The sequence below is a fragment of the Brachionichthys hirsutus genome, chromosome 13 (assembly GCF_040956055.1).
Source record: "Brachionichthys hirsutus isolate HB-005 chromosome 13, CSIRO-AGI_Bhir_v1, whole genome shotgun sequence".
NCBI classification, from domain to species: Eukaryota; Metazoa; Chordata; class Actinopteri; order Lophiiformes; family Brachionichthyidae; genus Brachionichthys; species Brachionichthys hirsutus.
This window is the reverse complement of record NC_090909.1, coordinates 9072347-9143987: the sequence shown is the minus strand read 5'-3', so window position 1 is coordinate 9143987 and position 71641 is coordinate 9072347. Positions and strand designations below refer to the sequence as shown.

The following is a 71641-nucleotide window of genomic DNA, read 5'->3' as shown; positions in this document are numbered from 1 at the left end:
GTTTACACGGTCGCAATGCCAAATGCACTGTGAGCGACTATCACTATATCTGCTGTGCGGGTGCCCAGACTGAGAAGATGATAATCCAGACCATAATGTGAAGAATGTTGTCTGGTACAGGCATATATGTATGAAGAGCTAAAGCTGGCCCTTAAAAGCACAGGGAAAGGAATGTCTGCCATTACTGCGTGAAAAATGATGGACATTTCGTTTCCCGATAGAAACAGTGACCACATGTACAGTTAAATAAACATACTGTTAAACACTTTGGGTGATTAGACGACTGCTGCTGCTGCTGCTTAATGAGACTAACCTTTGGACCTGGTGAAGAAGCATCCAGGAATGCTTGCTATTCAAAACAGCGCCGCTGCTGTTTATTCACTGGACTGTGGGTGAGGTCTTTGAAGACATTTGTCTGAAGTGACTGGAAACTTACCAGTTATGCAGGGAACGTCTTTCTCCCCCAGAGCCTGCTTCCTTCCTGCTGGTTCCGGCTGTTTGCTTATGGCTAGACCGCATATCAGCAAGCGCTTGTTCAACAGCAGCGCCGCTCGGCCAGTCTGTCCCCTGCCTGGTAGCGGAGACCCTCTGGTCCCAGCGAACAAAACCAGGAAGAGGAGGAATGTACCAGCGTTGGCTTTTACTGTAATCACAACCTGTTTGGACAAAACACAAAAACATTTGATGTGTCGCAAGGTTTAATAGTACACAGTGTTTTAACACGTTGTTGTTGTTTTTTTTTGCCCCATATACTGCCCGCCAAATGGTGATCAGGGCTTAATTGACTTGGACAATGAAACACTGGACTGGCTTGCTGCAACAGAGCTGAAGGTCTAAGGACATACGACAGAAGAAGAAGTGTTTTAACAGATCACAATATATTTCTGATCCAAATGATGACTCAATTTCTTTCTTTTTTTATCGTGTTGTAATCCAGTGGGCACACATGAGTGAGGGAATATATTGCGATACTTCTTCCATTGTAGTTTATTTATTTTCTTGAAAACTATATCCTAATTCTCTTTACCCACTAAGCCCATATGTACAAAGATAAAAACAACAAAACAAAAAAATCAAACAGACAAACAAACACGTTCTGAATTTTTAAAACCTTAAATTAATGTTTCAGCATAAACCTGCGGCATTTAATGCAAGAGGAATTAAATAGTTTCAAATCCCGCCCTTTGTGTGCACACTGGGTTGTACAAACCTTGCACCGTGCAGAATACACAATTTCCTCTTTCATTTCATCGGCCTATATTATGTTTCAAAGTATTTGAATATTTGTGATCTTGGAGGAATTGCCATTTTATGAAATAATGTAAAGAGTTCAAATAAAAAGGCTAACAATTTTAAGAACTATAAAATAAGAGCAGAGAAATTATGAAACTTACATTCATTTTTTGTAATCACAAATTATTCACAAATTTTACAATATTAACTGCTCTCTCACAAAGTTGGACAAAGAAGACAGTTTGCCTGCCTAAATCTGACATACTGTGTTCACGCATTAAAAATAAAATATTCAACTTAAGAGACATAGATTTTCAACATATTTGTGGCTTGCATAAAATTTACACTTTGCACATTCCTCTTACTCCACACATTACAATATGCTAACCCTGAATGAGTTCATGCAGAAGCAACACACAGGAGTGCATGGAGATAAGCCTGCTGTCATAATTCAATATCAATCAGTGTGATGTGGCAACATCAAAACGAGGAAGAAAACAAAGCAACACAATGCGTGTATTGTTATGGCAACGGCATGATTGAGGTTGCAATCTCAATCCCCACCCAGTCCATATCAGTTCCCTCAACAAACAGCCGGCATGCCCCTGTTTATCCTGTGCCTCTATTCCTCCCCCGGTTCGGTCCTGTATTGGAGGAATTTGGAAGGAATGCCGTAAAAGCATCCTGTTTTCATTCTGCGCTCTTAGTCAGCTATTCACACTCTGTGGTGCAGGCCAGCGGGGGTGTCACAGCTCTCCCTTACGTCATGGCTAATAGCGAGGAAGCCACAGGTGCATGTCATCTCTGCATGGCCTGGTTTGTGTTCACTTCCTGCAGTGCGTCAACACACTTGTACACAAACTCGAGCCAGGTTCACCACACGTACAATGCAGCATATAAACCTGTGATTGACTTTGAAAGGTCCAAATGCCTTATTATCTGTCAATGTTATACATTTGATCTGTAACCGGGGCATCCTGTCGATAATTGGAGGCCAAAAGTCTCCAACATCCTCTATAATAAACACTTTCCAAGCTCCCGTTCCTCTCGTGGAACAGCCTATCTAAAGTAAACATCAGTGCACGGAGCCGCAGATAGGCAGACATCCACTGAGAGATAGCAGAGCATTACATTACGAACAAAAGAAATTCTGTTTGCAGTAACCACGTACTTCTTCTGTGTATTTGATCTGTCGTTAGAGGTTGACTTTAACTTGGCCCTATTTTCTTCAGGTGGCAAATGGTTGAAGTTTTTCATTGACAGCAAAATTATTTTATACTCAAGTGTCTGTTTCAACACATTTGTATCTTCTGCTGTATTGCAGAAAAATGGCCGGTACTGAAATTAAAATAAAGTTTTGTAGAAATTGTTGCATTAAAAACTGGGATTTCTTTGTTTCTTTTTAACGAGGACATGAAGTATCATTTGGAAATGTCTTGAACCATTTGCAATTAACTTATTACTCAGTCATAAATCAACTGTCCAGAAAGGCTTTTGCACTTTGACATCGCTGCAATGCAACCCAAGGAGAAAGAGAAAAACATCTGGCTGCACACCTGTATTTGGTCTGGTTCCATTTCACGCCAGTTTATGGGGCAAAAATGATGAGCGTAAAGTCACAGCATAATAGTAACTCACCTTGGATAGAACACGAGTGCGTGGAGGATGCAGAAGAATGGCCTACCACAAGGATCAGTCCTTGCCCCACTGCTTTTTGACCTGTACACAAATGACCTACCCACCACCACATCATGCAAATTCATCTATGCAGACGACATCTGCCTTGCAACCCAAACCCCAGGCTTTGATTCTCTGGAACAACTGCTCATGGAAGATCGTGTGACGCTGGACAAGTACTGAACAACGTTGCGCCTAAAACCAAGTCCAACCAAAACAGTGTCGGTGTTTATCGTCGAAAAACGGCAAAGCTTCTTCAGAGCTAAACATCCAACTGTGTGGACTTAACTTGCAGCATGCCCCGAATCCACATACCTGGGAGTGACCCTTGATAGGACACTATCCTTCAAGGAAAAAAAAAAAAAAGGAACTCCTGAAAAGTACAGCAGCAAAGGTGAAGTACAGAAATAACCTCCTCTGTAAGCCCTGGCATACGCCGCTGCGGAATACTGTGCCCCTGTTTGGTCAAGGTCAGCCCATGTGCACCACTTGGACACCCAGCTCAACTCAACCATGCACACAATAACTAGAACCATTCGTTTAATACCCCTCCCCTGGCTCCCTGTTCTATTCAATATTGCCCCCACCACACAAACACACATATCAGGTGAGTAGCATCTACTCAAAAGATGCTCCAAAAGGTCAAAGACTCTCCCCATCTACTAATCCACGCGGATTTTACACAGTCATATTGGGTGGGGACTTCTATCTTACCACCAAATTTCATCTGGATCAAATTTGACTATCTAACATTTTAACATTAAAACCGCATTTAGAATCAAAAATCAGTTAAAAATAAGTCAGATTTACTTTTCATGGTTGGTGTATAACGATACCAAGAACAATTTAGAACATTTTGGTGATGATCCAGATCAACCATGTGGACGGTGTTAATCTAATTATGAGGGGAATGAGCAGCTTGGCGGAGGTCTGTGCTATCTGACTGCTTTTCTAGCTATGTATGCCCGTGAAGGAGGATTAATAATGTTTCAATAGTTAGTACAGGGGTCGGGAACCTTTTTGACTAAAAGAGCCATGAAAGCAAAATATTTGGACATTTATTTCAGTGAGAGCCATATAATATATTTTAAATGTGAATTCAACTAAATGTCAGTATAAGCGGTAAGCAGGTAATAAAACTAGTATAATAAGCCTCTGAACGTTACGGACTAACGTGAGCGGACCCCAGAAAGCAGAGAACAGAGATAGTGCGATGGTTGAATTTATCATTTACGCCTGGAGCTGCACACAGGACGAGGAGCGGCTGCAGCCCAACGTAATAATACACAGCCGAGAGAAAACAAAAAAGCAAGTGTTGCCCTCTTGAAGCAAACGCAGGGCCCCGTCTTTTTCACACGTTTATTCCAAAAGAAGGTCCGAGGTAAAAATACATTAAAATAGCCAGGAATCTGGAATTAAGGTGGAGCCAAACAAAGTCCACTCTTGCCACCGTGCACACAGCTGGCCACGCCCACCCCTAATGGCGAGATGACGGCCTACTTATAAAGTGGCAGCCCAGGCTCAGGGCGGAACCGTGACAGCGTGCTTCCGCTCTTTGATTTTTCACAATAAAATGCAACACAAGCTCTACTAACAGGCGGCGACTGGCTGGTGCCGCAAAGAAAAGGGAACATAAGATCCAGACACAAGTGAACAAGTTACTTACAACAAAAAACACGACACACGACCTGGGCGCGGAAACCAGCTGGGGTCAGCACGGGCAAGGCAAGTAAAAAAAAAAAAAAAAAAACATTTTTTTTTTTTTTTTTTTTTTAAATCTGAGCGCGAGCCATATGCGATCATCAAAAGAGCCATATATGGCTCGCGAGCCATAGGTTCCCGACCCCTGAGTTAGTACTTGAAAGTGATCACGGAGCAACCTTGAAGAGCATCATCCCAAAAAAAAAAATATTTTCATGTTAATTCAAAGTATTTAGTGTAAGTAAAAGTATTTGCTATGATTGACAATTTGTACCTGAAGGTCAGGTGAGTGATGCCACACCTCTAAATGAGGAACGTAACCACCAATCACAGAATATTTTCTTGCATATTTTATTTTCCAATACAAAGTTTAGTATCTATACAAATATAAATAAACATCTGAATAAGTTAGAGAATAAATTAGTTGTTTCATTTGCAACAACTGCAACCAGTCTTAAACTTTAAGATGGTAAACAGCCCAACAACAACAACAACAGCAATGAAATATTTGAGGAAGTTACAATGAAGGTGTATATTTGCATATGTTCATAACTTCAATGCAATAAAACAAGGCAGAGAAGAAGTGCAGGCCCAAGATAAGTAGCTTTGGAGTGCCTACAAGTTAAAAATGTCCTAGTTGCTAACAACAGAGGAATTAAATTAACATTTTTATAGGGGAGGAAAACATTTGTTGAATAGTTGGCAAGCTGTACATCATTGAGACCTCCTGGCTTATCTTTGATCACAGCATTAAGTAGAAGCTATGCAACAAACAAAACAGTCCTTCTGTGTTAGTGTTTGCAGCGCGCACAGTTTGTGTGAGCAGACGCTGACGAAGCTAATAATCCCAAAGAAGTGACCTTCATTTCATCTCGATCGCTATAAGGCAATGTGTGCCAAGAATGAAACGAGCTTGCCACGTTCAAGAACAGGCTAATGATTAAAATTGTGTTTGCAAATTTGTCCTAAACATTAGACAGGATGGCAGACTCCAGCTCTGATACAGAGGAAATTAAAATCAACAGAAACAAGGTTGTTTCAATGACATATGAGTAAACATCCATCAACAATTCCTTTCTTTATACAGAGTTGACATAACTCTGCAAAAAAAAAAAAATACTTCCACCATCCTTCTCGGAGTTTTGAAATTGTCCATTTAGATGAGTCACATCATTGTTCACAAGGACAAAAGAACAATAGAGCGGTGACTGATGAGTCTTTCTTGATATGATCAAGGCCAGGCATCAGTTTCTTTGTCCGCAGCTTTAACTAATCCTTGCTTGTTTGGTGATTACAAAATTGTCAAGTTCAAGAAACGGCTCTAAACCCTGAATTGCTCTTGCTATAAAGCGTCAGCTGCCAGTCCTTTGAGTCTCTTTGGACTTTGCTGGTCACACGTTTGATCCTCCGCCTCGCTTGACATCCACATTTCCATCTGAAACCAGAACATTTGTCCTGACTGTGAAAGAAGCTGGAGGAGTGACCTGCTCCATGGCGGTACGATCCATGGATGATGAATTGCTTCCAGAGTTCACTCAGTGCACTACCTCCTTGTTCTGCTCCTCGGCTTGGCTTCACCTTGGTTTGTTTTTGAGGACAGAATCCCATTTGCAATGACCGAGTTGGACTTGGCCACAGATCTGTAAAAAAAAAAAAAAAAAAACATGTAAGATGCTAAGTCTCATAAAATAAAATCTCAACTCAAACACAGCACAATATTACTGGTAAGGTTGACCTTTAACTTAACCTTGATTTACCTGAAAAATGCCAGCAGTTTGTTGCTTTTTGTGCCCACAGATTCCTCAACAACATCAGTCCTTGGATTCTCTGAGCTGTGGACAGATGCAGTAGGATTAAAACAGGCGCACAATGCCTCAGGGAATTAATACGCAAAGTGAGGCTTTCACACTGCTTCATTTTCCTACTTGAAGTAAGACTAGATCAAGTTTGGTTTCATGGGAACTCCAACAAATAAAAAATAGGCATAAATGGCAGCGCATGCGTTACAAAACACGACCTACGATAACGTCTAGCAACGCTGACTAATACGAGCCCGTGGCTTCTGGTGCGCAGTAACCCAAAGACACAACAAAAACAGAAATCTACACTTTCCAGAAACAGTTTTTGATTTCTGGCAAGGTTACCGAAGGAATGCGGAACACTCTCCTCACCGTGACGGCTACCCCTATACTGGACTCGTCGTCTCAGACTGATGCATTTTCTTTTATCCTCTGCATCAACAATTTGTTCAAGCTTGTCTAACATGACACACTGGGAGGAGAGACATAATCGGCTCTGATGCTATCCCAAGGAGGTCGAGGTAGATGGGGGTGGGGTGCTCACCTTTTATGGCAAAAACCAGAACAGGTTTTATCAGCTGGATTGAGGCATTGGCACCGGACAGGTGAACGGCGGCGGCGGCGAGATAAGGGACTGCCAAGGCCGTAGGGAAGAAGTTTACTGTAAAAGAAAGAGAATCATTTCAGGACAGCTTGGGGAACCGTGTTTGAAGTTTTGTCTACACAATCGAATAAGCAAGCTGCTTTCTCGGTCTATTGCTGCAGCCTCACCTTGGTGTGTTGACCCAGATAATATCTAAATGGCAGAAGTAGATGCATTCTTTATCCTCCCAGCTGTTGCAGGAGCAGCGTTTGGTCCTGACATGATGTGGATGTGGAGCACGAGTTGACAGCTCTTCCCCTTCTGATAAGGGGAGACCACAACCTAGAAAAACACAAAGCATCCAGAGATTAAAAAGTGCCAACTAATGATTCGTATCATGAGTGTGCTGTTAGTTGTTATCAATTGTAAATAGATATAAATTCCCTCGGTGGGATAACACCCATTACTGCGGTTTTAATACTTGTGATTGAGATCAACACTTGATCATATATGACAAATCCTGTATCAAGGAGTCAAGTATTTACTTTATATCAGATGATAATGTGGAGGGCTGAACACGGCTCGCTGATATGAGTGGTAAAGGTCAAGAGCATTGAACTACTGTGCATTATAACAAGCTCACATTAAATTTCCCATCACTATTTTGTTTTGCACACATGTCAACCCTGATCCTAAAAATCAACAACAATTTAACATCCATTTATTATCTTAAATGTTTATTCCTCTGACTTGGAGCTGAAGCCGATTCCAGCATCGCACCCGGTTATCACCTGCAGACTAACAATGCACACCCGTAGTCAATTTGGAACCACCAAGTGACCTCGCTTGCACGTGTCGGTAGTGCGGGAGCACCCAGAGGAATCCCTCAGAGCTCAGAGTGCACACAGGGGCAGGAGGAACATGCAGACTCCTCACAGGGGCAATCCATTCAGTGGGGTCAAGCCCAGGACCTTCCCTGAGGCGACAGTGCTCACTCCTGCCCCCCTAAAATATTTTAGGCTAAACTCCTTACCAAAACCTATATTTTTGTAATATTTTATTTTCAATATTTTCTATGCCATGATTCTAGGAATACTGACCACAATACTTTTCCAAATCTCAAGAAGCCGAAAGAAAAGTTTCTCACCTTCTTTCAGAACCATGCAGATGATGAAGAAAGAAAGGGTTTTGCATATGAACGAAGCCATCCTCATCCTCATCATGTGTCTGATTTCTCGATGTGATGAAGTAGCAGCGGTGCGTTCACGCTCTGGAAGAGGTGCAGAGGAGTCTTTGCACTTGTGTGTGTGCGTGAGGCTGTAGAGCAGCAGCAGGTGCTTTGTGTTCACTGTCGGCCAGCTTAATGACTTATATACTCGCTGTGGGTGTTATCACAATGACTCCTCCCACCTCTGTGTACTCCCTGTCTATGCAAAACACTGTTGTTACACAAGACACACACACTCCACCTGCACTCCTCACTCATTCCAGAGAATGACCTCAGCATGCAGCACTATCAGCGCCCCCAATAGGCCTCGACAGGTAGAGCAAGCAAGTGAGGTGTCATACAGTTCAGTGATTGGTATCGATGAGTTGGAAGCCAATCAAAGGTTTATGGCCGTTCTCATTTCATCTCACTTGGATTAGAGTTTTGTTTTGTTTTTCAAAAAAAAAGACGGCTTTGAGTGTGTTTTCCTTCAGACGTTAAACTTGGCTAAACTAAGGATTTAAGAGACGAAAATAGAGACAAAACTGAAATAATGAAGATTAAATAAAAAGAGTAAAGGATTTACTCAAGGAAGTTAATGACTGTGTTTCTGGGTGTGTGGGGGGGGGGTGAGAAGAGAAAGAAGAACCGAAAGGACACAACTCAGTAAAGATAAAGGACAACGCCAGGCAGGTGAAAACGAGACAAACAGATGAAAGTACTTATTTATCTATTATTTTCCCCCATGAATTATCTTATTATCATGCATTTGTCATCACAAACATTAAGACAGTTTGGATTTTACACAAAGATAGCCTGTCTGCACATCTTTAATGTCTAATATTTAGCTGTATGCATGTATATAACGCATACCTGAAATATTTGCCTTGAAATTGCCTTAGTCATAAGCCCAGGAAAGCAGATATATGGAATTAAATCCTCAATTCAAAAGAGATTATAACACATCTTCTGTAGACGGATGGTACATAAATAAGTCTTTGTATCTGTGTTCTGACCACTATGTGGAACAATAACTGAACAAGCACATGACAATCAACAATCAGACAAGGACTGATCTGTGAAGGTGTTTATTGTAGCTCATGGAAAGGTTAATGCTATGTGTGGAGGAGGTAGGGACAAAATGTAATTTATTGTCATTCATTGTCATTTTGCATCGGTGGTGTAATTTATTTTAAATTTATTGTTAGTTTGCATCGGTGGTGTAAAATCATTTTTATTTTTCTAATGTTACTTTGCATCAATTGAGTAATTTAATATTGGTTTTATTTTTATTGTGAAAATTGTATTGTTAAATGTCAGTGATTTATGTACTAAGTACTTTCAAGCCAGTCAGCAGCAGAACACAAGTCCTCACAGGTGGACTCCAATTATCTCCGACACCTGGCAGCACCTGCAAGAGAAGGGGGAGGGGCAGAACAGCAGAAGGCTCTGCAGGCATGTAACAATCTGCATTTGCCAAAACGTAAACTGTGGCTTCCTTAATAACTAAACATAAAATAAAAATGTATGTCAAAGAATATTAAGCACCAGTAAAAATAATGAACAGAATTGAAGACTTTGTGAGGTTTCTGCCATATCTGAAATTCACAATGAATTTATTAATTCATTAATTCTTAAATAATAGATACAAAAACAAGCTAGAATCCATCCCTCCATTTTCTGTAACTACTCATGTTTTGTAGGATTACAGGTGAGCTGGAGCCTACCAGTCTAGTTGCAAACAGCCCTCAAGAGCTGCAGGAAAATCACCCGTATGGAATATTTTTGTGAGAGAATGTCAAAGCAGACTCAGAAAATGCAAACTACAAACAGAAATACTCCAGGTGTGCATTGCATCTGTTCATACACTCAGAGTTACACGCTTGTGTATTTACAATGTATTCATTCATATTTGGAATTAAAGAAATCACAAAACTTTTAAACTACTTGAGTAATAAAAAAATGAATGAAAACAGAGCACAGCGATGTTAAAAAGAGAAGAACACTACGGTGAATCGATGATAATAACACAGTGCCAGAAGGTGACCGTCACAAAGACACAATTATGTGAGGTCATGCCATGCGTTATGTTTTTCTTTCCTTTTTCCAGAGGCGTTGGGGGGCATGCCGGATAAAGCTGGAGGTGGAAGAGGATGGGATGATCAGTGCGGAGAAAGGACAGAGGCTCGCATGTGCCACACGGCCGATACGAGGATGATGAAGTCAAGTCGGCATGCCTTGCAGGAAGGTGAGATCATGGCGAGGTCGTCCCACACTAACCTGCTGGCAAGCAAACAGTCTGTCAGAGTGTCACATGCCAGTGCCTCAGTGAGGAGAAGAGCAGCATTCTGCCACATCAGCGTTCATTAACACACACACACACACACACACGCACGCACTATCTCACCCTAGTGACGATAGGAGGCATCACGGATTTGACCACAACCCAGCTGCCCACGCAGTCTCTGCAGAGTTATACTACACCATGCAGTCACATTCATCCTGTCTGTCAGCCACAGAATGCATTATAGATCACATCCACAGGGAAGTGTACAGGAAGAAGGAACATAGAAAGCATGAACATATGATCAAGTGTACAGGAAGAAGGATGGAATGCAATGAAATTAGAGTTTGAAACTTCCTCAAAGGCACAGTTGAAACAAAGAACTTTTTTTTTATCTGTATTGCCTCTAAATGTTTCATAAGAGGCCAATCCATCAGTTCAGTATGTATGTATATAGGATTAGACATATAGGATATGTATATATGTATATATGTTTTAAATGTTTCTTTTCTCTAATTGGCCTCTATAGTCTAATTATTTGTATTATTTACATTATTAATATTTGAAAATCACATTTAGAAAATTGTATTACCTGTATGTTTACCTTATTACTCTTTCTTTTTTTTAAAGACATCACACAACAGAAACATGCTTCTCTAATCTTTACAGCATTGTGTTGCATTTAAAAATCAGTCATTAGTCATACATTGCTAATACACAATTCATTCATTCAATCTTCACTTTGTCCATTGTCTCGTTCATTCATTAAAGCACTTACAGAGTTCAAATTCTTTTAAACTTAGTGTATAGTTTTCTGTTTTACTCATTTTATATCTCACATGAAGACAATAGGTTTCAAAAACATTTTCCATGAATGAAAAATACATCTTTTATCCATGTTCTTTGGAAGTCAGTGAGTTTAAATCAATGTTCTTATGGGTCATCTTCAACTATACTTTAGTAGGTTTCATAAATGTCCAAGCAAGTCCAAGCAAACCGGAAGCAACAACATCAAGTATGGAAAGATTTAGCAGTGTTGAGGAATTTTTCATTGAAACTCCAATGGAAACAGACAGAGACACCCACAGAGAGACAAAGAGCATTTCTGAAACATGCGTACCATTTGTGTGCGTAGTCAATGTTTATGGGGGTTATGGGGTAAGGGAAATGCCACAGACGTCACCATTCAGAAAAACCCAGCTATTTTTCCGAGTGAATTAAAAGCTACTCATCTCTGGTAAATATTTGTTCAGGAATGGGCTCCTTCTGAAGGTACGTCCTCCCCTCTATTTCCCCTTCCCATTGTCCCTTTCCCCCCCCTGCTGCTTTCTCCAGACAAGGAAACAGAGAAACACAGTGACTCTGCAGTGGTGGTGTAAAAAAATGTGCCCTTATCTATTTCCCACTTCCGCCTGATGCTGAGGGCGACAGGAATGTGAGGTGGTGCGATGACAAACAAATAACATAGCCATGATTGCAGAATCTCCTGAAATTCCTCAGCGATGAGGTTGAAATAATGGGCCGTGACACAATCAGCACAAACAAGCCCTCAACTTAACAGAAACTGAAAAGCCAGAAATTATGAAAATGTAGTATTATTTCTGATACTCATGTATCATTTAATCTATGCAGACTACATTTCTGGGGTTACACTTTACACACATTTGTTAACAATTAGCACATCATAAATCTTAACGCTTTTTAGGGCTGCTACTTTTGAATATTACCTATGAACCTACAACTATGGGTAGGCTAACATTAGCCGCTGTGATCTACTCCATGTTTTTAAAAAATGTTATTTTGTGGGCAAACTTTTAATTCATTGGGGTTTTTTTTCCAAACGTATTATTGGTTGGAAAAACATCAGTTCAACCAGCTTTTTTTTATTTTGAATGTAGGATGCAGGTTCTTGTTTGAAACATAAAAGTCTGTTGACAACCACATTTTCTTAATTCAGAAAAATTATGTTATCTGATTTAGTTAATTTGCTAAATGAAAATGTTTTCCAGCAACAGCTGATGCTAATCGCCATAATAATCTATTTGTCCAGACAGTGTTTTGTAAACTATACAAACTAGCGCCACCAAACATTATGTACATTTTAATAGCAGTAGGAAGTTGTTCCTTACGATATTGTTTTCTATTTTTTGTGTTTCCATGTAAACATGATTTCTGATGAGTCTGAAGGGTGGTCATGCTACCCAGGACATATCAGTGCTCTACAGAGATCACCCAGTGGAAATGTGGATCTGAAAATTGGCAGTATCTCACAAACAATTAATACAAATGTATAATACCGGTACATATACTGTACTGCTTTTTTTCCAAGGGGGAGAGAAGGGGGCAAATGCTCCCTTCCATTGACTCCAAGTCTACATCAGATTAGGTAGCACACGCTTTACTTAATCACTCGCACAAGAATGTGACACCCAGATCAGACAACAATGCCATCACGTCATACTGACGGGTGGAAATGTGTGTAGAAAACAGGAGGCAAATGGAGTTTGACGTAAGAGAAGAGAATGTGATTCATATCAGCGACTGAAGTGAGGAGGAGACGACGCTACAAACCTCTGTGTGTGGTTGGATGCTTTGATAGAAAGAGGAATTTATCACACCATTCAGATTCCAGTCCAGCAGCAAATATTAACTAAGAGCATAGTGCAAATATCTTCAGATTAAATTCTTCTTTATTTTTGCACAGTAGTAGATTATTTCTTTCCTGCGCTTTTGGTCATATCTCATTGTTCTGTTTAGTTGAAGAGGTTAGTTTACATATCAGATTAAGATTGTCCACATATGACCCCTATAAATTTAGCCATATCATGACTTCATTAATTTAAGATTGTGTAATGAGCTAAAAAAAAAAGAAAGTAAATATGTCGATCTTGATTTTTGCAGTGTTCTTTCTCCGCATGATGACATGAGTGATTTAAAAAGTTTAAATTAAACTGAATATCCTGATGTCATATTTGCAGACCTCCAGATATTATTTATTTTCAGCAGCCGATAATAACACTAAAGTCTCCATCATACCTGAAGACACATTTGTTGTCAATGCAGTCTTCAACTTTTCATCAAAATGGAGCCATTGCAGAAGAACAAAATCATTAATATTTTTTATATTACATTCTATAACTGAAAAGACAAATATCGGTGTATCGTGGAGACATCCATCTCTGATTAGCCATATATGGTAAAAACATTAAATTTCCCATACTTCAGAAACATGTTAAAACATCAAATAGGGACTTAATGTCATGATTACCAACTGAACTGGAGAAACTAATTAGGCAAACTGAAAGTGACTTTTTCATTCTCAAAGTGGAATATGATTAAAACATAATGCGCTTATGGTTGCAGTCCTCTCTCTACATTCCAGGCAGGAGAGAGGAAAAATGTCATCCATTTATTTACATTTTTTATGTATCATTTTTCCTAAAATGCCACATCTTTGATTGAAATTGTTTTAACAGTATCAGCAAACTGAATGTGTTCTCATATTTTGAGGTTCAGTTTCAGTTTGGAATGAGACTGTTAAACCAAATATTTTGTTGAATTTTGTTGGAATAAAATTAATTTATTGCTTACATCCATCCATTTTCTTGTAGATGAGCCGACCGTCTTGTCTACAGCCACTTTTCTCCCTTGCGGGTCACGGGTGTTGTTGGAGGTACACCCCGAATGTGTCGCCAGAGACAGACAATCACGCACTCCCACAGACAATTCATCTAATTTGAGTGTTTTGCATCAGAAAATCCACGCAGACACAGAGAGAAACATACAAACTCCGTGCAGATTTATTGCTTCTCCTTTGTGTATAAAGACGCTGAATGGACCTACTCTTCCAAAGAACCTTATCGCGGCGCTCCTCCTTTGGACTCATAATATCCTGTTAATAATTACCTGTAAATATATTAGAATTGTGCCAATGACGCACAATATCAAGAGAATTTTGGGCTTTATTATGGCTGTTGCTGTGGAGTCCCCAACATCAATCACATTTGATTTTCACCAACCTTTTTGTGGACAATTGTGCGTAGATTGTGGTGAAAACCTGGAATAAACACATATATCCTCTATCAAAAGATAAAACATAAACATATATCTATTCCTGATCCATCTAAAGTATCATTCACTATGTGAGCACGCGCTCGGGTGTATATGTGTCAACTCCAGGGCGATATATCACAGGAGAGCGTTTCTGTATTTAGGCCAATCGCTTCAGCGCATGACCTCATCCCACTCAGCACACAGCCAAGAGGACGTTCTTATAGCTGCTTTCTACTGCCACCTTGCGGATAAATGTGACACCGTCACAAAGAGGGAAATAAAGATGAGCTGCAGTTAGCACAGGAGAAAATTCAAAAAAGAAAAATGAAGGACGTAAAGCAAATTAAAGAGAAAAGGTAAAAAAGTATGCATCAAATCCTTATTTTACCAAAATCACATGGTGGCGCCGCAGACATCGGTTGCTGTTTTCATTTATTTACCATGAATTTAATTTAATTATAGGAAACAAAAAAGACATAAGAGAAAGAAAACCCCTGAATCTCTATCAGGAAACCTTCACTTTCATCATCAGATTCTGCTGTGACAATTTTTCAACACCATATCTCAGGAACAGAAGAGGAATTGGCCATACTTTGCATTTGGTCAGATATCGAGTTGGTGAAGCTGAACTGAACAAACTTTCTGTCCTGACAGGTTGAAGACATCTTGATTTAGAATTTTTAGCATCTTTAGCACATCGCAGATTGTGGACAGAGCATGTTTCTCACTGAAAGTTAGCCACTGGAAACTAAACCACTTTCACCACTGCATATATTACATCTGCTTCTGGACAGAATTTATCATTAATTGCAGCTTCCAATTTAGAAATAATTTTAAATTGAATAATTATATTTACCTGCTTTGTGAGGAGAGGATTAGTTTAGTTTGTTTTTTTATTATTATTTCTAGTTTATATTGATTACTAGTACTGTAGGTAGAACTATTAATCTCCATGGTTTATTATTGAAGATTTTCGTCATAAACATTCAATATTATGGAAAAGTAGAAATAAATATATGTTTATATCATTTTGGTGACTGACTCCAACTACAAATCCCAGCATGCAGCACTCAGTAAGCTTTGTCACTTCAAATGAGATTTTAAGTCCATGAAAAAAAAATCCCTGCAGAAAAAAAAGACCAAAAAATACACACACGTAACACAGCTTTAATATAAATCTGTAAAAATGAGAAGTTTAATGGTAAACATGAAAATGACAGTGATTGCATCATTTATAAAAGCAACAACATAGAAATACATGTATCTGTGTATGAAAAAAACTGCACCGTAGCTACGTGAAACAGGTTTCCTCTGGATATCAAATTATTTGTCAGTGCACTCTGAATGTCTTGATCTGAAAACTCTTTTCCGAAAGACATTATAAAAGGAGGTGATTGTAACCCTGCTTCTTCAAACACAAATAAAGACAACGCCAACAGCAGCAACAACAACAACAACAACAAAATGAAACGAATAATAATCACAGCCTTTAAGAAACCACAATCTTGACAAAAAAAGAAAAAGAATTGCACTTCAACGTACTGGTCGGGGCGAATAAATATTTGTAGAACCTTTCTATATAATTTTGGTAATACAGTACATGAACACAGCAATATAATATTAGAGCTGTCAAAGGGGTTAATAGGGGAAACTGAAAACGTTGTCTATTTTCATTCCAGCTGCTTTTGCATATAGTACATAATTTGCATAATAGCACAGAAATAAATAAACACTGATGACATCAAACAAGAGGGTAAAAAAAGATTTACAAAACATACTGCATATCTAACATAGTGTCTATATATATATATTATTCATATAATTACATCATACCATCAGTAAGAAGCAGTGTTGAAGTGCTCTTTCCTTTTGTCTCAGGCTTACAATGGACTCTGGTTTTTAGACTTTCAGTCTTTTGCACTGTCCCTTCAGACTCTTCCTCTCCTCGCTGCTTTGTCTGGGAGGAAGGGGTCTTTTTTTTGGCCTTAGGTGGTCTCAGGGTTAACATTCTTGTCTGTGTGTGTGTCTGTAGTTACCTCTGGGCACCTCGTCTCCGTCTCCGACGGTTGTTGGATGCTAAAGCGTCCCTGACTCTTTCTGTGGAATACAACCTCTGACGTGCCGCTCCCATCAGCCCCAGGGTCCGGTGGACTGGAGGGGCTGCCGGCCAACATCTCTTGGAGAGTACTCTGGCGCAGCGGTAGAAAAGAGCTCCTCTTTGGAGTGTCACTGAGCCTCCAAGATGCCCCTGCGGGGTTAACAGCGGCTGCCGTGGCGCTGCTCACCAGGCTGTACAGAGGGAGAAGCGACCTGGGCTGAATCATGTGAATCCCACCGATGGGAATCAGGAGGCTCGGCGTTCTGCTCGGCTGCTGAGAGTGCAGAGGGAGGTGACTCAGCAGGTTGTTGGATCCCCGAGGACGCAGGGGCTGCGGACTGACTGGGCTCAGAACAACCTCGTCCACGGACTACAATAAAAACAAAGGAGAGTAAAAATAATGCAAATCTGAACAGTTCTGTTTGAGGAACTGATCCTATCTGGAGTAAAGTAAAGAATGAAGAATGTAAATGAGGCAGATTTAAATGGCCAATCAGTGAGAGATTTCTAAAGTGCTGAGTCAACGGTACCTGTTACTGTTGATGTGGTAAAATCAATAGCATGTTTTTCATGTTTTTATGCAATAATGTAAATTAAAATGTAATATAAACAGCCAGCGGGCCGGGGTTCACCTGAATACTGAGCAGATAAAGTATATAAAATAATGCAGATAAACAAAATAATATTGAATCATAGTGAAAACGACGCGTCTACGGATGCTCATGAATGTACACATCAAATATTTAGGCAGATAAAAATGGCTGCCATTACCAATGTGGGAAAAACAACCCTGCAAAGACTGTGAATGGCATGAGACCTATATTAGTGTGAAGAGGAAGTTGTGATGGTGAACCAATACATCACCACATGTTGAGAGAAGGCAGGGTTTTCTTGATTTTTTGTCAGGGTGAACTGAGAAATACACCCACGGTGTTTACGCCGCCAGAATGTGGTTCAAACCTTTGGTATTTAACGATCGGCTTGCCTCTCGTTTTATCAGCGGCTTCCCAAAAAAACAACAACAAAAAACCATGTCTTGTCTATTTGGGAGCTCTGCCGCATTATTTTAAGGTTCGGTGCTGCAAGAACGGGCTGAGTGATATTACACAAGAGGGTTGCCTTTCAATCTTTTTCCAATAAATGTGTGACTCTTAAAATAACTCCATATATAACAGTCTATTTATATTTGATCTAGGTGTTGACTTACTGGCATTTAACTAAGCCGCACAAGAGCCCAAAGTCAACGTATTTAAAACTGCAGGGTAAAATCACAGGTGTGTGTGTGTGTGTATGTGTGAGGTTTGAACAAAATCCACTTTCTGACCAGTGTTAAATATACACACATGACTAAAACAATAATAAAAAAAGGGTAAATATAGAAACGAATACCATAAAGTACTCACTAGTCTTGCAGGAGATGATCGGTTTCTTGGCTGAAGGCAGGTATGATGCTGAGCAGAGGTGCCTGCCGGGGAACCCGAAGGCTCAGAGGATTCAGAGCCAAGGGATTGGCCTATTACAGGAGAAAGACCTCGAACGGGGGAGACTGGTCTCTGAGTGGAGGTGGTGACATCATAACTGGATGGAGACAGAGAGTCCGGGGCAGCGAGAGGCTGGCGCGGCCTAGGCGATGAGGCATGCGGTGGGGACGGCTCCCTCGGTGGAATGAAGGATGGAGGACTGGGCAGCGTACCCGGAGACGCCGACGCTGAAGCGTCAAGGCGTCTGCGCGCAAACAGGGCCCTCCTGAGGCTGGCCGAGCTCGTCTGGCCGGGATCCTCGGGGGGAAGCTGGGTGGAGCGGGCGAGTTCAGGCTCCATCGGCTGCTCTACTGGCAGAGATTTCTCACCATCACAGGGGGAACTGTTAGCGCTTTCGGGCACCTTGGATCTGCTGTGTAAATCACTTCTGCCCTTCGTGACCTTTGCATCCTCATCGTGTCCACTTTTCCCTTGATCAGAGCACTGACGATCTTTCTCTTTATCTGACTGAATTGAAGGTTCTTTGCAAACTCCTAGGACAGGAAAACAACTCAACATTTGCTCATTGCTTTCTGTTTTTCTTGCACTCCTTTAATCAGTTGAAGCGATTCAGTTGCACCAGGCACATCTAGAAATACGATCAAAGGCTTTAGATTTTTCAACACTGGCTGGTCTCCCTTATTAAGTTTTTAGTATTAAACATTATTATTATTATTACTATTATTAAGCAATATTCCAGCATTTTGACAATTGTTCTGCACTGGCCAATCAAAAAAGCTCATATGGCTAAGTCCCTTTTTAATCTTGCCTAATCCAAATTCCAACAAGATATGCAAGTCATCAAAATGGCTTCAGGATTCTGTTGAGCAAATTAAAAATAAGTCAAAATTTGAGAATTTCTGCTGTGGAACATGTCCCATGCCCATTTCATGTTTTTTTTATTTTTTATTATTGTATATTTAATGCACAATAATGTTCTAAAAAGCATTTTCTTGCAATAGTGAGGCTGGGACAGAAAAGCAGACTTTGTATACAGCAAAAATGACTTATGAACTATTTTTCTCAACTATCAAACATAAAATTCTGGTAGAAATGCAATGTAATTGAACGTTTTATTTTTAACGACGGTTCACCATGACATAACCTTTCTGACTTGACCAATATGTAGAAAACTAAGCAGCAGTTTCGGCATTACTGGGCTGTGATATGGCCAGCTGGCTCCAGCCGAGTGCATTTCATCCCTGGGTGTAACGTGGTAGCCTCTCCCTTGTTTCCACTGGCAAACCTTCTTCCACATATCTTCCATCGCGCCTACCAAAGATCCCGATATACAGCACTGTGAATCACTGTTTGCATTTCTATTTGAACAAATATGGAACGCCAAAGTTTAATCAACATGATAAAGTTTAGACGTTGATAGAATTAATGTAGTGTTTGAATTTATTACAGTCTTAAAGGAGGGACTTTCCTCTGGCTCAACTTTCAGCTGTGGATGTAATTATGGGTAATAAAAGAATTGTAATTTTACCTAGCTTAGAACGTAACCATGGCATCAAAGATTTCACTCTACTACACCCATGTGGAGGACATACTGCTGTCACCTGCTACCAGCAGCTTGTTAGCATTAGCAATGCCTTTGATGAGGTAAGTAAAAAATGTACTTAAAAAAGACTTTAAGTTAAGATATTAACTGACAAATTGCAAAAAAAGAAAATGTCAAATTATCTGTCTCTTATGCATTTGTTCTTCATCGTGTCCCCACTTGGGCAAATAAACTATTAGTGCAAAGCATTATTATGTTTTTAACATAATATTCATTCTTTACAATAAAATCTGTCAACTAAAACATTATCTCTGTGGAGAGGGTTCTGTTTGTAACCTGTGTCCATTGGTTTGTTTTTTGTCAGCAGATTACTCTGTTTCCTGGGGCATGAGCCAGGAAAGCAGCACACAGTGCAAGCTTGTTCGGGATCAGAGAGGGATGCACTCCGGTACGCTGCAACACTATTTCTCTGGTTGCTGACATTATTTCAAAAAGTAAAATCAACATTTTCACCTTTCACTGCCACATGCTTAAGATCTTATTTTACGTACCTATACAAAATGGAACAAGACAACATACCTTGATCTGTGCCAGCTTGGTAACAACCGGTTTCTGCTCCTTGTGATTCCAGGTCCTTGGTGACGCTTCCTGTAAAACACAAAGGAAAGACTGAGACTATTCCCCGGATGACGAGACATCAACAAAAACCCATGCATATTGATATTTACCTTTGGCCATAAAAGAAGCCTCACAGCATTTGCAGCTGCGTTCGGGTAATTCTGTAAATCCTTGGATGCACTTTTGCCGTGCGCTTGTATTCTTAAATTGGAATCCACAATCCTCACATTGGCTCTTCTTTACACCTTCGACGTGCACGATCTCATACTTCTCATTGGATCTGTAGATGGGAAGAGAGCAAGAGACTTTCATCCTCAGTGTTTCCCTGTCAGTTGTCTATTGATGCTAATCCTCTGGAGATTATAGTAACATCAATATGACTGAAACTGGACCTGCCTGATGGGCTGCAGAGGCTTCAGCACCTGTAAGCAGCTCTTTAGTGGCTATATTTACCCAGTGTCTGTGTCGGTTTGGCCTCCGCTACACAGTGAGCTCATACTGTGGCAGCTATAGGCCTGGGTTCCACCCCTCCACGTCTACTGAAGGTCCCTCAGCAAGGGACCCACTTCAGTTACCACAGAGCAGCTTTCATAAGCCAAAACCAGACCCTCCTCCTCTCATGGCCTTAAAACCCATTCACAGCTCACACCACCTCTGATTACAAACATGGGGGGAGCCTACAATGTGGTCAAAGGTCTGGGGTTTGCTGCAGCCAGTAAAAAGGCTATAGCGGGGGGGAAACCCTGGTCCAGACCAGCTTCTGCTGCAAATAAGCATGAAACAATCCGGATTTGAGCTGGCTGTTTCTCTCCTGCAGGTTTCATGACTGGATGAAATCTGCAGGCATCACAAATGATGAAATACATCTGGAAAAATATACAAGTCGATGGATATTGCAAGGCCAAGTATACCTCTACACCACACCAGCCAAAAAAAATATATAAAAAATCCGTATTCAGCTGTGCCGTTACCTCAGTTTCACAATTTTGTCTCTCGGACAGAGAAGCGAGCTGGCGTGAGGCGTGATGATGACTCACTCCTTTTAGGATGAGCGTCACCATGAGTCACCTCAGGGATTTGTTCACAGACACACTCTCGAACCAGAAAGAGACACACAGATGGGACCTCTCTGCGCTGTCCTGCATCACAGCAGTATTTATTTATTTCTGATGGGTATGAGAATTGGGCATCGCTGTTGCATCACAGCAAAAAGCTTCTGGGTTCGATTCACGTCTGAGTTTGCATGTTCTCCCTGTGTCTGCATGGGTTCTCTCCGGGTTCTCCTGGTTCCTTCCGCCTCGAAATAACCTGCAGCTTAGGTGAATTGGTCACACCCAAATGTCCATAGGTGCGAGTGTGTGCATAAGCAGTTGTTTTGTCTTTCATGTGGCCCCCATGATGAGCTGGAGTCTCATTCGGGGAGTAACACACCGCTTGCCCGTAGTCAGTTGGGATATGCTCCAGCAAGACGATTGTGGTCGTCACGTCTACAAAAACAAAATGGATTGATGGGAGGGTATGGGAGGTACTTAGCGTGTTTGGCTTAACCACGCTCCAATCCAGTCTCTTGATATAAGAAATAAACAAGAATTAATGTTCTTTACTATGAATTTGTGGTTTGTGTGAAGGGACTTATGCTGCAATTCTAACGTGTACGAGTGGTTAGAGATGAGACAGTTTTAAAAAGTACAAAAATGCATCCCACTAACCGATCAATTATCTTGATATCATTATAATTCATAGAAGACCATAAAGCATGGGAAGCCTGTTATGAGAGGCGTAATTCTGTGTAGGAGGGCCCCAGTCATCTATTTTCATTTTATTCACGCAGTGCCGCAGCCATTTCTTCATGCGTTTGTATTCTCTCACTCTACAACAGGGACTGATCAAAATGCGGTCCTTGTGTTACTTAAAGACTTGAGAGTGCTACTTAACATTAAGTTAGTTAATTAAATTTATTTTATTGTTTTCTGTCACTGCTTCAAGCTCAAGCACAAAAAGGCCAGCACATAAAAACAGATTTTATAAAATGCCAATACAGAAACAGTAAAGTTAGAGATAAACATAACGCGCTACATATGACTGTAATCAATTAATCGCAATCAACGCGATAATTTGACAGCCCTGTCTATAACAACAGGACATTCTCTGCTTCACCTGGAAAATGCCTTGCAATAAGATTTTGTTATGATCTGGTGCTATACAAATAAAACTGCATTGAATTAAATTGCATTCGACTGAAACTCGGAAACATGCTGTCTTTGCATGCGGCTGCAACGATTGGTATAAATTAATCTGTCATCGTAAAAAGAAGCTAGGTAGTTCCCTGGCTTCAGCCTGTCAACAGATGGGCTTTGCTGGTGCACAAAGGCAACCTTTAGCCTCTCCAGCATGGCGAACAGAGGTTTTCCACACCATACCTCAATATGTGTAGCAAACTCACAACATTGTAAGTAAGGAGGTACACCACATTTACTGATGCAAATAAAGACAATATATACCATTCAACATTCCTATGTATCTATGATCAAACTCACCTTCTATCAGAGATCCATAGTTCTGGAGGAGGCTTACTTCTGGAACACAACTGGACTTTCTCAGTCTTCTTATTGTCCTCCCTTTCTTCTTCCTGGTTTAACTTGCTGCTGGCAGCTGGGTGTTGCTCCTTCCTGCTTCCCTCATGGTCTCTGCAGTATGACCGGCTGTTGCAGACCTATGCTCGAGAAAGACATGGGCAAATTCACCAATCCTGCTCCAGCACGCCCAGGGAGACAAAATTGGGAATTCTCATTGAACGATCTGTTTGAAAGCACTTGTTAAATTACATATATATAATTGAATTTTTCATTTTGGTGTCATCATTAAACATTTTATGCTCCGGTCAACCGTATATTATGTATTTAGTGATAAAAAAAACAGTAGCTTAAACTTCGCAAAGTACATTTCTTGCCTTTTTTGGGGTATTGAAGCTACTGTAAGAATTGAAAGTTGTAATCTTGTAACGCTAAGTCTACACTAGTGGAAGGAGCAGAGGATTGCTAACCTCTGGAGGATGCAAACCATCCCATTCCACGAATAAACAGTGCCTTTTAACTTGACTCAGGTACATTTTGTTTGGTTTTCCATTGTGGACAGTCTCTGGTACCTGGCACTTCAGGAAAATGTGCTTTGCCTGTAATTTTGCAATTGGCTAAAGGCTGCAGTTTTGCATATTTTTTTCCAAACTAGTGGCAAAGTGAAGGGTTTGATGCAATGCTATAACAATCAGCGATTAATCCCTTCTATGTTCTAAAGGCACTGTCTGCCCTGAAAAACAATGTAGAAGAATGTACCTGGTATAAAATGTTGATACATCATGTGAAAAAAAGTTTCATTAACCTTCTAAATCTATTTAAAATGTAACTCATACCTTTTGTTGCATATAATATACCCTCTCTTAGACTTCTAGATTTTGGTTGGTCTAATAAAGGACATGCCTGGAATTTTTAGTGTGGTTATCAATTTAAATACAATGAAATTCTATCAAATCTAAAGTCAATTATAATCAGTGGTTGGTGTTGCATTTACCTCAACCGGGCATGGTCTTCTTTTGTCCTCTGACTCCACTGGTTCAGGTGTCTTCTCTGTCATGGGGGATATAGTGTAGATGGATGGACTGAGCCTCTGTTTACAGTGCAGCAGAGATAAAGCTGTTTTGCTGGAGAGGCCAGGTGGGTTGGGGTCATAGCTACCAGTGGACCACGCTGAATACACTGAGGGCTTCTGTTTATCCAGAGCAGAAGGGCTTGGTTTAATGTAGTTCAAATAGCACCAACTATTAGAGGTGCTGGACAGAAGGCTGGGGAAGGATGATCCATCATGCTTGTTGGGAGAACAAATGCTAGGTAGGCATGGCTGTTTCTCCCCTTTTAATTCCTGACAGCATGTGACCATGGATGCCTTGTCAACACAACCCACTTCTCTCTCCTCTCTTTCTTTTACTCTTTTCTGTTGCTGCTGTGACTCAGGGTGGATCTCTATACTGTTTGAAGGGGAAAGCACACGCTTGTTGCCCCCTGAACCAGGTATCCTCAAATCAACATCAGGCCATAATTGAACGTTTGGACTCGTGTCCCCATGGCCTCTGTATTCAGCTATTGGGGCACCTATGCTTTGTGAAACAACATCAGTCTTCTCCTCAGGTGTGGAGGAGGTCACTTGCGATAATGTAGTATATATCGCACATCCTAAGGTGAGTGTGTCAGTTTGTAGACGAACTGCTACTGCAGGAGATGCGACAGGCCTCAGCAATTCCTGACTGGGACTGATGTGAGGGACAGAACGCTGAAGGAGAGATTGACTTACTCGCGCCACTGGATAAGCATCATGTAGTAAAGGAATCTCTAGTTTTAGCCCTGTAGACATGGGAAGGTATCGAGCTCTGGCTGCCCCTGATGGTCCATGTGTAACAAAGGGCTGTGGTGCTTGAGGAGGGGACTGCCCAGCATGGATGTTTGAGACCTCTTTCACCGTTTCTGCAGAAAGGGACAGTGCGGGGCTGCCTGTCAACTGAATATTTTGTTTAAGATTCCACTGAGAAAGGATCTCTTTGACTGGATTTGGCAAGACTCTCTCGCCTGATACAGGCGCAGTAGAGGACTGACTGCAGTACACGGAAGTTGGGCTTGCCAGAGAAGATATGCTGGGTTTGATATGTTTAGGGCTACAGGTTGGTAAGTTACCCTGTTCCTCCTCTTCCTCATCTGGGTCTCTGATAGCAGTGTGTCTCATAAGGAGACATTTTCTTCTTTCTTTCCAGCCAGCAGCAGTACGCTCAGGGGACATACAACTGTAGTCAAAAGACTTGCTGCGAGTCTCAGTTACTAGGACACTTGGTTGAGGATCATGAGGTGCCTGCTCAGATGCAGAGCGTCTCATCTCTCTATGTTGGTGCACCCCAGGCACCGTCAACATGTCAGAGGCTCTTGATTTTCTCAACGGTGTTAAAGTTGTTAACTCCATATCTGGTCTATTTGAATCCTCAAAGGACGTGGAACGACTAGATGCATAAGATGCACTGCTATCCTGAGTTGGGCTGTGGGGCAATGACATAGAGTCAAAACTGGATTCTCCTGAGGACTGCGTGGCCTCAGCTAGACGCAAGCGCTTTTTCTTTGGAGGAAGCTTTTCAATAGGAAGCTGGGACAGAGAGGGGCTTCTCTGTGGCCACTGAAATTCATCAAGTTTTTCTAAATGTTTTGCTTTGGGGTTTGCCTCTATTGAGATCCCTGTGCTGGTGTTGGAGTCCTCTGTGACCAGTATTTCTGGAACCTGCACATTGTGTTGGTGGACCAGCTTTCGGTTTGCTAATTTTGCTGGCTCTTGGTGTTGTTTCTGAGGCAGGAGTTGATATTCTTCCGGAGGTGGAGAGTTCTTTGTTGTTTCAGCACCTTGAATCTCGTTGCACAAGGATTCTTGTTTTTCAAATGAACTAGTATGTTGAATAACTGAACAAGTTTGTGGTGTAGGTCTTCTGGGACCTTCACGAATGGCATTGCTTTCATCTTTACAGTGTCCTGAAACCAGGGCAGGAGAGGGTAATGAAGGAGAAGTGGTTTCATCAAATTCAAAGCTATCCTCTTTCCTTCTCTTGCGCATTGCTGAAACTCTGGCTCTGGCTGAATAGCTAATTAACTGTGAACAGTCCATTTGACTGATAACTATCTCATTTCTAGTTTGATGTACTAAGCACAGACTTTGCTTGTGTCTCTTATAACCTTCCCAATCTTTGCATCCAATCCCACAAGCCTCACACTCATATTCCTTTGGTGGAATTGGCTTGGGGTCAGGCATAGTGGTCAAGCTGTCAGGACAAAATGAAGGAGAACCCTCATGCTCCTCTTTTCCAAGTTCAGCACAAAGTGGGATTTCAATAGCTGGCTGCCGTCTTAGCATCCCATAACGACGGGATGCTGGTCTTTCGGAAGCCTTTCGTTCATCAAAAGATTGACTTGGGCGGAATTTACTGGGGCCACAACCGGTGTCAAATGAACTTGCTGCAGTTGGCATTGAGTGACTTCTCACCAGAGGGGCTGATGTTTGGCCAGGTGGCTGCTCCATGTTTAGGGATGGATGATGAAACTTTTCACATGGAACCCCCATGGTAATAGAGCCACTGCTTTTGTATCCCAGATCTGCAGCTTTAGGGCTTTGGACTAGCTGTTCTTTCATAGATGAACTCTTTTGAGACTCTGAACTATTCTTTCTGGATAGTGAGAATCTTCTTGGTTTTACACTGTCAATTTTACTGGTGTCCACTACCGCTTCGTTGATAGTAATGAGTTTGGTGATATGGTCAATGACCTGCTTCTTGGGGACTGTGAATGGTATGCTTTTTTCCTCCTCACCAGAGGGCTGCTGGTTGTGCTGCCGAGGCATCCGTTGTAGGTGTCCGAGACTGCCACACTTTCCAAGGATGATCTCTGCATAGCTTTTGGCACTTGTGTTTATAGGACTGTCCAGTGACTGTTCAGTACTTTCTGAGCGAGAGAAATAACCCGATTCTGTGCTGCCTTTACTCCCTGAAATTAAAGACAAGGCCTTTTCATCTGATGAGTCTTGAGAACCATGTTTTCCTCTGCTAAGTCGTAGTGCCAATCTCTTTTTCACTGCATAGGAGTCATTGTTTCCTCCAGTGCAATCTTTGGACCTGTCTGTTTCATAACTCTTGATTGAAGCCACACTACTTTGTCTTTGTGAATGGGACAATGCTGATGACAACTGTCTGGTTTCATCTTCTGACTCAGTGACTTGCTCTTCTACAGACCTTGGTTCCCCAAGTGCCAGACCTGCCTTCACCCTGTGTGTATGAGATTTGCGGTGTTTGTATAGGTTACTCTTGGTCTTAAAAGAAAAGCCACAGGGGGCGCAAGGATAGGGTCTTTCTCCCGTGTGAGAGCGAATATGCTTCTGTAGGACACTAGGTTTAGCACAAGCACGACCACAATAAGTGCAGACATATTTGCCTGGTCTCTGAGGCTTACGCTCACGTTTCTGTTTTGGCGTTGTCTCCTGCGTTTCTGGTTTGGTCTCGATAGGGTCACCCGTTGATGAAGATGGGACTCCTGGTGACAAACTAGAAACTGCGGTTGCTTTTGTTGCTGTTTTTGCCTCATGTTTGGATTCCAAAGTAGTATCTGAGTCAATGCTCTGACGCTGCTGCCTGAGCCGTTTTCGTTCAGGGTGTTGTCTTTTGGACTGTTTTGCCTGTTGTGAAGTGCCATGGGGCTTTGTGGAACTGGCTTGCTGTTGCCGACGGGGCTGGGAGGGAGACTTAGGCTGTAGGCCTCGGCAATGAGACTCTGGTTGGAAAAGCTCTTGACCTCCAGACTGCTCCCCAGTCGTCAGACAACTATGCAAGGCCTCCATAAAATGGAAAAAGACCCTCAGGTAGGTGGGATAGCTTTGTCTGCCTGTGCCAGGCTAGAGAGTTCAAGCCAAACCATTAACTGAATAATAGGTTTATTGTGAAGGAAGTCTAGGAAGTTACGTCCACTTAAGATGACTGACAGGCCGCATCATTTTCACTTGTTTTCCTTAAACTCTATGACTTAACATCAGGACGGTACCATAAAATGTAGAACATGACAGCTGTGATATGCCATGCGCTGTGGAAGAATCCCCTTGCCATGCTGACTTAAAGTATCCCATTATGAAGCCAAGCTTGCTGCAATACAGACTGATGCTCAGTTGACTTGGTTGAACACAAGAGTCGGCTGTCCTCTCACCATAAAGATCTGTGAAGACAAACACTTAGAATGAAGAACGGCACACACATTACAACAACCTCCTGCCTGCCAATTGTGGATATTTATGTTTCAACTGTTATATAATCCCTGTAAGTATAACTCAGTAGCAGATTCCCATTGCTGCCGATTACTTTCAAACTGAAATAGCTTATGTAATATCTCTGTATAAAAATATATCAGCATGTAGTAAAAGTTAGGATTCTAATATTCCCAGTGAGTAGGAAAATATCCAATGATTCTGGCTAGAACATTAAAAACATGAACTGGGGTGGATGTGTTGACTTTCTCAAAGTATTTGTTTGTTTCATCCAGTGTTTCTTCAAAATCAAGATTATAGTCAGACAGCGCTACAGTAGTACTACTGAAGCATTAGTGCACATGTGGATGACTCCACCCGTTTCGTTGCTTCATAGCATAAAAAGCAGGCAATTGTATCTGATTAACTTTGACTTTAGATAAAAGCTAAGAAGCTCAAACCAAATGAAGGTGGTTCATACATAGACAATGTGACGCGATAGAGATACTGCAACGAATTTGCGCTGTTTTTTTGTGCCAGCCTACTGAAACAGTAAACAAGGCTTCCCACACATTGACCAGCTGGTTTCTACACCCACATTCTGGTGGAAGATGCCAAAGCTGCTGGATTATATCCAAATTAGTGATAACAGGTTGTTAACCCTCTTTAGTTGAACTTGTGGGAGAAGCATACTTTGCCAGTGCTGGATGACTATTAAGCCAATACTTCTTATATTTATTGAAAACAGTATAGGGATTATATCTATATGTACGTATATGAAAATATCCCTCTGATGCTCAAAATCTCCTTCAGTCAGACTATTGAAGAGGTAAATGTAGGTCAGACAGGTGTAAATACACTCAGAGCTTTCGTAAGAGAGTCAGAGACTTGTTCGTCTTACTGAAAATAAGGCCTCAGAGCTCAAACACATAATCCACATGAGGGTGAAAATGACTGGCGTGAATGCATTTCAGACTGAGCACTTGCAATACTATCTGCGTGTGCCACACCTGTTCCTGCCTTAAAGCAAGACTTCATTTGTATCTCTCATGGTGCAAATGAATCTATCTAGCAGTTTGTTTTCTTCTAGCCTTCTCTCCTCAAAAATCCTGTTTCCACCCTCTAAGCCTTGCCGATTCTCTCGAGGAGAACTGCTCCTAGACTTTGATGGAAAACACGCGTCTTTATTCTTTCGCTTGAATTCAGACAGCTGTTTGCTCTGTCAAAATGCTTTGTATTAAATAAAAACTGGACATTGATGTCTTTCTACAGGAATTGTCCATTAAAAATTAATAAAGCAAAACTCCCCTGATTTGAACCATCAACCATCCACTGCCCTGGAGTGATACCACTCCAACACTCCTGTTAAAAAAAAGTTGAATCAGGACTTTTGTGAGATCAGGAGGAGGTGCACAAAATCAGATTAATGATCTGAGTCAGCGCAGTTTGGAAACATTGGGATAAGGAATCCAGCCTCGGGATGTAGAGCATCCTTTCGGTTTCGGATTAGTAATTTGATGCTACATGATGCCCTACTACAATAAAACCAAATCTGTGACATGTTATCATGGGTAATGTAGGCAAGACAGAATACACAGATTAATACAACGACAGTTCATATTTAGCATAAATTCCATCCATCCATCTTTTTCATTTGTAGAGCCGCTTTTCCACCTTGTGGGTCACGGGTGATACCGGAGCCTATCTGAGCTGGCCACAGTCAAGAGGAGGGGTACAGCCGCATCGCAGGGCCACGCAGATACAGACAAGAACTCACACCTATGGACAATTTCAGTGTGTCCAATTCACCTAAACTGCAACTTTTTGGAGGTGGGAGGAAACCGGAGAACCCAGAGAGAACCCATGCAGACACACAGAGGGAGAACATACGAACTCCGCACAGATAGGATTCAAACCCGGTACCTTATTCCTGTGAGGAGACTCCGCTAACCACTATGCCACCGTGCCACACCTTATTTTGCATAATTTCTTAATGGAACCTTAATAATAAAATAATAATATATTTTTTTATACAAGTGCTCTAATTTATGTAACTTTTGCAAAATCCGTAATTTCTTTCCACTTTTCATGGAAAATGCAGATGCATGTGTTGGCTTGTATCTATTAGCTTTTACGGAAAATAAAAAAAGTAGAAGTCTGTTAGATAAATCTGCGAATGTGTTTATCATTAATTCACACTAATTCACCAATGTATAGCAGTAGTTATGTCATGGTTCTCTTTAACACCATGTATAATCACTTCCGTCATAATCATACTTATAATCATACTTACGTATAATCCTTGAAGAACGGTACAAGTGTATCATTGTTATATGCTGACTAGACTGTGCACTCTTTGTCTCTGCTCAAGGGTGGAGGCCTCATGTCGGAGGCCTCGGGGATGTGTGTGTGTGTTTCATGCTGTACCCATTCTTATCTGTGAATAAAACTAGGTGTGGGAGAGATGCTCGCTGAGAATCGCAGGAGGCGGCTCATGAGCAGCATCCATTCTCCCTTGCTGAAAGAAAGAATACTAGTCTCGTTTCTTGCCGCAAGTCAAGTAAATGATCATTGGTGTTTAGTCCTGAGGCTTGGGTCTGATTTTCTCTCTTTTACAGTGTCACAAACCTGACAAAGTCTCAAAATCCTGAAATAGAATAGAATAGCACTTTATTGTCATTACACACAGTGATGCAATGAAATTAAGCAGGCTCCGCACAGTACAAAAAACAATAAAGGTGCAAAAGTACAATACAAAGGACAGATCAAGTATGAAGTTATTGCGGTAGACACACAGTGTTTATGACAATTAATGCATGTGAAGATGATTGTTTTGATGATTGAAAGGCCATGTGTATCAAATATGATACGCTTGGCAATAAAGGGTTAAGGAGGGGAAAATAAAGTTTCGTCATCTCATTGTGCTGATGTTTTTGCTTCCTTTATTATCTTTCACAATTGATTAAAAAAGAGTAGTGGTGTGAGGGGTTTTTCAGCTTCAGATGGGAAGCCAAAAACAAGGTATAATAGTGAGTTTATGATATTCTGTATCTAATCCACATTAGCAACAGATTGCAATAACATACAATGACACAAAGTAAGTAAGTAAGTAACGGTGTGATGTTTGTAGAATGGTGTGCGGATTTGTACTGAAAATCTGTAGGTACTAAAACACATTGCTGTGAGTAAAAAAAAAAAATTCTTATATACATGTGTGAAATGCTGCATCCATTCACACGGCACACAGAAAGAGAATATTGTATAAATGGCTTTTTAAAAATCTTGTCAATTTCCTCTTCTCACACTAATGGGCACCCAGCGGTGGTTCCTATGGTAACGGCCCTAAACCATGTGGTAGCAGATGGAGGGAGAGCTAGAAGGCTAAATTTATCTTCCAGCATCCTCACTGACTACAGAGAGAGGGAGGCAGGCAAAGGTGCCTCCCTCCTAGATGCTACAGCTTTTTGAGAGATCGGTACTCGTCTCAAAAGAGAATCAATGATTTTGTAGTATTGGATCCGTACTACAATGATACCCCTCCATTCTTTCCGGAGGAAATGAGAAGAGGAATTCCTCCCCTGCACAATATGAAATACTGCACAATGAGGAATGTAGAGTACTCAAAATGCAAACATATTCACATGTAAAACAAATATATGTGTTGCTTCATATAAAAATCTACATTACAAACTACTCAGAGTGCATGCCTCCTTTAATTCAGCAAAGCCTAACGCAAAATCATCATCATCCTCGTCCTGTTTTCATTATTTCCTCTGCCAAGGAAGTCATGTGCCAGTTTGTTTGTCCATTTGTCAGCAGGATTGCAAAAAAAATCTACTTAAAAGATTTTCAGTGGACTTAGTGGAAGGATTGATCTCGGGCCAGAATAAACCTCAACAAAGTTCGATGCCTATCTGGAAAAAGGACTGGATCGAGGATTATTTAATTTTTTTACGGTCTTTAAATTTTTTGCAAGTTCTTTCACCTCATAGGGAATAATGCACTCTTGCAGGGATTTAATAAAAAAACTTGGCATATTATAGGGGTAGGTATGTATCTATGAGTATGAGTGATGTGGTGCACATATACAAAATAAAGATCTTGATCAACCAGATTAAAATATGATGGGTGAGAGGGGGGGGGGGGGGGGACTTCATTGGGGGACAGTAGGCAACCTACTTCCCTGTAACTTCTAGTTGGTACAGTAGATTTTAGTTTTGCGCAGGGCTTAAATGAATAAAATAAAAATAAAAAGGAATGCTGGGTGTTGACGGAAGTGTGTATCAATTTTGTCCCCTGAAAAATTCCAGAAAAGGTTGAAACATGGCCAATATTTTAATGTTGAAGAAAGTAAAACAAAAATCCTGGAATCGTACAAAACTGAATGACTTTACTTCTGACCCGAGACGTATCCGCCCACTGAATTTAAAGCCATTCAGTAAATCCTGCTGGAAAACCCCACAGAGAGAAAGAATAACCTCTGTAACTTTCAATCCATCCAGAAGTTGAGGGGGAAAAGCATCATCATCATCATCATCTTACTCATCTGAACTGAAAGCCACAAATACCATCATGTGTTGTTTTTCCACAACAACGTCAGCATTTGCTTTGCTGTCAAATCACAGTGCGCAATTTCATCAGCAACCTAATAGAGGCGCTCTTCAGGGACAGAGGAGAGCCATGTGGGAGTCACATCATGCATAACCATTCCTGTCTGTGTCTGCGTGTGTGTGTGTGTGTGTGTGTGTGTGTGTGTGTGTGTGTGTGTGTGTGTGTGTGTGTGCATGCTCACCTCAGGAGTGCTTCCCAGTCCACAGGAGCACATACCAAGCATAGGAAGCACAACACAGGGAGCTCATTCACTCCAGGTCTTCTCTGCGAGCCTTAATACATTCACTACCGACTCCCTCGCCATTCACAATGTGCACCCCTCATTCAAGCGTACGCACCAGCATCCACAAACATCCTCATCGCAGAATCTGCGCTAACTGCATCTTTTTACAACACACGGGCAGAAATCCCTAGCTCGTTTCAAATATCCGTTTCCATAAATGATCCCCCCCCCCTACCCACCCACCTCTCACTGGCTCATTGATGTAGCAGCGGTTTGCAACAACAAAGACCTGAATGGAGGTCCAGTTCTCACATCGCGTCACTGGCATCACCTCACACACATCAGAACCACTGCAGATAACACCAAAAACAACAACAAAACAATATGATCAATGACATCCTTATTTACCTGGTAGCAGGTGGCGCTGTCCTTCGATTGTGAATGGCTGGAGACAGGAACGGCAGAGAGAGATAGAGAGAGGTGACGGAAAGGAGAGAGAGAGAGCGCGCGAGGGAGAGAGAAAGGATGAATGAGAGTGACGGTGACGAGAGAGGGGCAATCGAGTCTCTGCTCTACGTGCACTGGGCTAATAAACAGGTAGCCGAGTATATCACGCCTATGAATGAGGAGGTGGGGATGCGCTCTGTCCATCTGTCTCCACCTTTTTCATACGCCCTTCCCTCACTGTCCGGCCTTCAGGTGAATGAAGCAGTGGCTCCTTATTTGGAAGTTGATGTAAGCTTGTGTTTCCTTTGGCAGCTGTCTCAGGCTGCACAGCGGGAAAAGCGGAGCGAGGTATTATAAAGCCAGCGTGAAGTGGTCTGTGTTTTAATTTGGCTGGGAGATGGGGTTGGAAAGGGTTACACAGCTTCCCCATTCAGGTCTCATTTTCCAGCAGAGGAAAATCCTGGACATTTTTAAAAACATTTAAAGCCCTGCATGGGGGGGGGGGGGGGGGGAAAGCCACACAGGATTCCAATTTTTGAGAGTTGCTCTGGAGAATGTCCACACACCGGGGCCGGCTGAAACGAGTCCAGGCAGCTCTGACATCACTCCCTGATCTTTTATACCACGGGTGTCCCGCCCTCTGCCAAATTATCTTTTTTATTTTTTCCCAGCAGAGCTTGTAGACATGTGGAGCATCGAGGGAATACCAGCCGCTGGGATGAGTGCAGGCAGTCGGCTGCTCATCTGGCTGGGTGTGAAAAAAAAAAGGGGCAAGCTAAATTGGAAATGGTAAAAAGCCGAGCGTGTCCATCAGGCCGCAGAGACTCTTTGGGATTCAGAATTACATTTGAAAGTGATATATGATGGCCAGCTGATAATGAAAAGTATGCTTTAAAAATATATTTTGATCATTTAACCTTCGAAGCGGCTCCTTGGAGAGTCACTTCGTGAGCATCAGCAGTTAGGATGCAGACACCCGCTGGGACAGCCCCCCCCCCTATGCAACCTGATCGGACATGTTGGTGCGTTTGCATACAGGACATCTCAAAAAGCGGTAAAGTCCTCCCATCCTGGAAGCAGATCCAGACCTGGACCCGGGGTCTGTTTTTATTCTGTTAACATTGACAGATTTGTACATTTTTAAATAAATAATAAGCTGTAGATGTCAAAAATGCTAAAAACAAACAAAAAGTAGCAATATTATATATATATTTATTTTTAATGAAGCATGGTGGTGCAGAGGGTAGCACTGTTGCTTCAGAGTGTGCAGAGCTTTTTGTGGATTTTCTCCAAAAACATGAAGCTTTGATGAATTGGTCTACAATACATTTGTGTGCATGTGTGTTTGTCTTTCGTGTTGCCCCGCGATGAGCTGGGATCTCATCCGGGACGGACCCACAGTCAGCTGGGACAGCGTCCAGCAGGCCGGTGACCCGCCAGGCGGCTGAGCAGCTGTAGACGAGACGTTTGCAATCGTCTTGTCTACAAGAGGTTGGATGGATGGATAAAATATTCCGATATTAAATCTTTTTGCTCGTTTAAAATTAACAGCTGTTAGATGAAGTGTGGAATTACACCTTATCAGACCAGGCCTAGAGATGCTGACATTACAAGGCGGGTTTTCTTTCAACACACTTCCCTTCTTGACCTATTATTTCAGCGTAACATGAAGACTAAAACAGGCTCACTAGTTTGGTCTTCCTCACTACGTCACCCTCTCTAGAGCTGCCCGAGCTGCCAGCATTGAGCTCATCCACGGGGGTGGGGGGGGGGGGTTCTCACGTCCGTGCAGCTGGGGCTCGTCCGATGAACAAAACACATGTCCTCAACAGAAGAACTCTGTGCTGATCGAAGTCAAGTGGATTTGTAAGAAAAAAGCTTGCAGATGTTCAGCCTTTCATCCAAGAGACATCTTCAAGCTTTTCCTCAAAGTCCAGCTGACGTGATTCGACACAGACCCGGATAACAGAGTCTTCACAGACATCCTCAACAGAAGCGTTGCTATTTGTTGGGAATGCACGGCGAGGTAGAGGCGCAAACTAAAGGATAACTGCCCTCTTTTCACTAAACCAAACACTGAAGCTTCATTGTTCCTTCAGCTATACAACACATTCGCATTTAACGGTGGCCGAGCTCAAGAGATGAGATATTTTTAAAGATGCATGTGGGATTAGATCCACCTAATTTTGGTTTAGCCTCCATTTTCGTTGCACAACAGTGTTTGCCCATTTTTTTAAGTTGCCATACACCTCTCCTTTAAAGTCATTTACAAAAAAATAAATACAAATCCCTCGATTAAACTGTGAGCATTTCATTTACAGGGCATAATTTGAAATTATTGTGTGATGATGGCAATGTCATGGTCTTTTTATTTGCCGGGGTCAACAACTGTTGTGTGAAGATGTGGGAAATTGTCACATGACAGAAGCATTTGTGGTTGTGAAAAAAATAAAAGGTTTTACCTGTAATTTATGGATGCTCGCATTTCAAACAGGTCAAGCCCCATAGTTTTTATCTGAACTGATTCACAATAAAGCCTGGAGTTTCAAATCTGCTTATTTTTTTGTCATCTCTGAGTCACCATCATTACAACAGACAAAGGACGAGACCAGACCAGACAACCTTCAGCAGAAAAGCTCCAGTCCAGCAGACTGCTAATGCCCTCTGCCTGGATGAAGAAGCACTAAATACATGCAAGCGTTCCACTTGTTCTACTCCCCATGCATGGCTGCTATGCTGAAGGAGAGAATCCCAAAATAATATTGCTAATATTATACATTTATAACAAAGAGACAAAATAACGCAAATGAGGTAAAGTCTGACACAGCAGGTTTCCCCCCCATGCATGATCGAGGCTTTTCACATGTTGGAAAATCATTAAGTAAAACCATTTTCTGAATCCGCTGCAAGAAGTCCTCGTTTCCAAATCTCCTATCAGCTATCATCGAATTACTCTCCGTTTTATTCATTTTTTTATGCATGCAAGCGTCGAATCAACTACATTTTCCATCAACAGCATCATCCTCAACAGAATCTCTGAAGTTTGTGCCAAATTTAAAGTCGCTTTCAAACCAGAGCTGTTTGGTCCGCTTTAAACGGACCGGAGTTCATTTTCCCCGGATTGGTCCGCTTCGTTTGGGCATGGCGTGAAAGCTCATCCAAATCCTGGTGCGGATAAAACAAGCGGACAAAGATCCAAGGAAAAACAAAATGTGTGAATTTAAAAAAAGGAAAGAAAGGAAGATCCCCCCCTCGCCGGACTTCCCACCAACAGACCGTGTTGACAGACGTTGCCGGGCTCGGCTGTGGTGGGCGGGGTTGCTTCAACCACCGACTACTGAGTGTTCCAATAACATTCCGAGTCCACATATATACAAACGCATATTTATGGACTAAAGAAACATCTGTGTGTATTTCAAGACACTCCCCAGTCCTCTATCCACCTGCTTTATTTGTCTTCCTTCCTCACAGAAAGTTACAGTGACAGGAAACCAAATGAAACACTCCGACAACCTAAATAAAAAATATGATTGGAAATGTTTGGTATGATCCCGAGTACAAAACTGGATTTTATACATTTGAATGTTTACTGTGTCATCAATTATACAAAGGCAATTTTGCCACATGTTAAAAAAAAAAAAAAAAGAAAAAAACACACTAAATAATTAGTAAATATTCATTTATTATTTTTGTTTTGATGTGTCAATCATCATTGCTCCATCACCAAACCCTGCTTCCGGGCTGCCCGAGGTTTTGCCAGAGACAGGCTGTAGTTTCTGCAGCTCTTTGGTCAGCAATTAGCTGATAAAAGTTGACTCTTTATTGCTTTAAATGATAAAAAAAAAAAAAAATGAGGAAATGAGTCGCATATTGTAAATGGACTGTAGTAAAATAGAGGGAGTTTAAAATCACCGCTCTGATAAAGCCGGTACAACACAGTGCATCGCATGAACCACAGAATGAGACACATTGTGCACAGGGCGCAGGCAAAAGAGAAAATGTGTCGAAAATGCAGTACATGCTTAAATATAGGATAAATGACCAGAGACTTGTTATAGTTATGGCCACATCTAAGTTGGGCTGTGTCTGTGAATGTTTGCCGTTTCGAGGTGTGGGTGTGGGTTTTGGAAAGGCTGCCCGACTGAAACTGTGACAATGTTTGCCTATACAGTCATCAACCGCGAACAAAAGCACACTCTGCTAACTGCTGCACCTGCAGCCGAGCAAACGAGCCAGCATCACCTTGAGAATGCGTGTTAAGAAAAAAATATATATATATTTCTAAGATCTGAACAAGCCTTTCTTTGAGGAGTGCCTGTTGACTTGAACCTCCTTGAACACATTTCCTCAACTAAAATTATTCACGGTTGAAGGTTTTTTTTTTGCTTCAACATGAGATTCATTCTGAAGCAGTGACATCACTCCTGGAGCAGGAAATACCAAGCCGATGCTCTCTTCAAGCATCTCTTACACTCAGTAGCTCCAGACGTTACAGCAATAACGTTCAAGCGCCGTCATTATTCACCCACGCCTTCGACCGCGATTTGTCAAGTAAAACACTTCATAGGTTTCAAATGCGATGTTTGCATTTACGTGTGTAATAAACTGAACGCATCAACTTCTCAGCTATTTGTCAGTTATAGGACTTTAAAGGATGCGATACCTACAGATATGAATCAGCCCTTTGTTTTCTACTGTGAATAATTCTCAGATTCCTTTTCAATTACTATGTACAAAATATAAAAATATATCGTCAGAATTTTGTTTCTTTTTGACAACTGTCAAAAATGGTGTGAGAGAGTCTTATGTCTTTATGTGTGCAGGTGTGCTTCCCCAAATGCAGGTGACTCTTGCCTGTAGTCACCTGCGTTTGGATAAGCGGAATCCATTCACCATTCAAGAAGGTGAACGGATGAACTGTCGGAAATGTTTTCTAAAAACTTGTAAAAGAAGGTTGTTTTGTTTCAACCGAAATCTTAGCCAGCACGGATGAGATATCTGCCAAAACAAGCTGGCAGAGCTGTGGATTTGGTAAAAGGACCCTACGATTTATTTCTTTTTTCGCGTGTAAAATTACAGATCATTCAAAAATGTTACATGAAATCTGAACAATAACTTCGACAATACAAAAATGTTCTCCATGAAGAAATCCCTCATTTGGATACACATTTTTTTGTGTTTACAGAAGGAAATTGTGAGCCTCCTTAAAACATTAGTGATAAATCAGGTATTAGTTGAATAAAGCTGTAGATTTCTCCATATAAGGAGAGAAACTCATGCGGCTGAGGTAAAGTCACTACAAACAGAGCAATGAGAATGTGCAGGGCATCGATGCCAGAGACAGGGAAGGAAATCCAGATCACGATGCTAATGGAAACCAGTGAATTGCTGATAACAGCCACATGCTAAGTCTTCCCAGGGGTCCGAATGCGAGCAGCGGGCAGTCCCGATGCATGAAGCGATATAACTCAGATGGATCAATACTAACACTGTTCAGGCTAATGCAACTGGCTGCGCCGTGCAGCGGGTTAAGAACAGAACAGGGCGCATTTACTTCTAGCTAAAAAAAAGTGGCTGCTAACCTTTTCTTTTTGTTCTTCCACTTCCTTAAGAAAGGGCAGTATGCCAAATTCAAAGGGGAAAATACAACTCTGATTAAAACAATTCAAATACAAAGAGCTTTTATTCTCGTGCTGGGCCGTAAATGCAAAAACAACAACAACAACAACAACAACTTGCTTAGACCTCCAGGTGATGTAATGCAGGCCATACGCTCTCTCATTCCACCGACTGCGGATCAACAGACAGGGACGGGCAGTTGTCAAAGCATCGTCCTGTCCAAAACCCTACTGCATGTGTTCCACACAGGGAGACAAGGGAGTATAGCTAATGTTGCTGTAGCAGTGGTAAATATTGTGACATTTTACACTCACAGTGGAATGGTGCGACGACTGGGACGTACTGCCAGGGACACCGAGGTCCACCTGCGCGTGCCGGCTGAGTCAGCGATAGCGTTCTGTGCTGTAATCCATCACAGGAAGCTCACGGACAACAGTCCCACAGGAAAATAAATAAAAATACCGTACTGCCATTACGTAATACAAAAGCCCAAGGTCAATGATGACACCCTTCGACTGGACAAAGGGAGGGACACGCTGTGTGGTGGTTTGATGTGATGAAATCTGATTGCTGTTGTTACAACCACACATGGACAAACTCTAGAATTATATATCAACCAGTCTTTATCCAGGGAGATCTCTACAAACAGAGCATCCAAGGTATGTGGAAGGAGGAAATAGCAGTTCTACGCACTTAGCTGGACGGAATACCCTTATGATGTTTAGTGGGAAATAGGCTCAGTGTTTGGGGGGGGGGGGGGGTCCTGACTCCATCCCATTATCTGGATCTTCACCCAAACTGAATGGGTTCTGTCAGGATCTGTCCATCAAGTTTGGTGGAACTCAAACTCGTAGTTTTTGGCTCATCTTGCTTACAAACAAACAAACAAACTAAGAAACACACAAGCAAGGCAGTCGATAGGCATGCCTTTCAAGGCCCAACAGGTGCTCTGGCAAGAGGCTACAATTCATGAAATCATATTTAAATCTGGTGGATCCATCATTTCATTTAGAGCCACACAAATCAGCTTTGTTTTATTTCATCAAACTCCGTGCATTCCTCCCTTGTGAACTAAAGAAAAATATTTTTGCAATGTCCGGCCTTGCAATGTAAATGAATGTGGGAGTATAAAAAAGAAAGATAAATCCTGGGTCTGCCACTTTTCCCAGAATCACATCCCAACTTAATGCGATGCACTCCCATATATCAACTATCCTTTCAAAGAGATCTGAGGCTTTTGGGGGTAATCTTGACACCAAATCAACAGCTACAGGTAAAAAAGTTAACTCCTTGGAGGGGGGGGTTTATATATCTAATGTGAATGTCATTGAATACCTATAACATCACCTACAAAAACACGTCGCCAGCGCATTCCGGCATAAAACGAAGAGCAACAATTGTTAACATTGAACATAAATGTGGGCATATTGTGTGTGTGTGTGTGTGTGTGTGTGTGTGTGTGTGTGTGTGTGTGTGTGTCCATTATTTGTGAATGAGTATTGCAGCTGACAGGCCTTCTGCCTGACAGCCTGCTCGCTCTACGGGGGGGGGGGTCTCAGTAATCAGAAACCCTTCCACTTTGCAGAGCAGCCCGAGCTGCGTCCACACGCCCCCCCCCCCTCCAGATTCACTGACGCCATCCGACCCCTCCGGGTGGCACCTCGGCCAACGTGCAGCGAGAGCACATGCTTCCGTTCCCATGCACCGCACACAAACGCAAGTAAACGGGACAGTTAGCACCCGAGCATACGGTGTTCACAAAGCACGCCTTCCTGTTGTAGTACGTGTGTGTGTGTGTGTGTGTGTGTGTGTGTGTGAACTACATATCCTTAATCGTATGCGAGCACCGGTTACACGACTGATAAATCAAATGCAGGAGCTTTTGCACATCTGTGATTTATCACTGCTGTGCGAAAAACAAAATCAGAACTCCTCCCTCCTCACGTCCGTTAATCCCTCTCGTTACTGCGTGATCGTGGCGTGGCGTGATGAGGACATTTGACACGGAGCCCAGAATGGTCTCAAGCGGAGTCCATTCATTGGTGATTACGGCCACTCCATTAGGCATTAACCCCCGGTTGTCTGAAGGGAGCGACCCCCATTGATCAGAATATGACAAACCGATATCAGCCTATCAATGATGCAGTATATTAAGGCGACACTGAGGAATTAGCATTTAGCAAAAAACTGCTGAAATAATTTCTCTGTCTTGGTGTTCTTCCAGCGCTGGTGGAAGTGATTTTGGGAGAGGAGTGTCTGGGATTCTGTGTTTAGACTGCTGTCGTCGCCCCCCCCGCCCCCGCCCGCGTCCCGGAAGAAGACCAGAATGCTGAAAAACACGTCCTCAACATTTTATAAAGTGAATATGACCATTACGTTTTGGCTGTCTGAACAGAAACAACTGCATGATCCTGAAAGGCTCTAAAAAGCACATTAAACGCTCAGTGTCGCAGCTTAGGGGCGCTCAATATAATTATATAAAATAAATATAATTTACTCTACTGTGCAAATACGGACTATATTTTAGACAACTTATCAAGAGCTAATTGTTTTTTCCTGCGTCTTATATCTGTCGGGTTCAGCTGCAAAAACATTTCGACTCCCTCACATGTCCAAACCGTCTGCTGGGTATTTTCTCACTAATTCCCCCCCCCCCACACACGTTTCACCTGCTACCAAGGACACTGTGATGACTGATGTCTGAAGGACGAGGCGCCCCCCCCCCCCCCCCCTCACTGGTGACGCCATAATAAGGAACCACATGAATATCAATGCTGTCCTCTCCCATCGGCTGCCCTGAACTCAACAGAAGGACCTTTGACATCGGGACGGGACGGGGGGGGGGGGGGTGAGCCAGACTGGGACAATGGCGAGGCTGGTTAGGTTTGAAAACATGCTGCACACATCCAGTGTGGTAAACTTTTTGGGCTTGTTGCTGCCACAAAACTCTGAAAGTATCAGAACTCTGAAAGTATCAGTACCTTCTTGCAAGTATTCAACCCGGTCATCATCCAGAGCAGTGACTAACGCAGGTAGGAAGCATCCGGACTGGCCGTTGGAACATGCCCTCATGAATTATGTAGCTGTTGTGCGTCCCTCTAGAGTTGAAGGACAACTCTGAGGGACGATAATAAACAAGCAGAGACGCAACCACAGGCGTCCCTGTGGAGGACGAGGCTCAAAGACAAAATACACTGTCTGACAAAAGAGTGTCCGATTCTCAGGGTGCAGTGAGACGACATGGACAGGCTGAAGTTCAGGGACTCGATGGTCCTTCTCCCATCCCAAATCTCATTTTAGTTTATTTTTGTCGACATTTCTTTTGCTAACTATGTCGTTGTGATGGGGAAATAATTATTTTGTTACAAACAGAATATTTTGTCATTTAGTAAAAACAACAATATTTGCCTAATTACTAATGATTAAAAAAACATCCGTTACTGGTGTTGTCCCGCCTTTCTTAGTGCAGGATCGGTTGCTCTTTACATTAAACTGGGTGTTAGATTGCTGGCCATGAAGGCACCACCACATTTATTGATTACAATATGACTACAAATAATAAGACTTATTTTCAATCAATAGATCAGAAAATAAGTCTCATTATTTATAGTCATATTGCACAACACAATGTACTTCTCTCTCGATCATAAACCAGCATCCATCCACCCACCCACCCATCCATCCACCCATCCATCCATCCAAACCAGCAGCATATCAGCAAGACTTTTGAGAATCAAATATTGCATACCCTAAAACGACAGACTTCCAAGGACTTCTGGGAATTGGCTCCTCCTTAATCTCACAATAAACCATCGCAATCATTCATATTATAGAAGAAAGGAAGTGTTGCAGATAATCCAGCTCTGTTGCTGTCCTCGGATGACCCCCCCCCCCCCCCAATCCAATCCAGCAGGAGCTGCAGAGTTGCTCTGTGCAGCTTTCTCTCAATACTTCCTGTTCTCATGCCCGTTTGTTTTTGAATTAGAATTAAACCTTTGGGGGGGGGCGTTACGGCTTATCCACGCTGAACATCCAAAATCAACCAAACAAATTTAAGATCGGTTGTGATTATGTAACATTATCGGATTTGATCCCGCGGCCACACACACACACACACACACACACACAATAAAGAGTCCGCCTACTGTTTCACACGCATGATGTCATGTTGCATTCTTTGCAAGCAGGTTGTGCAGAAATGCCGGAGCTGCAGGGAAGCAGAAGGGTTTTCGTTTTCTGTTGCGCGCAAAGCCAGCAGGAATCACGCGTCACGGGTATTTTATAATCTAAGTGATCAATATTTTAAAAATGTTTTATTCCAACGATATAAAAGTGGGCAGCGATAGTTGGACTGAATAACAAAAATGGCAAATAGAAGAGGGAAAAGCATTTGTAAATAAAATATGACTGTTGTTGTAATCGGGCATGCGCGCTTAATAAAATCTATTTTTGAATGGAAGTTGGTTTGGGCGCAATAACGGCGACGTAGAAAAGCACAACGCTGCAGAATTAGGATGAGAATATACATATACATATACATATACATATACATATACATATATTCAGACCTGTGTAAATGTATTTATTTTGTGATTTCAAACGGGTAACAGGCGGGAGGCCCCATTATGAGAGACACGCCTCTAATTGTTTAAGCAACAACAATGCGATATCGATTAACAAAATATCGAGGTAGACGGACTCCAGTTCTCCTCGTGCCTCAGATCGAACCGTGCAATTCTGATACTACGTGAAGAAGAACGCATAAAAACGCGCTTTCAAAATAATATCACACCGAGAAACCCAGCAGTTCCACGTAAGCTATGGTAACAAAAGTACCAATATTGTTTTTCGAGTCGCGTTTTAACCTCATATAAACGACCTGAAAAGCGAAATTATATTTCGCGCATGTTTTACCGAACGATATACATTTAAGGCTTTTATTTTGAAAATGTAGTCATCATACATCCTGTCTCGTTACGTCCCCTTCTTGTCTGACTTGCCGCAGCTCACCTCCTCCTCCTCCTCCTCCTCCTTCTCCTCCTTCAGACAATGAATGAAGCCAGTTGGAGAAATGGGCTTGTCCGGGACCACCACAAGAAGATATGAGCGAAGAGCGTTCCATAAACCGGAAACCCTCTCTGCCTCGGCTTCGGTTAGCTGTCCATCCTCACGATAGCTACCTTTACCTTCCAGGCAAAACGCGACAAGAAAAACAGGCAGGACAAAAAACAGCCGTCCAGCCGCCAAGGATTACAGCAGAATAAGGCGGCAGACACACAGGCAGCGACTGACAAGCGCGTAGGAGCTCACGTTACCTGCAGGATGCTCAACTTCACTTCTCTGCGGCGCGGCCACGGCTTCACCGGCTGCGTCAAAGTCAGCTGAAGTGCGGCGAGACAAAACAGGAAGTCAGCAGATTTGACTTTCACAACAAAAGCGGGGGAAATACAAACCACGGTGCCTCTGCGTTGACGCCACAGACGAGCTCAAATATGAGTCCTGTTCCAAAAATACTTAGATATTTTAGTCTGACACAAGATATTCTGATTTCGGCCACGGTTTTATTGAGCCAAAATGTACATTTCTTTGACCGGAACCACCTGTTTTTCATGACAATCAGCAACACCTCATGCAGTACATCAATTAATAATAATTTGGAAACACTAAATGGGACGTGATTATCGGTTAAATGTGAGTGAAATGAGTCTGAGCAGGCTGGACCAGTGAAATATCTGACCAGTCGCTTTTAAAAAAAACTACCAACTCGGAGGAAACACTGGCTCTGAATAGTCCATGCTTCTCCTTTAATCTCTATTATGACAAAGGCTCAAATTGTACTAAAAGAAGGGGATCGTATTCATTGGCATCGTGTTGTTTGTTTTTTATTGCATTATGACTAAATTAACTGGAATTAAGTTAGCACATAACTCGCATGTTAGTAAATACTTCCGGCCTCCTCTTTTGGAAGTATGAAACTAAAGCAGAGAAATGTACATTCTGTTTGTTTAAAATGATCATATCCCAAACACCTGGGTGGGACCTGGTGCGGTCCTGAGTCCCGACTCTTCCTGTGCTCATGTATCCGGGAGAGAAAGATCGTTTTGTTCTCATCCATTTGAGAAAACATAAAACAACGGCAGCCTGTCAAACAAAAGCCTGACAGGAAGATTCAAATTAATATTTTTTGTAATATTTTTCTTATTCAGTAGCCGGTGCCGTTTGATCTCGCTCCATATTCCAGTTTGTAACCCATCTGCTGTCAACACGTGATTTAACATTGATTGGGTAAGAGAACGCTCTGGCAGGGTTCACTTCCCCTTTGCAAAGTGTGTCATGTTATGAAAGCTAACGCTACATGGGCTCAACAACACAGTTCCTTTTGAGATGATTACATTATGATCGTTTAAGTTTCATAGTTTTTTTTTTTCTGAGGCACTATGAAACAGGGTTTGCGTGGTTTCTCCGACCCGTCAACAACAGCAGGTTGGTGGTTCCACCCCGACACGACTTGAGTGAATGGATATTTTCAAGTATAATGAAGGGTTGTTCTTCTGATAAGAGAAAAACACATTCCCTCGAGATTGCTGTGTGAGTGTGTGAGTGTGTGTGTGTGTGTGTGTGTGTGTGCACGAGTGTGAGTTTGCAGCCCTGGGGAATCCTGCATTGGTCGAATATAATAGCTCACATTTGGAAATCCCTGCTGTTCTGACTTAATGGAAAAGTGTTTCCCATTTCTGAAGGAAACAAGCCAATTCCTTACGTAGCGAGAACTCGTACAGATGTAGGAATCTCAGACATCTCTCAGAAATAAAGAACATCTCTGAGCAGCGGCCCCACCTGCAGGACAAAACGTTGCCTGCACCGATTAGACATATATATAGCAATTTTATTGATCATCATAAAAAGGAAAAATACAATATCCTCCTGAGACCCAGTCAGTTAGCATGTCCTCTGTAGTGGACATGCTAACTGACTGGGTCTCAGGAGGATATACAGAGGAAGCAACTTTACATTGAAATCTGAAAAAGTGGATGGAACCACTTGGAACAAGTAGTAAGGCACTGCTGTTAGAAAAATCAAACAACAGAAATATGAGATTAAAGAAGGCAAGAAAAAAGTGACCTTAAAGTTTAAATCTTTCCATGGAATCAAATAAAGTAATAATAAAACAAAAAGAGACATTCAGCAACAGTTCCCTTCAAAGGTCATCTGGTTTTGACCTGAAGGAACGCAGTGTTCTCCATCAGAATATTTGGAACAAGTGGAGAATAAAACAAGAACAATAACCCGAGGTGCAAAAACAAGTTTTAGATTAAAGCTCAATTTGACATTACAAAACTGCAAATTTAAACATAAAAAAAAAGATGTAGTGCACTGAGCGACCAGCGAGACAGGAACAGTCTCCGGTTGGTTAAATCCAAAATAAGCAGGTCAGACTTTAGAAAAATCTCTCATCAAACCAAGTCGGTGCGCCGCTCACAAAACAAAAAGCATCTCGCCATGCCGTTCTGCAGACTTAAATATAGTGATGCAATCGATCATTTTTAAACCAAAGCTATCTCAAGATACAAAGAGCAAGCAAGCGGCTCGTGGCTACATGTTGACAGACTCCCTCATCTTTATCTGAAATCTCTGTCTGGGAGCACCAGCGGGGCAACCAGCGTCCAGAGGTAGATGAGCAAGCCAAGCCAGCTGGAGCTGATCTTCACCCAGACGGCAGGCATGGCCGTCTGCATGGTCTCCATGGCCTGATCGGGCCTGATGGGCAAGGAGCAAAGACAGAGAGGAGTCAGCGCCGCGAGGCGGTCAAGCCTGCCCGTCAGCACGGAAGAGGCGTGGACAGAGGCGGGACTCACTTGTACCAGTTGGTGAGCGTCATCATGATGTAGAGGGAGGCGAGAAAGAGGCAGACGTGGAAGAAGGAGTAGCTGTAGGTGACGCCCTCCTCTTCGTTGTCCACGGCTCGCCGGACTCCGTCCTCTCCCACCAGGGACTCGGAGGAGGTGAGACCTTGGCCCTCCTCCGTCTGCATCAGCTTGTTGACCTGGGCGTTGTTGGAGGAGCGGATGCTGTGATGGGCGAGAGCACAACATTAAATCTTTAGCTTGTAATTCCTTTAGAACATACATAATCTTTGTTTCTTTCATTAAACTGATCCCAACACTCCACGTCTTCTCTTAGAGCTTCTTTATGCTGGAGTTTCAAAGAACAAATTTGGTGCATCAATTTATTCTCCTTATTTCCTTAAAATGGAATGTAATCCCAGATCTTGATCAGGACTACTTTCTCTTCTCATTATTATTATTTACAATTTAGATGATTCCCTCCAACATCATCAAAAACCGCAGCAATGACGACTCAACAGAGTATAAACTATTTCCTTGTGTATTTCGTCCCATAAACTGTGACTGCATTGACAAAAGCATGATGATGAACTAAACTTGCACATCTTCTGACGGTAATTTCTTTAAATATCCACACTCCTGGTAAGGCAGACTGTGAAATACCTGGCGTAGAGAGTACAGAACAGGAAGATGACCAATCCCACGATGCTCTGCGCGTCCCACCACTGGACGTTAGGCGCTTGCGTTGGAACGGGTCCGGGCGAAGGAGTCGGGCTGCTGCGCTGGATCAAACTCAACAGGCTGGGGTTGCACTGCTGGTCTGAGTTGGGAATTAAAAAGGACAACAATGACTGGATCGAGCCGAGCTTATGCACGTCTGTGCACTGTTGTCTTTAAACTAGCATTCTGAATAAAGACGCGTTGGTCTTACTGGGGTTGTTGGACATGGCTGACCAGGTGATGTACATGGTGTAGAGGGAGATCAGGGAAGCCTGCAGCAGGCCTGAGCTGGGCTGAGCCTCCTGTGGAGACGTGAAAGCGGAAGAGAAATCAGAGTTAATGTCGCCTTCCGTCACCGACAGGAAGAACGGCAGGACAGATGTTTATTCCACACACGTTTATCCTCTAGAGAGAATCAAATTCCAGACACTCTTCTTCTACAGCGGTAGAACATTACACACGTCGGGTCGGGTACAACATATTAACATTTTGTGGCTTTATTCCACAATCTATGATTTTATTCTCATTCTATCGGCCTTCTGAAGTCTTTGAATTACCTGAACTTTGGGCAGGACGGACACGATGGACACACCGATGCAGAATAGGAAGTTGAGGCTGATGAAGACCTTGTGCTCCGTGCAGCCGTCAGGTTGGGTGTAGAACACATAGAAAAGAACAACCGCTGTGAAAGCCAAGGCGAAGTTGACCACGGTAACAGTCAGCAGAGCTGTGAGGAGAACAAGAGCCGGGAGGAAACACAGCGAACAAACCGACATGGTTTAAACAGAGTCCATGTGAAGAGGGACCTGCAGACGTCCCTGGAGCATCATTAGTACTATCCCCCTTCTACCTGCAAACCAGCACTTGGTGTTTCCTTCTTCGGCCTTCTCCAGCCAGGACTGGTTCCAGGAATGTGCAAAGTCCACCAGCAGGATGAGCTGGATGATGATGAAGATGAAGGAGCCCACCACTCCAAAGTAGTACCACACTAAGACCAGACAAAATGACATTCAGGACATTTCTTAGGAAGTCTATTAGAATAAGCAATAACAGAAGTACGGTAATCCTTTATGTGTATAATTACTGTCCTATTATTATATTTAAAATTAAAAACAGAGCCTGAGAATGGTTTCAATATTTTAATACAATATACTAGTATAAATATAATAACAGCATTTGGATAAAGAATATGTACTTGATGTTTTATTATAATCATATTTTGTAAAAGTTGTAAATCCAACCTTTCCGACCACAAATAAGATTTTCTCTAATTTCCCCAGAATAATGAACGAGTCAAATATCTACATGACGCCTACTGCTTGCTGCTTCACAACCATCTGATCAAAGAACAAACTTTTATAAAGACTAACAAACAGAAATCTGATTTAGTTCACAAATACCTGTATTAAATGTGCCGTCTGGAATGAAGAAAGCACCCACAGTTATCCCAACCAGCAACAGGAACTTGAAGAACCAGAAACTATAAAAGAAAAAGAAAACTTTTACGAGCAATTCACTCTAACACCTGCGGTACACCCGTTTGGCCACCAGAGAGCAGCGTGTTCGGCACCGAAGCATAGCCCAAACCTGTTTTGGATTGTAGCCCGTGGATCTTTGCTGCTGCGCACCCGAATCATGATGATGGCGAAGAGGAAGAAGAAGCAAGCCATGGCAAAGCACATGCGGTACACCGACTTGTATCCGACAATGACGTCACAGTTAACCTTGTTCTGTATTCCAGGTACGATGGAAGTACCACCAACACAGAAACCGGGAATCTGACAGCGGGAAAACAAAAGAAATAAAAGGTGGAGGACAGAAAGTGTTAAAGTTGGGTCCGCTGGAACACTGATTCACTTTAATATTTTAATTAAACCATCAAATCCCCCCCAAGGCTAAAAATAACAACAACAAATATATATATTTATCCCTGTTGCTGGGGTTACAGCCTCATGAAATTTGAAATATTTTTCGAACTCATCTTCAATTAGAAATAGCATATGGCTCAGAATAACCGCCTGACTGGAACAGCCATTACATTTGATCTGGTCCCATCTGACGCACCTGTTTGAGATGTTCCTCCATGCCTGGGAGAATCATAACGACAGACACCAGAGTCCCGAGCAGCAGCAGGAAGGAGAAGGCCAGTCGGCTCATGGTGGAGTTGTACGCCGACGGGCAGCATGACGACAGGAGGCAGGACCCCGTGCCACACAGACAGGACGCCTGGAGAAAAGAGGTGGGTGGAAAAAGTAGCAGCGGCTCCATGCAGAGTCATGTAGCGTTAAGATCAAGCACGGGCGCTCGGCGGTGTGGATTAAATCAGGCTAATTCACGCATGGCTCGCATAATCTGGGGACGGAAAGGAAAGAACACATGACAACCGCGTCTGTTGTCAAGGCAACTATCATTCTCCGTCTTCTGCACACTTCCAGACACAGAGAAAAAATGATTTCAGTGCAGAAATTAAAGGCGTCATTAGAAATCTCTTCCTTTCTCTTCCAGCTCCATTCCCGTATAATTACGAGACAGCGACAAAGCCATGAAACCAGTCCTCCCTCACTAAACATGACGACGCACCGATGACATTAGCACAAGAACAGCAAATGTTTAATAACTGAAATAGAATCCAACGCAAACAATAGAAACAAGTCAGAGCAGTTGTGTATTTTGTTACAACCCTTGAGTAATTTCATATGATTTTATGCCCGGTTATAATAAAGATTGTGTGTGTGGGGGGGGGGGGATCCATTCCTGCTATAGACCCACCAAGAAGATGGTATGTTGTAAATCAAGGCAACATAACAGTGACGCATCAGACTGAGCAAACCCGTGAGCAGAACCCGGAAACAGCGCGCACTCAGAAAACGCCCCGTATAGCGCACACATTCAACTGTATTTTGTTCTTAATACTGCTGTTACAGTTGACTAAGTTAATTTTCATAAAGCAACAGACGAAATATTTCTTATTTACATCGAAGTACAGGGGAAAAAAAAAAGTGTCCCTAATCTGGAATCAGGCCTTACATCGCAACGTATTCATCTCCTCACTGAGCAAAAGTAATTCGGGTTTGCTTGATTATAAAGTTAAACACAAACAATTGTGAAACAAGTTAAACGTTGACTTTAACTTTCATTAAGAGAGAAGAGTTTCAGAACTCAGAAACGTCACAAACATTCAGCGTATTTGTTACAACATTCATGTACGGCATAGTTTTCAACATAAACATAATGGTCGGATTACCGATATTGAAATACTGGCTTTAACAGTTGACCTAAATCCGTTTCACGTCACGTGGTGCCGACGTCGTCAGGTTGTTTTTGCTAACCGAACGCTAGCTAAATATTTATGACATTTTAAGAAATACAAAGTCAACCGTATTACGTCGTGTCGCGGCAGAAGAACCGTGGGTGTGTACTCACGCAGCTGGCGAGGGAACCCAGTGCTAAACAAGCACCCATGTTTGTTACTTCCAAAAATCAAACAGGAGAACGCGAAAGTAAAAAAGTTCAGGAAGAAACTCAGCCAAAATGGCGACGTCTTGTCCACACAACGCACAATGAACGGAAGTGCCTCTATGACTTTCAAAATAAAAAGGGAATTACAGGTATTACTTATGACATACAATTCATATTTTGTGCAAGAATTTGACCTTATTTCATTTCAGTTTTGTTATTCGTTATTTGTAGAATATGATAATGAAAAAGAAATAAAAAGAAAATATGTCCAATTAAAGCGTACTTGCTGTTCACAGTGAAGTTCTTGGTTTATCTTGACGGTAAATCCACTGTACTTCCGGCATTGCTCGGGTAAATAATAATAATAATACAACAAAAGTATTTGACTAAAGTTTCTTTCCATGGGTGTTACAATCGTATTTGGTCATTGTACATGTAAGCTGTGTCTCTTAGTGAGTCATCACTTCAAATGGACGTTAATATAAAAAATAGCCCATATTATGGGATATCTGGCATTAATGTTCACTGTAATCACATTGAAAACGTTTTCCTTTTTTTAAACAGTTTTATTTATTGCTGCTTTTTTCTCTTAATAGTATATTACCTCCTGTTTTTTTATTTGTTTGTCTGCAAGATATCTTGAACGGTTTTCAGGACATTTTGAGACTACTACAAATATAGTACGTAATTTAGATAATGTAGAATAAGAGTCATAGAAAAGCATTTCCTCTGTCTGTGACAGTTTAGTGGCTGTATCGAGATAAAAACGTATTTATTTATTTATTTATTTATTTCGACCACGTAAACAACCAAGAATAAAATGATAAAACAACGCCAAATACATGCGCACACATATACATAAACATAAATACATATATATACTGTACACACATATGTAAGGACATATTCACACATACATGCAGCACATGTAATATTAATTAACAATAACTCAAACAATAAATAATAACCATAATGCACTAACTATGCAATTTACGTGAGCGAAAGGAACGTATAGATCTGGACATGCCATTATGGAAAACAATCTACGCACAATGCATACATGCATAATCTACAAATGATAAAACATGATTCTAACGTGTGTGGAGAAAATATGGCGTCTCAAAGTGCTGAATTATATTTTGCTACTACTCTATTCACTGAAAATTATTGCAGTGTTTGTGATCATTAAAATCCGATTTTGAAACTTATTTTGCAGCATCACTTGTGAAATTTTAGGAAATACAATTCTAATTTGAGCAAAGAAAGTGGATATAGTACTTAAATCTCTTTACTCTGTTTGAGATATGTGTTGTTTGACCTTTTCCATGTTTTTTTTTTAAGTAGAGACCTTATATCCAGGAACAATCAAAGACAAAATCATTCTGTATTGCAGCTGGAAATATATTTTAAACATCTAACATCTTCCACAGCTTATCCTGGGCCGGGTCGCGGAGGCAACAGTCTCAGCAGAAACATAAAATATAACGACAAATGCAGAATGTAATATATTTATAGTCTGCTGACTGTACTGTTGTTTCTGATCTCCAGACGTACATTGCATATGTTCTCTGTGATTAATCAGTGCTCAGATATTAAATGCTTCTCCATTCCTTCTGTTTCTTTCTGCAGCCTTAGAAGATGCTCACAGGAGAATGGCTGACATTCATTTGTGTGTTATTGAATGATGTTAAATGGGTAAGAGCTTCATTACCCTTCATATTCCGACATTTCTCCAGGCACTGATATTTGTTTAAGCGATGTCTTAATAATCCAAACACCTTCTCATGAAGCTCCTCGGCTGCAAACAGTGTTATCAGTGCAGCATGTTCCCTATAATTATCCAGTGGCTCTGAGGCCTGTTGGTTTCCAGTGTTGCATTTGGCTGGTTTATCAGAGGCCAAATGGAACCCAGCAGAAGCTTTCACCGGCAGATAACACTAAATAAGATAATAAGACGTTAAACTACTGGATGCTATTGATCTGATTATCTTTTCTGAAGGGTGGGTTGATTTCTTGGTATATAAATGTTTGTACTGTGATCCCCTTACTAAAAAGAAAATGGTACAAAACTCTAAGCAGCAGCAGGACAAAGCAACCGCAGTTAGAGACACGGACACAGGAAACTGTCACCCCGCCTTTAAAATAAAACACTGAACGACAATCAAAGCCTATCCTGCTAGTTATTACTGCCACCATCGATACTACTACTAGTCTACTACTAGTACTAATGATAATAATAATGATTCTTAGTATTATCATTGAGACTGGGTGATGATGATGATGATGAATATATTTATTAGATAGAATGTTAGAGTACAAGTACAGTCAAACAGTAGCATGTATTACAGTACAAGTACAAACAGTGTTTCGTGATGCCACCTCACAAAGAGAATGCTGGTTTCAAATTCTGACTTGGGATCAAATGTTCGAGTCCCCCCCCCCCCCGGTATAAAAACCTTCCAATGTAGATACATTGGTGACTTTGAAGGTGTGAGTGTGAGGGGCGGTGAGTGTCTGAACACAGGAAGATGCTAATTTAAGCGTGAATTTTTATGGAGAGAAAATTGTTTATTTTTATGCAATCAAACAAAAAAAGGATATGAAGTAAAAAAAAAAGATATTTGCAAACAAGACCATTATTATCTATAAACATCATTATTTTTGGTTGCAAATCTTTGTTTGTTCGCAAATCTATTTTTTGTTCGAAAAAACATTTTTTGGGTTACAAATCCATTTTTTGTTTGATTGCATAAAAAGAAACAAAAGTCTCTCCACAAGGAAACAGGACAAAAAGACTGATGAGTCCAAAAATCCCCTGACGCGCGTCTTGCTCTGCTCTTATTGTGAAGGGTAAAACCCCTTAGTACCCCCTTAGCGGGGAGACAGGGATACGCAGCTTGATGCGCCTCCCTGTTGCTGCTGGGAAAGAGCGCACGGAGTGGCGCTCGTTCTCTGCGCGGTAGCAGCGTCCGGTCGAGGCGTGCGGCGGCGCGTTCAGCGGCATCGGCTGTAATGAGACCGGGGGACGTGTCACGGACGGACCCCGTGACAAACCCGACACTTTCGTCCTCTTCGTTCCTGCGGAAGATGGTGGCTGGCGGTTAGTTCCAACTTCGGACTCCTTGGTTATTGTCCTCGGCGAAACACACGGAAATCAGCTGGTGAGTGTCCGCCGTTGCGCACAGTCACCTGTCTCGCTCCACAGGTAGAGGGCATTGCCCGGGGCTTTTGGTTTGTTTGGAGAAGAAAACAGCTGTTTACACTAAAAGCCAGCAATTATTTTTATTTTTTTATTTTTTTCGTCAAATTAACAGAAGCTAAGAAAAATAATTTCAGGTTAATTTATCTGACATTATTGTGTCATCAGCTCCAGATTTAGCACTGCACACGTCACAAATGCCAGGAATGGGCTTGCGTTATGTCAGCAGCGGTCCTCCGGGCTACCTGTCATCTCCTTATGGCCTCTCAGCGCTGCGTGCGCGTCAGCTGTTCAAATGGAAATGCCACTGGCGCCCCGCAAGGGAGCTCCGGGACGCTCGGATTATCTGTGTGGGGTTTATTTAAAGGTGGATAAACCACGGCCTTCAGTTGACGTGCGTGATGAACTGTGGAGGAGCGCTGTGGCCCGAAATCATCAGTCTATAACGTTTATTAAATTAAATGTTATCATTAGAAATATCTATATTGGTGGAGTTAGTATATTTATTTACTCTTGTGAAATGTGTTGACAGAGGATTTGTGTGTTGGTAGTAGTTTATAACCCTATAACTGGCTGTTATATGATAGGCTTTAAGATTTTATTGGCTAACCCATTAGAGACACTCTCCCTGAAGTACAAGAATCTGTGTGTGTGTGTGTGAGAGAGGGTGTGTCCTTCATGTCTTTATCATTCATAGCGCATCTATTACCAGTTCCGTGTGCGTGCTGAGGCCTTGAGGAAGCCTGTCTTTATGGGTTCTGTGAACCCAAAGTAAACCAGAGCATTTTTTACCCTGTCAGCACTTCTGTGATCCACATTGTCAAACAGGGAAGTGAGTCCTGGATGTGATCTCATCCTTCCTGGTTTTTTTTGTAATATTAATCTTTGTTGCGATCCACTTCTCTAAAGTTGCTCGATTTCACCCTATCCATGAGGTCATTCTGAACATTCTGTTTTAGTTCTTGGTCTTGGTTTAGTGTCTGGATGCTTTGCTGTCTTTGCTGCAAGACTCTGTGATCGCCTGTCAATCAAAGCGCGTGGGCAACACCGGGACATAATTTGCTTCTGTGTTTTTGTGTTGCTGGAATCTGTGCCTTGGCTCGGCAGCCTCTCGCTGCTCACTTAGTTCTCCCACTGCTGACTAATGCAGAAAAGATCATGAAACACATGCCAACTGTTGTTAGTATGTGTTTTAGTATCCTCCAGGTGAAACAGTGAGGAGATGAATTTGCAGCATGAATGTCCCAGTCTAAAAATCTAAAATTCCACCTGTGGATCAGTCACCCCGCCCCTACCTCGGTGAATTTAGACAAATGGCCGCAGATTGGATTTGGCCTCAAGTCCAAGTCCATAACTGAGCATGCGGAGAGCGCATAGGGTGTGTCAACCTGTGCAGCGGTGAGCGGCGGGGGGGGGGGGGACTGGCTTCTCTCCTTATCTGAACACAGCCAACTTGTTGACCTCAGGCGGGTGCGTGTCGATAACCAGGCTTAATTCGGCCAACCATCAGCGTCACCCTCATGTGCCAATTTTAGATTAAGCAGGAGTTAATCGGAATTAGGCGCTGCCAAGATGGAGATGGCTGAAGCCACCCACATTGGGACTCACAAGCAGCTCCTTAAAAACCTATGAATGACTCTGCAAAGGCTCCACGCGCCGTGTATTTTACAGTCTGTGGAACACAGTCAGCTCCAGTAACATTTTTACACTCCTGTACTTAATATTTTGTCACGGGAAGTGACGGAACTTTGTCCCACGGCATTGTCAGACAATGTCCTTCCACATCCTGCCCTTTATTGGAAACCAGCCTTCTTGTTACTGCCGCTTTAAGCTACGATAGCTGAATGATGATATCACACCACTTGCCCCTCCACCCACCAGCTGATTCTCAGAGGCGCTTGACCAGCTTAATGAAGTCACCCTATCCTTTTATTTTACAAGGAGAATATTATAATTGTTTTGCTGCCATTGGTTAAACGGGAAACTGCTTTACCAATAAAAAAAAATGTTTCATCTCATTTGGCTCCGACACTATACCAACAAGCCTAGTCTCACAATGCTGGGAAATAAAAGGACAGTTTAGTTGAATTATGGGCCATATCTGCTGAGGTGGCATCTTAGAAGTTTGGCTCCTCAGGTTTAATGCATCAAAAAATGTTGGAAGCCACAAACGTAAGGTAATAAGAGAGCGCAGGGATTTGGCATCAGCACGCGCACGCACGCACACACACACACCTCACTGTTTTACTTTGCAGCATCGTAAACGTCATCCAAGTCTTACATTTTTACTACCTGGCGCCTAAATCAAATTCTCCCTTATCGTTGGCCTGTCCACTTTGAAAATGGAAGAGTCATGTCCCCAAATTCTACACATTTGCGTACTCCTCTGTATTGACCAGAGACCTTTGAGAGCTTACAATGAGACGGCAGATACTTAAAGCGGGCTCCACACGTTACGGTAAACATGTGACTGTCTCCCACATCAGTTCTTTCCTCGCCTGGGTGTGGAGGACATGTACAGCATGGGACATGTTTCGTAGATGACGGAGGACGATTGGATCAACAGTTCTGACCTCAGTCTCTCTGTGCCCATTTTCCCCAGTAGCCATGTCTGATGACAGGCAGGAGGGTGGCAGCATTACTCAATAGAGTATCCCAGCATGCATCGGCCCTCCTGTATTCGACTATATACATATTCATTCATTTCATTTCCCAACCGCTCATTCCGCTATCGGGTCGCGGGCCAAGCTGGAGCCAATCCCAGCAGTCAATGGGCGAAAGGCAGGGGACACCCTGGACAAGCCGCCAGTTCATCGCAGGGCAACACAGAGACAGACAACCAGCCACACACACACACACACCTACGGGCAATTTAGTGTCACCAATCAGCCTAGGCTGCATGTCTTTGGAGGTGGGAGGAAGCCGGAGAACCCGGAGAGAACCCACGCAGGCACGGGGAGAACATGCAAACTCCACACAGAATGGCCACAAGCCGGAGACGAACCTGCGACCATCTCGCTGTGAGGCAACAGTGCTTACCACTGCGCCACCGAGCCGCCCTATATGTATATATATATATTTTTCTTTTTTACCGCAGAGAGCCTCTCCATACTGATTAGGTTGGAAGTGAACAGCAGGTGAGGTGGGATGGTTCCTCTGTGGAGACAAAGAGTAGATTGTAATTCCGAAGGCGTCCACCTTTGCCGCAGATCAGTGACCTTTTCTGTGCATCAGACCACACAATAGGATCAGCAGCTCCGTTTCTCCCATAATTAGTTCATGGAATTCCATCTGGCCTAGAAACAAGCACGTCGTTTCAAAACGCTGTCCGACATCGGCCATCTCATGAGCTCGTTCTGTCGATTCGTAAATGCAGAGGCCACAAGAGGTTGACAGGTGCCGGTATTTTCTTTTTTCTTATTTTTGTATCGCAATGAATTTCAATGGGCCTCATCAAACTGGGATTATTACACTCCATGGTAGCAAATTAGCATCTTCAAAGGTCAATGAGAGGTAAATGTCTGAAAATAATCTGTTACAAATCAAAGTATGTTTATTCAAGTCACATGGATTTGTCCATGCAGAGCTGATAGATTCCACAAATCAGTATATTGTATAACAGTGGCACAGTGTGAGTGCTGTGCTTCTAAATGTCTAATTTATCACCCAAGTATAATTTCCCTTAGCCCTGTTGGACAGAACAATTATACCAAATATGTTGTCTAGTCTTATGTGATGATAAAATTAATATCCTTTGTTGGATGTTGGATGAATGGGTGAGTGGAAATTCTGCTGCTGAAGACGAATCCATCCTCTGCTCCGGTTTTACTCTCACTACAGGGTGCAGCTGACACGCTGATGCATCGTGGCATTGTGTGCGTGTGTGTGTGTGTCATCCGGTGGCCCGTGTGCCAGGCTTGTTGTCAGAGAGTGGCAGAGGCCTGTGGGTAGTACCCACCGTGCAGCTGAAGCCACCCAGGCAGATTGTGCTGTTGCTGGTGACACGATGGTCTAGTTCACAGAGCGCCCGGGGTGGAGGACGACCTCGGTGACACTCTTCAGAACAACAGGCTTTATGCTGAAATATTGATGTGCACATTCATCACACATGGGCGACTTATACATGGCATTGATCCTCCTGGCCTCACGGCTGACTGATGTCTGGATTCTGTAAAATAACACTGCTTCATTGGAATGGTTTATAATTTTCAGTTTTAGGTGAGAGAAAATAATTTGTCACAATTTGGATAGCATTTCATTTGTTATATAAATGGGCCAAAACGCTTCTTTGATTTACTTTAATTTGTTCATTTAATTGGGAAAACAGTATTTAAATCTATTGTAGATTAGCCAAGCACAATTGTTGGATTGTTAAAGCATCTGGTCCGATTTGTGATTTATTGATTGATTGACTCTCTTTCCATAAATCAAAAACATTTACACTAAAATTAAACCGAGAACATGAGACTTTGTTTTTCACATTTGTGTAACACTTTGCAATTACATTAACTTACGTTACACACAATTATTTAATGTATTCTTGTTAGCGTCATTGAGGTCCCCCCCCCCCCTCTGCAAAACCTGCACATGAATATTTAGAGGTGACAGAATTAAGCCTCAGACTTAATTCAGTTTTTTGCCTTCAAAACATGATGATCAGCAAAGCTCCCGCAGAGCCCCAAAAAACCATTCTACATTGTTGATGTGGTGAATTATATTCCTAATGGCATGCAAATGTTGTTTGGCCAGGATTTGTTCATAATCGGAGTTGAATCGGAACATGAATAGTCAAATTTTTGCACCCCCCCCCCCCAAACAGCTTGTTCTCGCTCAACATGGCCCGTGCTTCCGAGCCCTGCTTGAAGCCTTCGCCTGCGCCGCCTGCCAGGCTTCACGTTCAACTTTCTGTCAAGTGTTGTAATTGCTGTAAATAGCTGGGCGTTCTGTTGTCATGCTTGACCCGCATGACAAGCCACTCAATCTGTCTCATATTTGGCAAAGTGGATTCTGCTCTCTCAGTCTCATTTCGCGTAATGGCTTGTTGTTATTGTTGCACATCAAACACTGTTAATCGCAAAGAGGGTGCATATCGAGCTAAGCGTTCACCACATTGTCTCGGCCAGACAATGTGGTGTATCCAAATCATATCAGTGACAGCTTGCAAATATATTTTACCGTCAGTTTACGGTAAAAGTGCTTTTTTTGTGCTTTGAACTGGATATTTACAAAGCTTGATTGACTTGATTACCTGCTTCAGACTTGTATGGAAATACACACTGTTTTCCTTTTCTGTTTTTATATAAGAAAAACTACAAACACAGAAAGAGACAAAAAGAGCTGCTTTTTCCTTTCTGACAAGAAAGGACAAGAATTAGCTGGAAAAAAGTATCTTGTTTTGCAATGTCTAAAATCGTATAAGGGGTTCGTTCTAAAGACATTTGTACCAGGGCTTTGGATTAAGAGGTAAAGATTGACACTAACGTTCTTAGTCCAGTTAGTTGAAAAGCTAATGCTTCATCCTACTCCTTTTCGGACATGTTTTGTTTGTATTATTATTGTTGATTTGACTTTGTTATTGTTGGTTTGACTATTATCATTGTTTTCGGTTTGTTGTTTTCTATTGTCTTTTAATTTGCATGTTCGAAATAAAGCATTCAAATCAAATCAAATCAAAATTAAATGTACAGGCCTGAAATAACATGACGATACAGTATTGACGATCAAATTGATGCTTGCACAGTTTGGCGTCAGATTTGATGCATCTTCAGGTTATTGAGCCATCAATGGAATGTAATTTTTCTTTAACATTTATAATAATCTATTGGATTACTAGAGAAATGGCAGATGTGTACAGGTTCATTGTCAGTGAAAAGACTTGAAACAATCTATCATGGCACACCAAGCGGCGCAGACCTGCATCACCTTGAAAATTTGCCTCACAAAAGATCCCCCACACCCCCCCGCAAGCAAATTCCAATGTGATTTGATCTGATCTGCGCCTATCAGCGGGAAAGACAGGAAGCTGTACCAGGGATGTCCGGGAGATCCAAGAGAAGGCTGTGATCACAGCGTCTCATTAGATCAGGCTCAGCTCTCTGTCTCTACCGCCTCGTCTCAGGAGCTAAACGGCCCCCCCCCCCCAACTGTTCTTATCACTGTAGTGATTCACCCTCCAGCTTCTGTCTATATTCATAGTACACTTGTTAAGACTATTTTTTTTTCTTGCTAGCTGCATTTTTTATTTTGACAGGTTAGCACATCATATATGGAGACTTTTGTTCATGAAACAAAGATGCTTCCTCCTTGGCTCCCCTCCTCCACAACGTAGCTGCCTTCATAACAATGGTGTAGTTTCCATGGCAGCCAGCGCATGTTAAGCTTTAGGATAACAGTGGGAGAAAAAAACATTGTGGCAAAGGACAGGGAATAATCACAGGGTATGAAGGACCAAAAATAGACATAATCCCAGACATGATTTATTTATCTCAAACTTCTCGTGTCTGTGTAAACTGCATTTCTTCTACAGTTGTTTTTCGGAGGCCATGCTGTGACCTAAGCTCCCATCTGACTACCCCCCCCCCCATGGCTCGGGGGGGGGGGGGGGCTACAGTCCCAATACACAGACACCACACTCTGGGGTCAGGGCTGCCGTTATATAAAGCAATCTTTGACTCCTCCTCCTCCTCCTACTTGCTTACAATGAGAGGAAACATCAAACCTGTGCTTTGATTGTTCTATCATGAAAAGACTCAACACTTGGAGCTAGAGGTAAAAACATTTTTTATGTCTATAGCTTATCCATATTGACTCAAAATGCTGCTTCTTACTTGTAAGATTCTTCAAAATTTCTCTCTGACCTCCTTCAGACCTGCATTACGACATAAACCCCTGTCTTGTCTTAATTAAAGTTAATTTAACCCACAGCCAGCTGGGATAGGCTCCAGCAGAACCCAGCAGAACCCATGACCCGTCAATTCGGATAAGAAGACGAGACGTTTATGGTGGCCTCGTCTTCAAGAATTTAATGTTTTTTCCCCCTGTGCACAGTCTGACTGTATCACATGACCTTCAAAGAAAATAACTTTTTTTAGTGTTGTCCTGTGACGAATATCATATTTCATGTAGCGTGCTTGTTAAACTATTTTCATGTTTGAATAGTTAACATGTCCTCAAGATAAGTCTATTTGTATGTTCAGCTTGGATTTTATAAATGAATTTATAATAAGGTATAAAGTTAAAAATAAAACCTGCAGTTTGAGTCATGGGGGGGGGGGGGGGGGGGCGACAAAGAAGTGCAAAGTTTCCTTCTTCCAACAGTTCATATGGCAGGCGTTACCAGATGCAAACATAACCCCCTTGGTGAAGGCTAAAACTGAAACTTCGGTGTTCTAAAAGCTTTTTGACGCGCTGAAAAAAGGCCTGGATCCCGACTATTTCTGAAAGGTTTCCAGGCAAGTGCAACAGGCTGTATATATTTGTAGATGCCAAAGGAATATTTCCTTTGCCTGACTCTGGAATAGAGAATAATGATGACATTTCCTGTTAACAGCAGAAGAGACGATCTGTCTGTGTCGGTTACGTGGAAGCATAAAGAGCCTTCAGCGTTCTTTCTCTTGCCCTGTCCATGGTGCTGAAAGCCTTCCTATCTGGGGTTACATGAAACAGACAAAGAAATGAGTGATTGTTCAATCAATAAGACAGGGTGATGCATATTTATTGCTAAATTCTAGGTGTAGAAATATCCCAGGCAGCAAGTTGCATCATTGATGGATTGATATCTATCTGATTTCAGAGGAAATATAATCTATTAGTCTTTCTTTCTTTCTTTTTTGAAGCTCACCCTCTCTGAAACCATCTTCTGACCTCGGACTGTTCTTCTTCAGTTCGCTGGCTCTTATAACGCTGCCTCATTATGTAACGTACCTGCTGCTTGTTCTTGTGTCTGGCCCAGCGCAGGCGTCACAGTATCTAGGTCAGCTGTCTTTAACAACACAATCCCTTCTAAACTGTTGATGGATTATCAGTTAAAATAAACCTGGTCAGATAAAGGCTCACTCTCTATTCAGTGTTTAAATGTGATGATAAAATTAAAATTTCCCAATCAGATGCTCTAATTTGGACCTGAGGAATAGATGCTTGACTGTTTAGAATCCAGGCTACTTAAAGCCATCTCAGCACTATATTTAAATGCTTCACTTAGAATGAGGCATTTTCCATTCCACATTCTCCATTTCAACCTCTCAACATGCCTGAAAAAACCCTTCCACCTTGCACTGAAAAAGCTGACATCAGCAGCAGGTGGTTACTCCCAGTATACCTGGAAATCAATCTATATAGATATTGCAACAAGCATTTTGATGATGAATATATTTATTAGATAGAATGTTAGAGTACAATTACAGTCAAACATTAGCATGTATTACAGTACAAATACAGTCAAACATCCTGTCTAAGAGGAGCATTTCAAAGAAGCCCTTGCGGTCTTGTTTCCGTTGAAAGTCCTTGCTACATAAATCATCGACATTTAACAATACCAATAAAATAAAAATAAATTACTCCACAGATATAAAATAACAATACATTAAAAAGACACATAGTATGTACAACGTATGTGGACAAAAGGGGGGGGGGGGGGGGGGATTGATCCAAAGAGAGTCGTGATGACTATCTCCGTTTCTGTCCCCCTGAAAGGTGTAATTTTAGGGCCGGTTTGAATGAGGCCAAATCTGAATTATCCAGATAAATAGACCAATCCTAGCTCCTCTACTGATGTGTTTTTACAAGGCAGTCAGACAGGGTGACTCGTGGAGCCGCCGCCTGTTGCGTGAGGTGTCCTTCCTGCTGCTGAGCCATGATTAGACTCCTATTGTTGGACTTTCAGTTGTGGCATTGATCCACAGGACAAAGAGCAGCTTTGTCATGTGTTGCAAGAGAAGGTTTGCGTAAGATCCAATGACAAGGCCAAGTTCAGCCCTGCAAAGCACAGAATGGTTCTCCAGAGAGCACTTCAATTCATGAAGCATGAAGGTGGGCAACTGGCGGCAGAAGCCACTGAGGCCACGTTGTGTGCATTCATGGCCTGCCGTCTGTAATTCAAGACACTGATGTATCACATGTTTGATAAAACCCTAATTCACAGTACAGCCTGCGCCTTTGTTCTCATACAGGTGGGTGTTTCCCAAAATTACCATCTCTATCTGACCTTTTTTGAGTTTATTCGAAAGGTTTGTTGCGATTGTTCGCCAGTCTGAAGCAGAAGAGGAGGCGACGACGTGCACGTGTTTCATTCGGTGTGAAAACACACTGCCAAAATGTAAACTTGCACAAGGAGTTCTGGAAGCATGTTTGAAAGTTCTGTCCTTCCTTTCCGGAATTTCCTTCAGGATTACAGAATTTATACACGTGGCTGAGATGTAAACATCAGCATGTGAAATAATCCCCTGTGGATGTTTTGTGAATTACACGGTGTGTGAAAGTAATCATCACAAAAACAACAGATTTTAAAACTATATTGACATGCAATTAATGTCACAGAAACAATCAAACAAACAGAACAAGCCGAAAGATCCCCAGATTGTTGAGACTCTGACTGTAGAGTTTGTTCTGCAGCCCTATGGTGACCATTTCATAAGATGATTTATTATTTACTTTGCTGCCATTGCACAGTTGTATGCAAACCAGACAGTAATAAATACATTAATGAAGGCCTCATTTCCACAGAAATGTTATTTCCATTTCCAGTAGTAGGGATGAAAGCTTGAGATTTAAGATGCCGACTGTTGAGCTCAGATGAATGAGCTGACCATGATGCATTATTGTAAGGGCGGTCAACATGGCAGGCTAAACCCTTAACAGCTTTTAGACATTGATAAATCATTACTGCTGCTAATATTTATGGCTTACATTTATGCAGCAACTTATAGTCAAGGATGCTGTGAGACACCATCGGCCCTTTATTGGTTTCAGAACGCTTTGACGCCAATCCTGCTGTTAAATAAAGACAGTCGCTGAGGCATTAGAATCTTGATGTGCAAAATTAATTTAAATGCAGACCAATAGGTTAGCAAGGCGAGATTAGATGAAAGCGTTGGGAGATATATGATTACACCGCATTTCATTATTTTTAGAGCAGGCCATATTTTATAAGAGCTAAATGGCTAGGCTGCTATTGCATTTGAGGCTAACAACCAATGGTGATTGTGTATGTGTGTGTTTGAGTGAGAGTGAGAGAGAGAGACTTTATAGCTGCGAGTATCCATTGCCTCAAGCGTCGTTCCTTTGTTGGAGGAGGTCGATTGGAAGATGGGATTTTCCTCCACAGAGGGATTCCGATATTTAAAGTGAGCTATTGAGAGAATGATTTGAGTCATTGTTTTATTTTGTGGTTCTTGCTCTTAAACTGGGTACCTCGTCTCCTCAGTGTCCATTGACGCCACTGTTGCTTTTAAAAAATTATTTTAACTTCACCTACCTACATTGTGTTTCCTTGATTCTGTACTTTCGTTTGTCTGTGAAAGCACTTTGTGAATTTTATTTCTTGAAAGGTGCTATATAAAATAAAGCATATTATTATTATTATGTTTACCTACCAGTAGTGCTTTCTTGCGTTGTTGTCATAGCAACAGTGGCCCGCTGTGTGTGTGTGTGTGTGTGTGTGTGAAATTCAGCCCCTCTCCAGTGTAACCTAGAGCTGGATCTCCAGCTGCTGCTGGTTGCCATGAGACCAAACAGACACATCTACTGCTTCAGACTCTAAACACACTGGTACATTTTGTGTGGGGTATGTCAGGATACATGGCCACTTCTGTGCTCTGTGTTGGACAAAAGCAGTAATATGTATTAAATATAATACAAGTACTATTGTTATGAAATTATTGTAATGGGAGGGGAAAATAACAGGTAAAGTGGCTATTTATGTTTTCCCTTGTGTAAATTTGTTGGTGCGTGTATTATGTGACAAAGGAATAACTGCTATTCACCGTTTTTACTGTGATACAGTTTGCACAAGTACACAAGTTTAACTTCTACCCTGGGAAATAGGATTTCTGCCTCCTCTATACCCGATGTTTGTCTTATAATTCAGACACACACACACACTCGAGTAAAATGTAATTATACATTGTATTATTATGAACATTCATATTGTAATATAGGAATATTTTCAAGTGCTGACAAAAATGTCACAAAACCCTCTCTTTTTGTAGCGGTGTCCTGAGATGACGGAAGTAGAGCCAGTGTTGGACTTTGCCACCTCGGGGCGCTCAGGGAGGAGAAATGCCCTTCCTGATATCCTGGGCTCTCCGGCGGGTGTAAACCCCGGTGACCTGCCTCTTAAACTGGCTGAAATGTCTCTCAAAGGTAAAGTACCGGTACAGCAAACAAATCGAGCACCTCAGTTGTGATATTTAGTCCTCTGTGCAGGATTCTGGTGGATATGAGATACCCGCAATGATTTGGGCAGGAATATTAAACCAGCTTTAGGCATTGTTGGGATTTGGGTGTAGTCCCACACAAATAAGACACTCTGGACTTCTAATGCAGTCCAGTATGGCTGCCATAGTGGTGGTGAGATTGCTTTGTTTTGTTTTTTTACTTAAAAGGAAGACATATGTGCCAATCCGTATTGATCAACTGCAACATAATCCTCTTTATGCCTGTTGGGTTGTCATGCAGATGGACCAGGCGGTGCTCAGTCACCTTCAGCGGAGGACCCTCCGGCACTACCGGAGAGCTTGGGGGAGAAAGATGGATCGTAGAGACTTGTCTTATTTACCTCCTTGGTGACCTGCGGAAGCTAACCTGAAATATGGGATGAGGAATGAGGCGGAAGGAGACTTGTGGCAGAGTCGGTCTGTTTTTGGAAAACAGCTGATTCCTGCATGGCGAGTGATGCACCGAAGGACTGAAGCCAGGAGCTTTAGACGGTTTGACTTTATCTAGGCAAGAGTCAAACATTGCTTAGTAATGAGCCCGTGAGTGTTTGTGTGAGAAGAAGTGTCGCTGCAGACACTTCGAGAATCAGAAGGCACCACGACAGATTGTAATTTCGCACTACTATTTTTATATGATTTACTAAAAAACTGGAGATGAACAGAAACCCGTAAGTCAAACTGTGATATGTATCATTTCCTACTGTTTTTATTGATTGGTGATGTCTGTTATTTTACATTGAGAATAGCAGGAGGGAGTTTAATTGTAGCCCGTGGTGAAAAAGCTTTCTCACCCAGCTGGATGCAAAAAACACACAGAAGATGGAAGAAAGCCGAAGTGTCTGTCGTCTTGCTCATTTTTTGTTTTTTACACTAAATGAATATAACCTATCGTATGTTTTCAAATCTGATGCTATGTACAAGTGTAGATAGACACAGACATACAAACAAATATTATAAATGTACAGTTTTAACCCCTTACTGCCAGACTGTTTTGATCCGAGCAACGCCAACCGAGGATCTGATCCATTTTTTTGTGGCACCCATACAGCGAGGCGATAATGTGGAAACATCAACCATATCTTTAGACATTCCTTCAGCGAAAAGTGCCCCACTGCCAGCGGTAAACACACCGCTTTATTATAATACCAATGCTACTTTTAAATATCAGTTTCCAAACCAATCAAAATGTGCCTCGTTCACGTCTGAAAACCTGTGCTGTGCTCTCTCTGTGAAGTACTGTTATGGACAACTAACTATGGGCTACCAATATTTCCTCACTTTTAAGTGTGGGGGGGTGGACTATATATGAAAGGAAAAAAACACCTTTGTAACATGCTACCCGTCATCGGATCCAACGCTCAGTCAGGAAATGAGTTCAAACCGTTTTACAGCTCAATGCGTGTCGCTCCTGCTTCTTTCAGTGATGGCAGCATTATGCTCATGGACTTGGCCTGGGAGCAAGCACCAAGAAACACCCCCCCCCCCCCATTGCAATGTGCTTTGAGTGCCGAGCACGGCAGCATACAGTCTCGACAGAAGGAAAAGTCTGCTCGCACTCATCAACACATAAGCAGACGTGAGAATACGATGCAGAACGAGGAGCGAGAAGCCGCGAGAGTCACATGTCTCTGCTACCGTGTATATACCGTGTTGCTGCGTGTCCCGTGTGTGTCTTACACGCCTGTATGATTACCAGATTAATGCACACACTGTACACACAAAGAAAATGATGCTCTGTAATTGTCTTCATTTAAAGATGTGTAGCTGGTGGCTGTCTCTCTCTCTCTCTCTCTCTCTCTGTGGATGCGTTTCAGCAATGCAACATGAAAAGCATGAGCAGCTGCTACCCAGAAAGCAACTTGCTTGGGGAGGGGGGGGTTATTAAACCACAGGTGTATTCTGTCGTGTCCTGATCTCTTAGTGGTGCGAACATCTTATGTAGCTGGATTGAATCTGATATTATGATGATTCTAGCTGGTGGTCAAAATTGCCATTAAATCTAAAAGCTTTAAATGTATCTGTGTGTTTAATATCGTAATCTCTGTGACGTCAGTCCTAATGTTTGACATTGGAAAATTAATAATATCTAGTGTGTTTTTAACAGAGCTCTACAGGAGCAAGGTCACCGCACCACTTTGGTTGAGGCCAAAATAGCTCAACAACTTCTGGATGGATGGTCATGAAAATTGGAGCCGACATTGATGTCACTCAGAGGATTATGCCTATAGAAAGTGTTGTTCCTCTGACTTTTCATCCAAGCTGCAAGCAGATTAAAGATACTGTACTTTAATATCGTAATGCTGCAGAGCAAAGGTTACCGTGTGTCATGCTGGCGAGAAAGTAATAGCATGCTCACATCCTAAACATGGTTAAAAAAATATTTAATTGTAGTTGTGAACATTTTCACATGCACAAAAATTATATTATTAGCATTTAGCTTGAAAGCACCATTTTTTTTTGTATAGCTGCTAGCATTACTGTTGCCTTCATGAAACACATGATGAATTTGCTTCATGCATCGGGTGCAACGACCACTGTAAACATTTCTAAGTTAGTTCTGTGTATTAACGCTGTAGTACCAACTACTCAATGGCAGCTTCAGTGTAAAATGCATATCAGAAAAAGCTAATCCTAAAGGGGAACTTCGGAGTAAATACCTCATAAATACTACGTAATGAAAAGTAGATGTTTTTTTTAAACCAACACATATACTGTAAAACACTCCATTAATTAAGTTAAACCTTAAACCAAATTTCAATTATCCACCTGATCAATGTGTTCTTCTCGCAACATGCTCAGCCTCCTACAAAATTTCATCACAATCCAGGAGGGAATTGTGATGAAATAGATGGGAAATATGGACATAATTCCTAAATCACAAATATAAAGGGAAATATTGCTTGTGGACTCAAGCATCTAAACAAATAGACATGACATTTGTGGTAATAATGCAGACCGAAGCAGAATTCTTATGTAGCAGCCATGCTATACTGCTTAATACCTTACTACCACTGCAAACGCAAGTTAATCAGACAGTAGGTCAACTTTCAGAAAAGAAAACGAATCGGCAATATATGCGTTTAATAACCGTGGCTGTTGGTGATGTCCTAAACTTTTGGAAAGTAGATGCACTTCTGTTTTCTCACAGGTATCGGTTCATATTTCTTTGTTTGATTGCAACTACCATATCTCTGGAGTTGTCAGGTCAAACTCAACTGTGTAAATCAATCGTTTGATTTTGAGAAATGTAAACAGAGAGAGAGCTAAAAAAAAAAAGAAAAGTGAGAACAAGGCAAGACATGCACTTTCCTGTCCCTTCCAGAATGGCCTGACCATATACACTGTTACATAATGCAGCAGTTCCTGAGGGGGCGCAGCAGATGGAGACATTTGCTTTATTATTATTATTCACATCGTCTTTCCACCCCGACCGGGAATGTCTGTCTTTGTTATGTCTGGCACAAAGAAAATGGCTACAGTCTAGTTTTTACAACAGTAGTCATATGAATATACTCATTTGCTTAAGACAGTGATTAAATTAGGATTTGGACATTTTTGCTTTGACATCCGCGCACACAGATTTCAGTATTAAACCATGCAAGGAACTGGATTTGGACACACCCAGCGTTGTCTTGTTGCCCAGGGAGTGATGTGACGAAAACGGAGGTGGGTTGTGGAAAAAATGCTTTGCAAGCCATGAGTAAACATTTGCGATTGTGCAGGCTGGTTGTCTGGCAGCATCCCATCATCAACCCTGCTTAACTGGAGATGAGACCGATGGCTCTTTGTCTCCCTGCAGACACAACCCAAGCAACGTGCTTGTTTGTAATACGTCATGCTTTAAAGCTTATTCTGTGGTCCATGGGTTATGTAACCAAAATATTAGTCATCAAATAAACAGAATGTGGTAGATTCAGGTATTAATAGTGAATGTTCATTTCAGCAAAACAATAACATGTGATCACAATGGATTTTGCTAATATATCTCAGTTAAACTCCTCCTCTGCTCTCAGGCATCCTCTGAGGTAGCCCTCCTGCCCAGACTGCTTCTACGTAACTTGTTGCTAGGGTAACCAACATTTGAGGAATGCTTGGGCCTTATTGCGTTGCGTGCAGTCACGCTTACAGAGAATTAGAGAACGTGGAGAACTGATTGGAGGGCTGTGGCATCCAATGAGGCCATGAGGCACGCCCACAATGTCAAATGGAGATCACAAGGTGCGACACCTGCGAGAGATTAGAGCGAATTTGGCCTTAACATTTTACATGATCACACGAAAGCCTGCAAATATAAAAGGCCCTCATGACGTGGAAGTCAACGCACCATTTCCAACACACAGGAGCATAAGGAGGAACAATGCAGAGAGGAAGTGATGCAATGCAAGAGAGGGATCGCGTGACGGAGAAAGAAAGAGGAGAAGATGGATACACAAGAGCTGCTGGAACATCAGTTCAACACAGCAGCTGCACCATGGCAACAGTCATTGATTTTCATACTTTAACAGCTCAAACATTTTTGTTTTAATTTGCAAAATTAAGTCACATGACCTGGCAAGCCAGAAGGCTATACACACATATATATATATAGTATCATTGACGTGCCGGATTGTGTATGTTGAACTGACTGAGTCTAAATATAGTAACTTTGTTCATCATTTGTTATTTGTGTTTTTACTGTATTTGAACAAGAACTGAGCATAGGGGACAAACACACACACACACACACACACACACATGCATACATACATGTCCAGCTGTTCCAGCAGGTAATGTATGCATCATTTGGTTTTTGCATTTTTGTGAAAATGAAATAATTTAGCATTTATTTTCATGGTTGCAATGTTTTTAGTTGGATTACAACAAAATGGCTGTTTTACGTCTTCAGAAGCCTGACAGGCAGATGGATTTAAGAGAGCACACACTGTAAGGTGGAAAACAATCAAAGCATCCAGTGCCTGACAAGTAAACAGATTCTCGCTCTGCAAAATCTATAAAAACACTGCAGAGCAGTGTCCAAACATCCGTCTACTAGTAAGGCTAGACATTCTTGTGATCTGTGTTCAATGTACAGGAGATAATATGAGGGTCAACCAATGAGGGATATCAAAGCATCTAATGTGCTCCGCCCCCAAAGCAAGCTCATCTGTGGCTTCATTCTTTGTCCAGCGGAGGATCACTAGCCTGTAAGCACCCACGTGCTCACACAAACAGACATATGACATCACCCAGGCGGTGACAGGGCGGAGACTGGCAGTGTAAACCGAGCATCACTCACACACACACACACACAGTGGGGCAGCAACTCCTCTTCCTCCATAAGCTCTCTTTCAGACAGCTCGGCCTGGCATCACCCTCGCCAAAATAAGATGAAACGAGCATGAGCCTGACCCCATTCCCACGTCGCTTTGCACAAACAGCGTGGCGCCGCTTCTGAGGCCTGGCATGTCATGACTCGCTAATCCCTTCTCCCCTTATTCTCCAACATCTTTATGCAAATACAGCAAGATGACAGCAAGGCAGGGATCATTTTCGCTTTCTGTTAGCTGAATCCTTGCTTGTAATTGGTCAGTTTCAGAACTATCCTGCCAACTCGTCGATACTCTCTGCACAGTGATAGGCCATCGGATTGGCTTCACGCTGTGCAGACTGCGCATCATAGACTGTCAGTGGGAGGAACACGTTCAGTCAGTCACTTCTAAATCAAATTCAAACACTTTCAGGTGTTTGAATTGTACAGTTCCAACTCATTTTAAAGTAGCCATTCTTTAAGGTAGCAGCTTTTGGGTGTGGTTCGTAAAACTGCCTCTAGTCAAATTTAAAATGGATACCATATTCTGCTGCATGCCACAAAGTTCTACCAGAGTATCTAGTCAATGCTATGTAGGTTTAATAGTGTACTTATTATGTGTCAGAAGATGTAGATTCGGCTACTGGAGGGCTGGAGCAGTAAGTAAAGACAAAAACACATGTATTGAATTTACTGTAAATAATGTTACTCATTAAGCGT

The 71641-nt window shown here is 42.0% G+C and overlaps 4 protein-coding genes across 7 annotated transcripts; 1 reads left to right on the top strand and 3 right to left on the bottom strand.

Moving 5' to 3' along the window:
* Positions 1–5014: 5014 nt before the first annotated feature.
* Positions 5015–8213, bottom strand: LOC137903245 (endothelin-2-like). The gene is made up of 5 exons (XM_068747388.1): positions 8141–8213; positions 7182–7335; positions 6955–7071; positions 6369–6443; positions 5015–6251 (listed from the first exon to the last, which is right to left on the bottom strand). The coding sequence occupies exons 1-5, from the start codon at positions 8211–8213 to the stop codon at positions 6155–6157; spliced, it is 516 nt and encodes a 171-aa protein (XP_068603489.1). The 3' UTR covers positions 5015–6154.
* Positions 8214–16522: 8309 nt separating this feature from the next.
* On the bottom strand, positions 16523–27684 carry hivep3a (HIVEP zinc finger 3a). Its single transcript, XM_068747235.1, has 6 exons — positions 23845–27684; positions 22815–22990; positions 20388–20557; positions 20239–20307; positions 18039–18649; positions 16523–17005 (listed from the first exon to the last, which is right to left on the bottom strand). Exons 1-6 carry the CDS (start codon positions 27682–27684, stop codon positions 16523–16525), a joined length of 5349 nt encoding a protein of 1782 aa, XP_068603336.1.
* Positions 27685–45846: 18162 nt separating this feature from the next.
* Positions 45847–51139, bottom strand: serinc2 (serine incorporator 2). 2 transcript variants are annotated; one of them, XM_068747697.1, is made up of 10 exons: positions 50968–51139; positions 49609–49770; positions 49132–49322; positions 48945–49024; positions 48395–48532; positions 48102–48271; positions 47756–47846; positions 47488–47644; positions 46837–47049; positions 45848–46738 (listed from the first exon to the last, which is right to left on the bottom strand). In XM_068747697.1, the coding sequence occupies exons 1-10, from the start codon at positions 51004–51006 to the stop codon at positions 46600–46602; spliced, it is 1380 nt and encodes a 459-aa protein (XP_068603798.1). In that variant the 5' UTR covers positions 51007–51139; the 3' UTR covers positions 45848–46599. The 2 variants fall into 2 exon arrangements, with proteins under 2 accessions (XP_068603797.1, XP_068603798.1); XM_068747696.1 differs by lacking the exon at positions 50968–51139 and having other exon boundaries at positions 45847–46738; positions 49609–49967.
* Positions 49730–67402, top strand: LOC137903548 (cAMP-dependent protein kinase inhibitor beta-like). 3 transcript variants are annotated; one of them, XM_068747698.1, is made up of 4 exons: positions 49730–49783; positions 52633–52698; positions 65407–65560; positions 65876–67402. In XM_068747698.1, the coding sequence occupies exons 2-4, from the start codon at positions 52642–52644 to the stop codon at positions 65956–65958; spliced, it is 294 nt and encodes a 97-aa protein (XP_068603799.1). In that variant the 5' UTR covers positions 49730–49783; positions 52633–52641; the 3' UTR covers positions 65959–67402. The 3 variants fall into 3 exon arrangements, with proteins under 3 accessions (XP_068603799.1, XP_068603801.1, XP_068603800.1); XM_068747700.1 differs by lacking the exons at positions 49730–49783; positions 52633–52698 and adding an exon at positions 54092–54164; XM_068747699.1 differs by lacking the exons at positions 49730–49783; positions 52633–52698 and adding an exon at positions 64226–64542.
* Positions 67403–71641: the final 4239 nt, after the last annotated feature.

Bases quoted from the DNA above. Each gene is read 5' to 3' on its own strand.
- LOC137903245 (XM_068747388.1), bottom strand. From the start codon at position 8,213: ATGAGGATGAGGATGGCTTCGTTCATATGCAAAACCCTTTCTTTCTTC. The intron at 7,072-7,181 runs GTGAGGCTGCAG...TTTCTTTTACAG, and splicing joins ATCTGGGTCAACACACCAAG to TAAACTTCTTCCCTACGGCC. The intron at 6,444-6,954 runs GTGAGCACCCCA...ATCTGTCCACAG, and splicing joins TCTGGTTTTTGCCATAAAAG to CTCAGAGAATCCAAGGACTG.
- hivep3a (XM_068747235.1), bottom strand. From the start codon at position 27,684: ATGGAGGCCTTGCATAGTTGTCTGACGACTGGGGAGCAGTCTGGAGGT. The intron at 22,991-23,844 runs GTAAATGCAACA...TCTCGAGCATAG, and splicing joins GAAGACCATGCCCGGTTGAG to GTCTGCAACAGCCGGTCATA. The intron at 20,308-20,387 runs GTAAATATCAAT...TGTGTTTTACAG, and splicing joins GGCTTCTTTTATGGCCAAAG to GAAGCGTCACCAAGGACCTG.
- serinc2 (XM_068747696.1), bottom strand. From the start codon at position 49,812: ATGGAGCCGCTGCTACTTTTTCCACCCACCTCTTTTCTCCAGGCGTCC. The intron at 49,025-49,131 runs GTTTGGGCTATG...TTTCTTTTATAG, and splicing joins CGGGCTACAATCCAAAACAG to TTTCTGGTTCTTCAAGTTCC. The intron at 48,272-48,394 runs GTAGAAGGGGGA...TTCTCCTCACAG, and splicing joins CACCAAGTGCTGGTTTGCAG to CTCTGCTGACTGTTACCGTG.
- LOC137903548 (XM_068747698.1), top strand. From the start codon at position 52,642: ATGCTCACAGGAGAATGGCTGACATTCATTTGTGTGTTATTGAATGAT. The intron at 52,699-65,406 runs GTAAGAGCTTCA...CTCTTTTTGTAG, and splicing joins TATTGAATGATGTTAAATGG to CGGTGTCCTGAGATGACGGA. The intron at 65,561-65,875 runs GTAAAGTACCGG...GTTGTCATGCAG, and splicing joins GGCTGAAATGTCTCTCAAAG to ATGGACCAGGCGGTGCTCAG.